Source organism: Malania oleifera, chromosome 5, assembly GCF_029873635.1.
Source record: "Malania oleifera isolate guangnan ecotype guangnan chromosome 5, ASM2987363v1, whole genome shotgun sequence".
Lineage (NCBI taxonomy): Eukaryota > Viridiplantae > Streptophyta > Magnoliopsida > Santalales > Ximeniaceae > Malania > Malania oleifera.
The window spans coordinates 88,535,204-88,607,292 of record NC_080421.1 but is presented as its reverse complement, the minus strand read 5'-3'; positions in this window follow the sequence as shown (position 1 = coordinate 88,607,292).

Below are 72,089 nucleotides of genomic sequence, written 5' to 3'. Positions count from 1 at the left end.
TGAGTTTGTGAACATGACTTACATTAAGCATGCATGGAAAGAAAACGGATCATGGAAGCCTTCAAGTAAAGCTTACAAACCTTGGAAAGCACCATGGAACTCAAAGTGTAGTAGAATCAAGATGCAAGCGTCAAAGTTCAAGAATATCTTGGAAATGGGTATTTAAAACTCATGTATTTACATTTTCGTATGATTTAATTTGAGGCTCAATATAACTTAGAATGATTTTAGGAATCATGCATTTCATGTACATCATTAGGAAACTCTCATGGACTTAGAAATGTTCTTAAAATCATGCAAAATATGTTTTATAAAAGACCCAAGAAAAGGAGCAAAACAGAATTTTAAATTAAAAAAGAAAATTATAGAAAAAGGGGACTTCGGTAGCCTGAACTCAACCTTTGGCGCGCCTGAATATTTTCTTCGGTTGCTTGAAGATTAAGTTCGGTAGCCTGAAGAATTAAGTGGGAAAGACAGAACCTGGCCGAGGCTCTTCAGTCGCCTGACCCTGGAACCTCAGGTGCCTAAAGTCACTTCAGGAGCCTAGAGTCACCACTTCGGTCGCTGTCCCTGTGTTCCAACGTGATTTTTCAAAGCTTAAGGAGCTTCGGTCTCCTGGACTTTTACCCTTAGGCGCCTGAAGTCGCGGGAATGTTAAAAACATGTTTTTTATTAAAAGAACTCGCGAGCTATCTTATTGATCCAACGACTGAGATCAATTCTAAGGGTAATATACTATATATTCTGAATATCTAAACCCTAGAACATACGTGAGACACACTAGAAAGAGAAGAACACACTTTGTTGCAAGAACATTGAAAATCTACTCCTAGTGCTATACGATTGCCTACGCGCTTGTCGCGACGTTCCGGGAGTGCGTGTGCCCCGGGCGGCGAAATAAAAATCAATTTTAATTTTCAATGAAAAATATGAAATGTCGGAGTCGCCACTAACCTTTAGTGTGGTTAGAACACGTGATGACTACCCCGTTAGGGGTAAAATAGGTCTACATTACCAGAGTTAGGCTCGGGAGTTCGGTTACGAGAGGGGAAGGTACGAGCACCCCCTACGCGCCCGTTCTTACGAATGGTACCTAATTAATTTGAAATTATCCCTAAGTTAATCTAATAAGTCTTTAAATTACTCCTTTTATGAATTTATAAACACACATGAAAAATATATAAATAAATAAATAACTAAATAAATATAATATATACATATATATTCCCTCAGAGCTTAGGGTACGTGATGCCCGAAGGCTCCTACCCCCGCAATAAAATCATAGGGATATACCCACACAAAAATACTTACTAAAATAATACCAAAATATTAGAAATAATGGATATCTCAATACAAAATATAAACATAGGATATAGTTGAAAATTCCATAAATATGTGAAAATAATAGCCCTAATATATTATAATGATAATACATTACCTGTAATAATAATACTACTATAATAATAATACATATATATCTCATAATATTAATAACACATAAATACCAATACGATATTATAATACCACTTTAATATATATATATCATAACACGTAAATGTTAATACTATACCATAATAATACTACTAGACTAATAATACATATACATCATAATTTTACTAACTATACAATATGATAATAATATATCTTAACAAATACATGCAAAAACCCTAACTATAAATAATCAAAACTTTAACATAATACTAATAAAACCCTAATATTAACAATAAAGGAAACATTTTAAGAATATGACAACAAATCAAACCCTAAAAGTTAAAGGTAATAAACATGGCAACAAATAAGACGAAAATTATGGCATTTAGACAAACCTAAAAATAAATATACAATGATATGGAAATAATCAAACCCTAAAAAATTTCAACGTGCAATAAAATGGAAATAAATCAAAAATCCTAAAAAATATGTACTAATAATTTGGAAACATAACAAATCCTAAAGTTAAAATGTGATCATAATATGGAAACACTCATAACCCTAAAGTTAATAATCAATCTATATAGAGGCAATTAAACCATAAAAATATTAATAACATGGAAACCAATCAAAACCCTAAATATAATAGGCAACATATATAATAATAATAATAGCTTGGATATAATTAGAGCCTTACAATTAATGTACAATAACAATGTGGAAACAAATTTAACCCTATAATACACACACAATATATATAATAATGGAAACTATCACACAAGTAATATTATGGGAAGCAATTTAAACCCTAGAGTTAACAAATAAAACACGCAGCAATAATTATGGACATAATTTTAAAACCTTACCATTAATATATCATGAAAATATGAGAGACCAATCGAACCCTAAATGAAGCATATGATGAACAAAACCCTAAATATACCATTAAAACCCTAGATACAACATGTAATAATTTAAACCCCAAATACACAATATATACTAAAATAACATACCACAAGATAGTATACAACAATAACATAGATACAATTATTAATTAACTGCTACAACAAACAATGTACAAATATACACACATACATAGCATAGATATAAATATTACCTAAATATTACAACAAATAATATATTAATATACATGTATACATAGCCTATATACAAATGTTAACTAAATATTACAACAAATAGTATATTAATATACATATATATACATAGCACTTATATTAATAAAAAAAATATCATATTAATATACACACACTAAATACCATAACAAATATTATATTAGTATACTCACATGCAAATAAAAGAAGAACAGAAAAAAGAAAACAAAATTTAAAAACTTAAACTTTAAGAAAATAATACTAACACACACACACACACACACACACACACACACACACACACACACATGTGTATATATATATATATGCCTGCAAAAGTAAAGAACCTTCAGTATCTCAGAATATAATATACAAGCATGTTCAATAAAATAAAATAAAATAAAATAAAAACATGTGTGTGCTAGGTGAGTGCGTGTGTGTGTTTTGCAGAAGGGTATGCGTGCTTACCAGGGGCTTACCGTTGTGGGTGATGCTGGAGGCCGCCGGAGATACTGGAGGGTGGTCGGAGATCCTGGATTGTCTGGGAGATGGTTGGCCACAAGGATGATGTTGGGGTCTCGGACCAGTGGTGCTCGCCGGAGGGAACTCTCGGGATTGTGTTCGGAGGGTTCTACCCGTGCTGGTGTGGAGAACCTCCGGCGGTTGCAGAAGTTGGCGTCGTGGGGTCGTGGCCGTGAAGTGTTGCAGAGAGCCGTGAGGCTCTGCCAGAGCGTGGCTGTGCTGGTGGGGTTCTGGCCGTGGAGTGTTGCAGAGAGCCGTGAGGCTCTGCCGGAGCGTGGCTGTTGCAGAGAGCCATGAGGCTCTGCCGGAGTGTGGCTATGCTGGTGGGTGTAGGGGGCTGGCAGTGGAGTGTTGCAGAGAGCCGTGAGGCTCTGCCGGAGTGGGGAAGATGGTAGCAGAGGAAGATGGTTGCGGCTGAGAGAAGGAGGAAGAGAGCCGTGAGTTGGCTGTGAGGTGAGTGCAGCGCCCCCGGCTGTCCTTTGGGAGAGAAGAAAAGGGTCCTTTTATAAAAAATTTTAGAAACCCTAACTCCTTTCTTTTCCTTTTTTGGTTTATTGTATTTTTATTATTTTTTTTCTTTTATACCTTTATGGAAATAATATATATGAGCATAATTACTAATATGGTAATAATGATATAATAATAATAAGGTAAAAATAATAATAAAGTGAATATAGAAATAAAGATAATAATAAATGATAATAATGGCAAGAGTAATAAAAATTAATAATAATAGCCAAATAATAATAATGTTAATAAAAGTAATAATAATAATAATAATAATAATAATAATAGTGGTAAATATAGTGGTAAAAATAACCAATAGAAATCATAATAATAATAATAATAATAATAATAATAATAATAATAATAATAATAATAATATAATAGTGATAATAAAATAGTAATAATAAAAATAAGGTAATAATAATAATAATAATAATACAATGAGAAAGGACCCCTTGTTCCATTTGGTTAGGGCAAAAATAGGGTGTCTACAGCGCTAATCTCTAATCTTCAAGCTTGGGCAAATCAACTCAGATTTTCAAAGGGAAATTTTTTACTCTACTATGCTTCAATCTAGTATTGAGGTTTGATTTTTCAAGTTTTTATTCTTACGAACATCTCATCTCATCTCATTGCGTGTTCTTGACTATCATTAGAAAAGTTTTGATCTTGAGTGTGCATATTCGTATAAATTTTTCTTTTGAAGAGATCATTACTTGATAAAGTTTATTTAACTTGGTTGATTGATTTTTTGATTCAAGAGTATAAAAATATACATATATTTTTTCATAGAGCTCATTATTGAAACACCTATTTTTGATTACTTGATTGATTTTGTAAGTGCCCATACACATACTTAGTTATTCTAAACAGGATTGATACTTGATTTAGATTGTGTGGTTGATTGAAAGGGTTGATTTAAGTGTGTGTTCTCTAAAAGATTTATATTTTAGATATATTAAAGCTTAATCAAATCTCCTTGGTACTTATAACTATACAAATAATTGAGGGATATTTTCTGAAAATTAATATACTCAGTTTGTGGTTGAGTACATGAAATAAAACTTTATGATTTTGATTGACCTAATATTCAAGAAAAAGTTTTTGGTAACAAGTTCACTTCAAATATACTTGTGCATCTTTGCAAAGTGAACCAAGAACCCTAATTTACTCCAAAACACTTTGAATTTATCTTTACTTGAGAGTTTTGGTTAAATAGGGATTTGTGTGTTGAAGCATACCATACATAAAATGATTTTATCGTTTTCATACATTCACGAGCTTCAAGTTATATCGTATGTCAATGTATTAGAAAATTGAATTGTACTCACAAGCTTTCATTAGAAGCATTGTTTTGAGTGTTGTTTTCCAGATTCTTTTGTATACATGGTTCTGTGTGTGAACCGGTGTGTGAGGAGAGAGCTATATCTCTTGTAAGTAGTAGAGTAGAAGGAAACTCTACCTCTTGTAAGCAGCGAATTGTAAGGGAAGCTCCATCCCACTTTAAGGAGTAGGGTTTTAGTGAATCCTTGAGTGGTTGAGAGCAGGACATAGGTCAAGTCGGCAAAACCTCAAAAAACTGCGTTTGTCCTCTCTCTTCCCTCCACTCTTTATTTTCAGCATTGCATTTAAATTGTGTATATAACATGCATAAATTGAATAGCTGTACACATACATAAGTGAGTAACAAGAAGTGGTTCGTAAATTTATAAGAAGAGTTTAAGAGGTGACTAAATGCCTTAGAATTTTTTAAATACCCAATTCACCCCCCCTCTTGGGATTACACCTGATTCAACAAACTTACAGCGAGTATAAGCAATAGGAGATGGTAAGTATGAGTGAAAGGAGCAAGAGAATGAGTAGTAGTATTTTTGAACTTGAGAGAGAATTTGTTAATCAAGTAGGCTAATCAAAATCCCTAATTCTCCAAAATTAATTGGTATTTATAGACACTCCATGAATTAAGATCGTTGGAGACAAGGCTGGTATTATTAGAAAAGATTAATGATATTTTAGCAATTTTAACCTTGTTAAACAAATAGTTAACCACGGTAAAAAATCAAGGCAACCTGAGAGCATCGGTCGACTAGAAGACTTTTGGTCGACTGAAGTTCATATGGTTCGGTCGACTGGGCCAAAAATGAACTTCGGTCAGCTGGACGGGTATGTCTGAGGCGATTTTTCAAGATCAGTGTGGTTCATTCGACCAGGAAGATTTGAACTGGATAGTTCGGTCAATCATAGTGTTGAGACATCTCTCGAGGACCCTCGATCGACCAGAGTGTTGGAGTACATTTTGGGCTCGGTCGACTAGGTAATCAAAAAGTTGACTCCTAGGAGGTTCGGTTGACTAGGTGTATTTCAATTAAATGAATTCAATCAACTGGGCTGTGGTCAATCTGTTGACCTGGTCTAGGTTCGGTCGATCGGGAACTTTTGAACGTGAATGGTCGGTCAACCGAGTGTGCACACTTTGTGCATTTCGGTCCTATTTCAGACAACAAACACCCTATTCGAGCGACTAACATATATAAGTGTATGGGTGAGTGTCCTAGGGTCATTTCTAGGTCTTTTTCATTTTGAGGATGTTGATTAAGGTGTAATCCCAAGAGGGGAGGGGGGTGATGTGGGTATTTTAAAAAATTCTTTGAAACTTATTTACCAATCAATCCCTATTTCTATGTTTAACTAATTAATGGCTAGAATTTGATGTTGATTTGAATTACTAAATCAATGAATTCCCTTTTACCTAATTAAATGCGTGTAAAGTTATTTAACATACGCAAGCAAATAAGAAATTGAACTACGATGCAAAAAATAAAAAAGGATAAGGGAAAAGAGAACACAACCACGATTTTATGAGGTTCAGGCAACCCGGCTTACATCCTCGCCTTAAGTAACCCACTCAAGGATTCCACTATAATCCCTGCTCCTTAAATTGGGATGAAGCTTCCTTTACAATCCACTACTTACAAGAGGTACTGCTCCCTCCTACTCCGCTGCTTACAAGAGGCACAACTTCCTCTTCACATCCGGTTCACAAACCGAACCGTGAATACAATGAATCTGTAAAACACTCAAAATTGCTTCCAACAAAAGCTAGTGAGAACAATTCAAATTCCTAATACATTAACATATGATATAACTTGAAGCTCAGAATGTATGAAAACGATACAATCGTTTTATGAATGATATGCTTCAACACTCAAAACCCTCTTTAACCATAACTCCCAAGTAATGATATATTTAAAATGCTTAGGAGAATTTTAGGGTTCTTAGTTCACTTTACACAAATGCACAAATATATTTGATGTGAACCTATTAATAAAAAACTTTGTCTTGGATATTAAATCAAGCAAAATCACAAAGTTTTCTTTCAAATATTCAATCACAACACAACCTTAATCAAGTAATGATCTCGTTTAAAAAAAATATGTATAAGTATATGCACATTCGAGATCAACCTTTTAATACTTGATCAAAAATAGATTTTTCAATAATAAGCTCTATGAACAATATATATATATATATATATACTTGAATCAAAAACCAATCAACCAATAGCTAAAAAACTTTCTCAAGTAATGATTTTTTCGAAAGTAATTTTTATACGTATGTGCACACTCAAACACCAATTTCTCTAATGATATTCAATAACTAGTAATGAGATGAGAGGTTCTTGAAAATAATAACTTGAATGATCAAAACTCAATACTAGAATGAGAGTTCAGATGAGTAAACAAGTTCCTTTTGAGATTCTGAGTTGATTTGCCCTAGCTAGATGATTAGAAATTGAAGTGTAGGCAATCGTATAGCAATAGGAGCAAGGTTTCCAATATTCTTTCAAAAAGATGTGTTCTTCTCTTTCTTATGTGTCTTAGCTTCGTTCTAGGGTTTAGATATTCAGTATATATAGTGTCTTACCCTTAAGATTGATCTTAACCGTTGGATCAAATAAATAGCTCGCGAGTTCGTTTAATAAAAATCAAAATTTTAAGTTTTTCGCAGGGTCAGGCGCCTGAGGGTGAATGCCCAGGCGACCGAAGTTCCTTAACCCTTTGAAAAAATTAGCTTGGAATGCAGGGTCAGGTGCCTAAAGAGAGGAGTTCAGGCTCCTGAAGCTAGGTCAGGCTCCTGAGGTACCAAGGTAAGGCGACCGAAGTGTCTCGACCAACTTGCTGTGTTTCCCATTAATTCTTCAGGCTACCGAACTTAATCTTCAGGCTCCTAAAGAAATTCTTCAGGCTACTGAGGTTGAGTTCAGGCTACCGAAGTCCCCTTTTTCTCAATTTTTCTTTTCTAATTTAAAAATCTGCTTTGCTTTTTTTTTTTGGGTCTTTTATAAAACATATTTTCCATTATTTTAAAAACATTTCTAAGTCCATGAAAGTCCTCTAATGATATACATGAAATGCATGAATCCTAAAATCATTCTAAGTTATGTTGAGCCTCAAATTAAATCATACGAAAACATAAATACATGAGCTCTAAGTACCCATTCCTAAGATGTTCTTGAACTTTGCCGCTTGCATCTTGATTCTTGTACTCTTTGAGTTCCATGGATCTTGCCAAGATATATATATGTTTTTCTTTATGACTTCCAAGACTCATTGTCCTTCTGTGCATGCTTAATATGTTTCTTGTTCACAAACTCAATGTACAGATCAAATACCAAGTGATTTGTCATTATCAAAATTGGATTGGACTCATAGAGTCAACAGAGGACATTGAAAAAATACGGTGTTGGTCAATCGAAGGGTAATCCATAAGGTCTGTCTAAAGTTATTTTTATTTCGAGCTTACCTATCGTATCATGCAGGTGATGCATGCAATTATTACAATCAAAGCCCTATTTACAATTACAGACCCTTCCTACTTAAATATTACAAATACGAATAGAAATTACAAAAATTAAATTATAACTAGGGTCTTCATTTTCCTTTGGGTCTTTGAGTGCCATCATATGATATTGCTAAGATAAACCTCCACATCAACTCGGTAGACATTAAATACCTGAGTATTTGTCATAATCAAAATAGAGTATGACCCATAGGGTCAACATAATTTGTTAAGGATTTGGAATAAACAGACCTTTGGCCGAGTGAATCTTAATATTCAAGCACTTGAAGAAAAGTTGGAACTCCTTGACTTTCAACTTTAGGCTCAGTTTGATATGCATGTTGAGGCTAAATTTTTGAGTACAAAAATGGAGTTGGCGAAGTGGGAGGCTAAAGAAGAAGCTTGTTGGGCTTAGACAGCTTGGAAGAAGTGGCTTCTTGAAGGAGATCAAAACTCAAGATTTTTTTCATGCCATTGTTAAGTAGAGATGGAAGAAATCTACGGTGACTAGTATGTGCTTGGCAGATGGCTCTATTTTGACTTCTCTGGAGGAAATTCATTAAGGGGCTATTAATTACTTCCATAATTTTCTAACTAAGGAGTAAGAGGTTTTTCATGTGGATTTGGATCTTTTTATTTAGCCAATTTTGTATGGAGAGGAAAATTCCATGATCAGTGCGGTTCCTACGGTTGGGGAAGTTCGTGCTACAATTTTCTCTATTTCGAAGCATAGTTACGCTGGTCTTGATGGATTTGGGTCCGGTTTCTATACGATTTGTTAGGATATTATAAAAGATGATGTTGTTAAAGCATCGATGGATATTTTTAGGGGGATGGTGCTTCGTAGGTTCTATTCCTCTTCCTTTATTGTGTTAATTCCTAAAGTTTTGGATTCAAAGAGTTTTGATAAGTTTAGACCTATAATTTTGTGTTCTGTAGCGTATAAAATTTTTTCTAAGATTTTAGTGGCTCGATTGATAGGGGTTTTACATAAGATGATATCTTAGGAACAAAGAGCTTTTATTCTGGGGCGTAGTATTTTATATTACTTTGGCCTAGGAGATGGTGCATTCGATTCATAGGAAAAATCACGGTGGTAATGTAATGCTCAAGATTGATATGGCCAAGGCGTATGACTGAGTTAATTGGCGTTTTCTCTTAGACGTCCTGGTGGCTTTTGGTTTTGAAGAAAATTTTTGTAGGATTATAGCAAATTGTATTCAGTCTCCTTGGTTCTCTATTATGCTTAATGGCACCTTCAAAGGTTTTTTCAAACCAACGAGGGGATTATGACAAGGGTATCCTCTCTCGCCTTACCTCTTTATATTGATGGAAGAAGTCTTGTCCAAGTTATTGCATTATAATTTTATGTTTGGCAAGATTGGTAGATTTTTTCATCCTATTGGTGCTCCTATTATCTCACATCTTCTTTATGCAGATGATTTATTGATTTTTTCTAATGGAGATGCAAGGTCCTTTTGGAATTTGTTGAAGACGCTTGAGGTGTATGAAAAATGGTCGGGTCAATGTATTGGCAAGGAGAAATCTGCTATGTATTTTTCTAAACTTATTAATATTTCAAGGAGTCATGAGATTTTAAGGACCTCGGGTCTTCTTGAAGGTTCCTTTCCTACAACGTACTTGGGTGTTCCACTTGTGTTTGGTCATTTTAAAGCAAGAGATTTAGATCCTTTGGTTAATAAAATTCAATCCAAGGTGGTGGGTTGGAAGCTTAAGCTTTTGTCGCAAGGTGGTCAGTTAATTCTGTTGAAGCATGTTTTGTCATCTATGGCTTCTAATTTTCTAGCTGTGTTTGATGTTCCTCGCTCTATCGTGAAGAAGGTAAACTCTATTTTATCGTCTTTATTTTGGGGAGAGGAAAATAAAATGTTTAAGTGTAAATGGCGGGCTTGCAAGAATCTTTGTGTTTCTTAGTTGGAAGGAGGTTTGGGAATTAGAGATTTTGTGGAGGTGCAGAGATTTCTTCATATGAAATTTGTTTGGCGCTTTTTGAAAATGGATAATTTATGGACAAGATTTTTTAAGGCCAAATATGTTAAAAAAGGTCATCTTTCTCTGGCTAGCAATTATTCAGGTTGTTTGAGGTTTTGGAAGTCTTTAATGCAGGTTTTTCCGGATGTTTGTGAGAACACCATTTGGAGAGTTTGTGATGGTTGGGTCTCTTTTTGGTTCGATCGCTGGTTGAATTATGGACCTCTTTGTTTGAGGGTGGAGGACATCTCCTGCCATCTTATCTAGGATTGCTGGGATGAGAATGGGTGGAATTTAGAGCGAATGCAACATCTTATTGGTCCTGATGTGTTGGGTGACATTTTGCTTTAGTTGCCTATTAAGAAACAGGGTTTAGATGTTCTAATTTGGCAGCCGACTTTGGATGGAAATTTTTATTCATCTAGTGCTTGGGAAATTATTAGATTAAAGAAAGACAAATATCCGGGTATGGAGTGGATTTGACATAATTTTCTCCCAAAAAAAAAATCTCAGTGTGCATGTGAAAGGCACGGTTCAATTGTTTGCCGATGGATATGTGCGTACAACGTTGTGGCATTTATCTTGCCTTAAGATGTGATTTTTGTCTTAATAGGAAGATTGAAACGTTTGATCAAGTGCTGAGTTCAGGGGAGGTGACTTCATTTATTTGGGATAGGTTTTCTTGTTTTTTGGGCTTGCCGACCTACATTACAGGAACCTGGTGGGGGCATTTTTTTCATTGGTTTTCGTTAGCAAAAAAATATTCTCAACATGGCATTTTTATTGGGTTAATTCCTTCTATCATTACTTGGTGTCTTTGGCAATTTCAGTGCAAAGTTAGGATGGAAGATACGATGGAGTCTAAGGAGGTCGTTTGGAGGTCCATTTGTTTTTGGATTAGGCGTATTTGTTCTGCAATCCGGGTCTAGTGGGTTTGATTTATTTGATTTACCATGAATAGTGCCGCATAACCGTAGAAGATAGTGTACGATTTTTTGGGAGAAACCATCAACAGGCTTTGTGAAGTTGAATGTTGATGGAAGCTGTAAAGGTAATTCAGGTTCGTGTGGGGGTGGAGGCACTATTCAGGATTCATTTGACAATCTTAGAGGTGCCTTTTCTTCTTATTTTGGCCAAGGTACGAATAATGAAGCTGAGATGTGTGCTTTGCACATGGGAGCGTTGTTATATAAGGATTTGGGTTTTTATAATATTGTTATTGAATGTGACTCTAAACTGATTGTTGATTGGATCAATAATGATAATTGCACGATGTGGTATTTATGGGATTTTTGGGAGGAGATTGTTTTGGAGCTTCAAGGTCTTCATTTCTCTATTTGACACATTTATAGAGAGGCTAATCAAGTGGTTGATTACCTTACTCGTCAAGGCAAAGAAGGTATGATATATCGATTTGAGGAGGGGGATGAGCTTTCGAGGAAGCTTAGAGGCATATTGAGACTTGATAGTCTTGGTGTCCCTAGTATTAGAGGTTAATGTTCCGTCTTTCGTTTTTTATTTCAATTAGGCTTGTCTAATTTATTTGGCTATTTGTTTTGTCTTGTTCTGTTTTGGGCCGTTTGCTTAGGCTTGTTTAGTTTTGGTTTTTCTGCTTTTTGTTTATGTTTGTGGTTGTTTTTGGGAGGTTTTTGTTGGTTATTTGTAATCTCCCAAAGGCTATAACCATTGTTTTCCTCCGCCATAAGTGAGGGTTCATTAATAAATTTGGGATGGGACCACTATGTGGGTGGCTATCGGTTCTTTAAAAAAAACAAAAATAAAAAAACAAAAAAAATGTCATACTCATACACATAGGGTTGAAGGTTTTAAGGTCAAAACAGTGCCGAACTTACATTTTTAACTAGGCCGGTTGACCGAACCTTCATGTTCAAACATGCCCCAGTCGACTAACCTCAATATTTAGCAATTTTATATAGCCTCAGCTGACTGGTCATTTTAAAACTTGGAGAGCCTAGCCAACCGGCCCTTATATTTTGGCTTGTTTTCAATGCCTTAGTCGACTAGCCATTTTCAAAGCATTTATGCCCTGCTGACCGCCCTTCATATTTTGGCTAACTTCTGAAGCCCAGCTAATCGGCCTTTGTGCTTTAAATATCCTCAGCTGACCGACCTCTTGGTTTGGCAAACCGGTATTAAGCCTCAGCCAACCGAACCTACGAAAGTTTGGAAATCGCCTATGTCCAGCCGACCAGTGCCTTCCATGGTTGACTGAACCACTTAAAAATTTCAAATTTTAACTAAGGCCAGTCGGCCGATGCCTTCACCAATCGACCGAACCTCTCGGGTTTGGGAAAATTTTTCAGTGCTAAACACGATTAATTTTGTAATTAAACAATTTGAAAATTTCAAGCATTTCCTTAACGGTTAGATTTATTGAGAATTCTATATATAGCCCATTCATAAGCATAATTAGTGCTTTTGATTAGCCATATATTCTCTCAAATATTTCGGGCATTTTATTTCAAAAGCCAAAGCTCCATTCTACTATTTCATTGCAAATATTGGAGTGCATAAAATTTAGCTTTTCTCCTACACTTTGTTTTGAAAATATTCTTTGGAGAAAACAATTTTCGAGCTTAGATTCTTGAAGGAGCTTTTTATTGCATATCTTTGACTTCACTCATTTTTAAGAAAACAAAAGTATATTTACACTCTTCTATTCTTTATCTCTTGTTTTACAAAATCTTCTTCGGTTGATTTCAAAAGGCTTAAGCACATATTTACACTCATATATATATGGTGCTAAAAAAGTTTTATTGCATTTGAGCTTTCATATATAAATCTTATTTTTGCAAAGATCATTTGAAAGCAAAACCCTAAGTTCTCCTACATTTTTTTTTTATTGAAAAAAGTTGTTTGGAGAAATATTTAGTAGGTTTGAATCTTTGAAGTTTTTATTATATACATTTCATTTAAAGATTGCAAAAATTATTTTAAGGAAATAGCCCCTTATGCTACTGAGCTTACTTCATGTCATACAAGAGTGCATCTAGAGCTTCAAATTGTACATCTCTGCTTGTTTGTAGAAGCATATCATTATACAAAAAATTTATTATCCTTGTATTCCAAGCGAGACCTAAATAAGGAGACTCCACCTAGTAAAGAGGAACAAGTTTGGCTCAGCCTGGTAAATTGAGCTGGGGAGACTCTGCCCCATAAGGAGTAACCAGTTTGGCTTAGCTTAGTAAAATGAGTTGGGGAGACTTCGCCTTGTAAGAAGGAACCAGTTTGGCTCGGCCTGGTGAATTGAGTCGGGGGAGACTTCGCCCCGTAAGGAGAAATGGTTTGGCTTCCCCATAAGTGAGCTGGGGAGACTCTGCCCAGTAAGGAGATTTGTAAACGGCATTACTCCACCTGATTAAATGAGCAAATAGTTGAATCCTTGGGTGGTTGGCCCAAGGTGGGGACGTAGGCAGGACTGACCGAACCTCGATAAGAAATCTTGTGTCTCTCTTTTTCTATCTCAATTAATTTCCACACTTTAATTTCCGCATTTGTATGCTTGTTTATTTATTATTATTTTGCATACACACATTTAATTTAAATGAGATATGTTCTACACGTGTATATTTATATTCATTGTTTAATTATGAGATATGATTTGTGATGAATCGGCATAAATTTAATTTAACCAAAAAATTTTTAAAATTCAATTTACCCCACTTCTTGGGAATACACCATTCCTGTCAAATGGTAGTTGACTGACCTATTACTATTTTAAAAACCTACTAATCTTTCTCTTTTTTTTTTTTTTCGAACTAACCTACCAACTTTATTCGTTATAAAGGACTTACCATATATCTAAATATCCTGAACCAGTCTATTTTACCATTGACTCAAGTTTCTTGTTTTATTAATTACTAATATTCTATTTTATATCATTAAAGCCTTACACTGTAATTGAATGAATTATTATTATATTGTGCTTTGTAATTTGTAAAAGTTATTAGTTAAAAACTCATAAAATTCTTCTTTTCTTTCTGTACAATCAATAGCATAATTTTTTTTTTTAAATTTAGTATTTTACATATGTCTAATTTAGTTAAGAAAATTGTATTTTACATAATATCCATTAAAAAAATATTACTAAATATAATTTGAATTTTTTTTTTCCATATACTGAAAACTTAGACTTAAGAAAATAGAAATTTCTTTACTTTCCTTTTTCAATCTTTCACTTTAAATAAGTTTTCTTAAAAATAATAGTTGATATTATTTATATATTTAGGGAATAGCTTTTGCAATCAATAGCTCTTCAATTATTTTCAAATTAATAAATCATTCCAAACTTATTTATTGATAGCTAATTATATTTTAAATTTATCTATACAAAATGTACTTTAATAAAAAAAATTAAACTTTTGTTTTATATATATTTATTATATAATTTATATAAAATCTATTTACAATCAATAATAAGACAGTCATGACTTTTCATTTCTAACATCTTACCTTCTTTCATACTTTTGCATTGAGATATGTTAGATGCATATCCATCAGAAAACTTCACTAATTTCAACTATTCAAAGAAAGTATTTTTTTTATCCTTCAACAATGAGTAACATGCTGATGGCATGAGAAGCTTTTTCCCATCACGAATCAGGTGCAACTCAGGTTGTATTCCCATCTCTTCCATATCCCGACGGGCATTTGCATCGTCCTTTGTTTTCCGATTTATATCCAATAATGTCCTAATCACATTCTCAAAAATGTTCTTCTCAATGTCCATAATATTCAAGTTGTGACGTAGTGAAAGATCTTTCCAATATGGCAACTCAAAAAATATGTTTCTATCTCTTTGTACAATTTAACTCAATCTCAGTATGTTTCCTTTTTCTACTACTTGGTGCTTTCCCAAATATCACATTTCTTATCAACTTCAACTAGTTTAATATCTCTTCCTCACTTAGTCAATTTGGTCGCAACCTTCATTCAGACTTTCCATTAAAGCTTCTATTATAAAGAGTCCTCCAAGAATGTCCCAGTGGTAGAAAATGATGATGACACATAAAACATAACATTTATCAATACTTCAAGGATAAGGAGCCGACCTTATTACACACTGGGAATGCAAAGTACCCGTTTGTGCTCCACCCCAATAGATTGCTGTAAGTAGGTAAATCATTAATTGTCCACTAAACTGAAGCATGCAACTAAAATATTTTCCCAGTTTCCACATCAAATGTACCACTCCTTTTTCCTATAGTTCATTCAACTTTTCAATTAACGACCTTAGGTAAAAATAAATATCATTACCAAGTTCCTTTGGTCTAGGAATAAGCAAAGACATGTAAATGAGTATTTCTTTCATACATCGCGAAGGCGAAAAACTGTATGTCATTATCATAACTAGCCGCATCCTATTCGAGTTGTTCATGTTACTAAAAGGATTGAAACCATCTGAAGCAAGGGCAATTTTGATGTTGAGAGGATCACGATAAAATCATGGATGCATTTTATCAGACTCGGCCCAAGCTTGCAAGTTCGCTAGATGGCTAAGGATGTTTTTCTATTGAAAGCGTTTCTCTTTATGCTATCTCATATCTGCAGTAGTCTTTGTGGACATGTATAATCTTTGAAACCTTGATATCAATGGATAATATCAAAATTTTTTTGGGGGGATCTTTTTACCCTTCTTGTGATTAGTTTTATACCTCGGTTCACCACATTATCGACACTCATTTTTATTTTCAAATTCATTATGAAAAAGTGTGCAATCATACCTACATGCATGTATTAGAGTGTAACTGAGACCCAAATCATGCATATGTGTCTTTGCTTCATAAAAAGACTTTGGAAGTATTTCACCATCAGGCAATGCTACCTTAATTAGTTTCAAGTTCATATTGAACGCATTCTAAGTTTGACGATGCATTGTCCTTGAATGAAGCAACTTTATCAAAACAATAATTTTGAGAACTTTTTACAATTTGGATAAAGTGGCACCCGTGCATCCCTCACAAAAATAGAAAATGGTTTACTAAGTTGATTTAATTGACTAGGATCACAAGGTATGCTACCTATTGAAGTAGATTCAAGAGCAATATGCGACACATTGTTGTCCTCCATGTCCACTACATTCCCCCTTTGCAAGTCACCTAGCATTTTGATTAACCCATTCGAACGTGAATCACCACCTCCTATATTGGTCCCACTCATATTCATCTTCATCATCATCGCTTAGAATTTTGTAATATTCATTGTGAAACACCCATCTTATTGTCCATTCCATAGTCTAATAAATGTTTTCCAACTAAATCAATACGTCGAGATGTTAATTTTTGGCATTACTTGCAAGGACACCTTATTCTACTGGATTTGTCAGCACGAGGATGCGCAAACTCTATGAAATCATGTACTCCTTGTATGTATTCTAGTAGGAACCTACCCTGAGCCTTCATCCAACTTTTATCCATGTTCATTGATTAATTAGCCTATAACATGTTCGTGTAAATCATTTTTTTTTATATTTCATAATATTTATGAGGCATGTATCATGAATCCTAAAATCGACCACCTTTTTTCTAAAGGGTACAGATCCTATCGCATTCAGCAATGATGCATTTACATTGTAGTCAATCACTTAAATTCCTTGATCATACTCATTCTAAAGTTTGACAGAATCTCCCAATGGTTCTCCAAGTACATGAGATGGGGGAAATGCATATGTTGCTAATTTTCCACTAATAACTTGCCAAAACACCCTACTATGCACCTAGAGAACATAAGTAGAGATGCCATCGAAATATGTAATAAGAATGAACAAAGCGTGAATGACGACAATAATGTAAATACAAATTCCTAAACTGTCCATAGATTGGACAATTCAAGAATGGTTGAAATGCAAACATTGCTAATCGTAAATGAAACAAATAATTAACATGTTCCATTGTTTATTAATCTAGAGAGTATGAATAATAAATTGAATATTAATTGATTTATCTCATATTTTCGATAAGACATGAATGTATAGTAACGATTCTTGAACGGGTCTAAGTTTCAATGAAAAATGCATATAATGAATGAATGCTTTGATGAAAATTTTATTATAAATAGAACATACACTATCCAAATATAAGAAGAAATAGCCATAGGTAAGGCTCCTCTTATTTACAAAGGGGCTTTAGGAGTGTGATTCAAAGTGAGGGGTTTTCCAAAGTTTGCAAGATGGTTGGTATATTCTTCATAGCATGCAAATAAATCACAACTTTCTAAACAAACAAACAAACAAACAAATAAATAAATAAATATATATATATATATATATATATATATATATATATAAACCTTCTTATAATATGAAGAAGTGTAATAGCATATAACTTGCACTGGGCAATAAAATAACAACAACAACAACAACAACAATAATAAACTACAATAGTTTGGCGAGCAAAATAGGAAGAGATGCACCTCAAACAATTCAAAAAATACAATTTTTCCTGAACCACTTTCTAATGCAGTAATTGTAGAAATAACTAATTTGAATTGAACACGATTATCCTCTAGGCATACCCTTTAGTAAGGGTAAATATCACACAGATAGAATAAATAAAGCTAGCACACATTAGAATGGTAAGTGTATATTTTTAAGTTAAAAAAACAACTGAAAAGGAGTATCAAGAAGTACTTGAAATAAACTTAGATGAAAGACATTCGCTACAATTAAACACAACAACAAAAACCACCAGAATCAAGCCTTAAGTCCCCCCCCCTCCCAACAAGGGTTATCTATATGAATCTTCTTTTGTCATTTTGTGAATCTAAGACAATATCCTCTAACAATTGGAAGGTTGGCAAATCCATTCTCACAATCTCAGTTCAAGTCATGTGGCGGGGGCGCTAGGGTTTACATGCCATGCAAGGCACCATGGCAGCAGCTTTAATTAATTTGTTTCATGCCTATACTAGCATTACCCAAAAATGTCTCTACCTTCTTGTCATGATGTCCCGGGGCGGCGCGGGTGCCCCGGGGTGGCGAAATAAAAATATGTTTTAAATTTTTGAGAAAAACAAGGAATATCAGAGTCGCCACTAACCTTTTAGTGTGGTTAGAACACTTAATTACTACCCTGTTAAGGGTAGAATGAGTCTACGTTACCAGAGCTGGGGTTGGGAATTCAATCACGTGGAGGTCCTGAAAAAGATGAATTGTATAACGGGTGAGACACATCTTAGTAAGATGGAATAGATTAATGCCAGTGTGTGGTTATCATGAGTTTAGTGTATACAAAATTGATTAACCACAATTATAAAACCATTCTCATACCATAATTGAAAACTAAGGTGTAGTCTCAAGAGGGGGGAGGGTGAATTGTGTTACTAAAATTTCTTTTAAATTCTTTTTTATGAATTCTTTAACTTCTTGTTGATTTAGTAATCACACAACAAATGCTTCGTTCTTATTTAATCCACAACCACAAAACTTAATCAATCAACTCAATCAACCAAAAATAAGTAACCAATCAAACAACCACACAATATTCAATCAAGATATACTATATATGCAATTCTTTTGGCAATTCTCAACTTGGTTGTATGCAACCCTGTGTATATATGAACTTTGATTCAAGCCCTGTAGTGAATATATTAGCTTTCTCAATATAATAATCAATATAACATCCACACTCTTTCCAAAATTCAGATTTCAAATAAACCTTCAGTTAATAGGTTTTAGGGCATTGACCAATCAACATACTCCCTTATGGTTTCCGCAAATTTATTGATCAACGAACGTACACTACAAAAAATCAGGATATTAGTGAAGGATCAAATCCGTCACTAATACTTATAAATTCGTCACTAATAGTATTAAGTAAATTTGTAATAGGTTAGACATTATCAAAAAGGGGGAGAATGTTAGCCTTAGTGGCTACACCATCATTATTTAATGTGTTTTGATAATATTAACCTATATGTTGTTCCTAATGTTTTCCTATCTTTGCAGATCTTATTTAGTACAGGTACAAAAGTGTCGGATACATGGAAGTACCAAATCAGAAGTAAAGATCAGACCGAGTAGACATCAAATAGGAAAGATCGAAAGGACGCTGACTCAGAAGTACCAAAGCATATCCTGAAATTTTTATTGTGTATAAATTAATTGTAATAAGGGTTGTGTGAGTGAGTGCGTATTGTAACTCTTACGGCGTGTGTCTTCCATGATTTCTGAGTAAGAGTTGAGCCATTGCATAAGCATACTAGGACACATGAGCATATAGAATCTGCACAAAAGTAACAAACTTACAATTCATAGTTTTCTAAGTTAAAACAAGAGTTTGTCAAATCATTCCTAAAACTCAAATATGTTTTTAAATGGACAAGTTTTTAACATCCTAGTTTTAAGAACATTTTTATACTTAGTCCCTATTGTGTTAAAACAAGTTTTATGTCCTAAAGGTTCAAAAGGAAAATCATTTGGACAAGTGTTAATCTTCATTAGACTTAATATATTTTATATACTTTTGTCCAAGAATGTTTTGAGTCATTAAAACACTTTTTGACAAGGAAAAACAAAGCAATCGTTACTACCGTAGTGCAACCTTGAGTCCTGAATACCTTACGGTATTTTGGGTATAACTTTTTCTAGAAAAGTCCAAATGGGACGATCTTGGTGTCCCTGGAAAGCTAAGACAAAATTCCAGAATGTTCATGTTTATGACATTTTCTAATTCAGGGACCTCATAGACCAACATATGGGATTCGTCGACGAGTCTAACGAGCAGAATGACGCTAACGGGCGGAAAACGACTAGTCTGCCAAATAAAATATATTTTCTTCCCCCCAGTGGCTAGTTAACGGCTCCTAAGGCTCTTGGGCTATAAATACAAGCTATTAGACTTGTATTAACATGGTTTTGAAGGCTTTTGATCATTCTTAGTGAAAAATATTTTTTTACAACAAAACCTAAGCACCTAACACTTTGCATTGTTGTTCTTCATTCACAAGTGCTCATTTTCTCTTGCTCTTTAATTGTGTTTGATTCATTACTTGAGAGATAGTGTGAGGTTTTCTTTGAATTTAATATTTTCTCATTTGAGGAGCAACAAATTATATTTCTATCATCTTCTTGTAAAGTTCTTTTTGGACCATTTGGTGAAGGTTCTTTGTGAACCGAAGAGGCTCTTGGTGAGCGAGTAGGAATTTGTTCCTGAGTTGTAAGACTTCTCCGCCGGTGAAGGAGATCGTATAGTGGAATCCTTGAGTTGGTCTCAAGGCGTGGATGTAGGCTTGGTGCTGAACCACGTAAAAATATCGGTGTTGATTTTCTCTCCCTATACTCTTTATTATTTGTCTTGTGTATGATTTAAATTTCATATATTCTGATATAATTGCTTGCATCTTGTCAAGTGTTTATTTTGTAGAAAAAAATTGTAATTCCACAAAAGAGTCCATTCATCCCCCCTCTGGACTATATACTCGCGAGCTTGGGGCTTCTAACAAAAATTATTCATGATACCAATTTAAAAATTAGGGAGAAACAAAACATGGTACAAGTAATAAGTCATATGACTCCCCCTGAATTTAATACATTCAAATTTTATATCAATTATGTTTTCAAATTTATCATCCCATGTTTCAAAAATTAATTCATATCATGTATATGCTCATGGATACTAAATTATTTAGATGCAAAATTTTCAATTTATCCATGTGATCCATCATTAGCATGTATGGTCAAGAATGAATTTCATATTAATATATCAATATCATGTCAAAATTTATGCTTCTTAATCATGCATAATAACTCCATGCTAAGATTTTCAATATATAGTGAGCCACAAATCATCAATCATTTTTATGTCTTTGGAAATTTCAAGATATACACATGTAGCATATAGCATATCAACACATCACATAAGCAGGGAGCATATCATTATCATTTGCATTGTACTACAATTTTGCTCAAGTTGTTTCTTATTCTCAAATATCTTTTCCAAAAAAAAAAAAACTTATGCAATAATCTTGATTTTTGCTTTACATTTTCTTTTATATGGGTTCCCAATATCCATATTTCTTTTCAAAACTTAATACTATCTATTTTAAGCCTTGTATGATTCAATCATTAATTGAGGCCAACAATTTTTATTTTTGTTTTTATTTGTTTCAATAAGCTCTTCAACTCTTCTTTGAGATTTTTCATTGGTTTGAACAATTGAAATTGAAGAATTTTGTCATAGTATTTCATCTTGGTACCCATACTTTCTTGGATTGTTTAGGAATTGATGTTTCTTTAATTCTCCAAACTTGTTTTGTTTTCACACCTTTTTTTTTTAGTGGACATTCTAGCTTTATATGTCCTTTTTTTTTTTTTTTACATAGGTAGCATGTGGTGTGAGTGTAAGCATTTGAAGAAGTGCTAGCATAATTTTTAGAGGCTTTTGTAAAGTATCCCATGTAGAGATTCTTTTTCTTTGTATTCTCAACCCCATTAAATCTTTGTGAGCCAATCATTTTGTCAAAATTTTCTTTTCCTTTGGTGAAATTATAAATGATTTTGGCTTGATCCTCAATTTCTTTCTCAAGATCATAAATTTCAGAATTTTCTACATCTTTACCCTTTTCTTGGTTTTTAGACATTTTGCTGATTTTGTTCTCTAATTTAGAAATATATAGATCTTTCTCATTTTTCATAGAAGTTTGGAATTTTAGATATTCTATTTCTTTCATCATCTTTTCATTCTTGCTTTCTAATTTCGTGATTTTCAAATCTTTTTCCTTTTCAGCAAGATTTTTAGCTTCTAACTCTTTTATCACAACTTTATTCTTATTTTCTATTTTCTTGATTTTTGAGTCTTTTTCTTTTTCAACAAGTTTGAAAGAATCTAACACTTTCATAGTTCCTTCATTCTTATTTTTCAATGATGTGTTTTGTTTAGTCACATTAACTAACATCTTATGCATTTTGAATAAATCATTTTGTAACTCTTCATAAGATGACAGCTTTCATCATTGGATTCATCACTACTATAACCATTAACCGATTTGGATTAGGAGCTTTCCTCATCGTCCCAAGCTATATAACGAGTATAAGAAACCTCTTGGTCACTTGATTCATTATAGGAACTACTTGTACTCAAATTGTCCCAAGTAGTGGCTTTCATTGTCTTTTTCTTTTTATTCTTAGACTCTTTCTTAAGTAGTGGACATTCCGATTTTATGTGTCCATCCTTCTTGCAATTATAACATGTGGGGATTTTATTCTTTGATTTCTTTGTATTAGTTTCTTCTTCATCTGATTCGGAGTTTTGGATTCTTCTTTTAAATTTGTTCTTCCTTCTTAGTATTCTTGCAAGTTTCTTAGATATATAGGCTAGTTCATCTTCATCCATTTCATCTTTATCTTCATTATTGGAGTTTTCTTTTGAAGCTTTGAAGGCTATAGATTCTTAAGCTTTAGTTTTTCCACTTCTTTCATTCATTGCCATTTCATATGTGAGGAGAGACTCTATAAGTTCATCTAAGGAGGTATTTTTCAAATTTCTTCCTTCCGTTATTGCAGTGGCTTTTTGTTCCCATATAAGTGGTAGCCCTCTAAGTATTTATCGGATCATCTCATAGGTGGTGCATGTTTTTCCTAATGCATTTAGGGTGTTTATTATGTGGGTGAACCTAGTGTACATACTAGTGATTGAGTCATCCGTTTTCATCTTGAAAGCTTCATACTCGCTAGTGAGCATATCGATTCGATTGTCCTTTACATTAATAGTACCTTCATAAGTAACTTCTAATTTATCCCAAATTTCTTTGGCTAATTTATATGCCATGATCCAATTAAATTCATTTATGTCTAGAGTACAATATAAAGCATTCATAGCACTTGAATTTACTTGTAACATCCTATGGTCTTGGTCGGTCCATTCTTTTTCTTCTTTGGGTATTTCCTTGCCATATACTATTTTAGTAGGAATTAAGTCACCATGTGTGACAACCTTCCAAGCTTTCCAATCCATGGTTTGTAGATATATTCTCATCATTTTTTTTCCAAAAATGTATAATTTAAACCACAAAAGATGGGTGGCCTAGTTAAGGATTGGCCCTCTCCAAAGGGAGCTACGCCTATGTGAGCCATTAAAATCATTATATAACTACTTGTTAGAATTTTTTTATAACCCCGCTCTGATACCAATTGAAAACTAAGGTGTAGTGTTAGCTTTGGTGTATTCCCAAGAAGGGGGAGGGGGTGAATTGGGTATTTAAATTTTATTCCTAGGTTTAGCTAATTCAACATCAGTATTTCACAACCTAGGGTTTTTCTATATACACAAACCCAAATGCGCAGATAATATGCGAAAATTAAATCATGCTCTATAACATACACGTGCCGAAATATAAAGTGCTGAGAATATAAAGTACACGCATAATATGTTATCGGGGTTCGATCAACTGTGCTTATGTCCCTGCCTCTAGCTCGCAAACTTGAGGATTCCACTATACTCACTTAATGGGTGGAGCGACACCTAATACAACCAGATCAATTAACACAGGGCTGACCTCAACCTTTACAAATTCTCCTTTTGGGGCGGAGAAGGCCCTAACAATCCTTACAGGCTAGATTACTGCCCCCTTGGGCCACGCTTGGAATAAAAAAGTATGTTCACAACATAATTGGTACAGTGATTATGCTTCTCAAGTAATGCAGATATGTACCCAATATAATCTATCACATGCACATCAGCAGTATAGGTAATGTAAGGTCAGTGATGTGAATATATGTGCAAATAACACTCAACAAGATATTATCACCAGAATGTTCAAGAGTGTTCAAAACAAGCTATATCTTTGAAATAAGTTAATATCAAATCTTAATGTTCAATTAGAGTTTCAAAGGTGCTTAATCAAATATTCAAACTAACTCAAAATATTTTCTTTCAATGTAATGAGCTCAAGAGTAGTTTGAAAAATATTATAACTTGTAGAAAATGTTTTTGCACAACAAAATCAAAGCTAAGAGAATCTCGCAATGACAATGCAAAGATCCCTAAGCTTGTTAGTTTATCCCAACACAAAATTTATAATATTGAAATATGTGGGATAAACTTAACTAAACTCCCCAAAAATGAATCACACAATCAAACAATAATAGTGGGAGTATTAGCACTATCTAATAAACACAAGAACAATCAATGAACTCTCATAATATCAAGATGTATCAAGGGAATAAATATTTGAGAGTATTTTGGGCAAAATGAGATTTTGAGATAGAGAGGATTTTTTCTAATTATTTTGGCTAATCACTTCTTAATATTCACAAATGAACCCATATTTATAGACAAGGTAAAAAATATAACCGTTTGGGATGTATTGGGTATTATTAGAAAAGTATAAAATGCTTAGGAAATATTAATCGCAAATTAACCCATGTTTACCTTGGGTAAACTAATTTTAACCCAAGAAGGTTCGGGTGGTTGAACCAAGGTTCGGTCACCCAAATAGACTCATTTTTAAAAATTCTTTAAAATAGTTCAGTAGCCCGAGTCCTAGTTCAGTAGCCCGAACAAAAGTCAATAGCATTTGTTCGTAGGTTCAAGTGCCCGGTCAATTGGTCGGTAGCTCAAACTTAGAGGTTCGGTCACCCGAGCCATTTTTGAACAAATTTCCTCGGTAGCCCGAGTTGGTGAGAGGTCCCTTTCAGAAGGTTCGGGCGCCCGAGGAAGCTATGTTTAAAACGGTTTGGTTGCCTGAGAGCTTAGTTAACTGTGGACTTCTCAACAGTTCGGGCGCCTGAGGAGTTTTGAACTCCTGGGGTTCGGTCACCCGAGCTCTCACAATTTTTGCCTATTAAGTCCAATTTTTCATTCAATTATTTTCCCTGATAATATATGTGATATGGGGACTATTTTGTGCATTTATTTAGGGACCTATGGTCTTTTCAAGTACGACCAAAAACCTGGCGTCGGTTGACCGAAGGTCGACCAAAAGGTGCCCTAAGGTCGTTTGGTCCCTATGGTCAATCTATGACATTTTTGAGCTTACAAACCTATATGCATGACATACAAAGATTATTATAGACCAATATAAATTATTACAGACCCAAATAATATAAATTATAATGAGAAATAATCTTCAGGGTCTTTAGACTTTACTTCGTGTGCCATCGATTGATTTGCTAATATAAACTTGCACACAAACTTGAAAGCTATCAAATACTAGAGTATTTGTCATTATCAAAACCGGGTGTGACCTATAAGGTCAACATATAGTCCCAAGAGGGGGGGAGGGTGAATTGGGTTATTAAAATTTCTTTAAATTCTTTTTATGAATTTTTTAACTTCTCGTTGATTTAGAAATCACACAAAAAATGCTTAATTCTTATTTAATCCAAAACCACAAAACTTAATCAATCAAATCAATCAACCACAATAAGTAACCAATCAAACAACCACACAATATTCAATCAAGATATGCTATGCAATTCTTTTGGCAATTCTCATCTTGGTTGTATGCAGGCCTGTGTATATATGAATTTTGATTCAAGCCCTATAGTGAATGTATTAACTTTCTTAATATAATAATCAATATAACATCCACACTCTTTCCAAAATTCATATTTCAAATAAACCTTTAATTAATAAGCTTTGGGGTGTTGACCAATCAACGTACTCCCTTACGTTTTTCGCAAATTTATTGATCAACCAACGTAGTCCCTTTCGGTTTCCACAAGTCCAAAAGCAAATTAAACCTCAGTTTATTTAAACACACTTAATTGGCAGCCTACTGACTATTTTCAGTCAGGCTCTTGTCAAGACAAAAATTTTGGTTTTAAAAATATTTTTGTACTAGCTCTCTTTGCTTCTCAATTCTTGGAATGTTAATTTGTTTTCTTGAAAAATATGTTCCAAGTTTTAAAATAAGGTCTCTAAGTCTCTTTATACCTAATGAGCTTCAAAAAGAAATTTCATATATGAATCTACTTGAAGTACTTATAATATTTGTCCTATTGACTCTCTTCATTTCTTGAACTCCTTGAAATCTTGAAATTTCTGCTTTGAGTTTTCTTTGTTTCTAAACTTCAAATCTTTATTGCTTTAAGGCATCTTTGGTTCTGAGCTTCATTGATCATTAAGCTTTCAATATTGATCACTTAAACTTTATGTGAGCTTTCAAAAGATGTTCCTTATCTATTTTACATAAAATATCCCAACTTTGAAGAATATTAAATAACCTTACTTTGTTATCATCAAAATTAAGAGTCTTAAGCTTTATTTAGGCCAACAATACCCACTCACACACCCAATAATTTATAAGCAAAAGTTCTCGAGGATAGGGGAGATTACACACCTATACATGTAGCTTTGCTCTGCTCTATTACGTTGTGCAACCTAGTATGACTACAACTGATACCTATCACAGCTCAATCGACTATTCAATACAACCACTCTCTTTAAGACGTGTGGTTGTACTAAGCTCTCCATAACTCTCGCAACAGTACTGTGCGTACTATGGTCCACCATAGTTCTCAAACCATACATTACAATTTAACATTTAAAATTCTGCTTTGATTAAATAATTCTAAATACAATATAATCCTAACGCATTTCAGTATTTCAACCTATTAAACATATTTCATAACTCCACATAGTATTTTCATTTTTCCTTATGCCACACGATTTGAATACTACACATATTTATATAACTACTGAAATAATAAGTCAATCCATGTTCATTATCTGCTTTACTGAAAATATAGGTTAAATTATCTTCATAATTTATCTAATACTCAAAATAAGCGTTAATAAGAAAAACGGAAATAATTGACCCCACTTACCTTGACCAATTTTTAGAAAATGTAAAACAATTCCAACCAATCATTTCAACCAGTTAAATTATCCAGAGAATCTATTACTTAAATTTTGTAACCTATTTCTTTACTTTAATTGGTTCATTTTCAAAAATAATAGCTATTAACACAACCCTAGGCTCAAAAAACCTCAGTTTAAACGGTTGGCTTTCAAAACTTGCATGATAATTATATACATACACATATAATTTCCATTTTAACTGGTAGAATTTACAAAACAACTAGCTTATTCTATTCCCCTTACCTGATTTCCTAAAGCTACGCCTGCAAGGATCCCAAAATTATGCCTGCGGTGCTCACACGAACCCTAAATTCATAAATCCTAGTTTAATCAACTCAACCCCAGGTAAAATACTATTTTAACATTTCCTAAACCCACAAACTCCAAATAATTGATTAAATTGCCAAAAACATCAATTTTGCTTAATTTCCTAAATCTTCCCCCAACCTTGGAGTGGTGTATGGAAAGCCCAGTTCAAAAATCTACTTCAGTAGACTTGTAAAGAAACACTCTTAGATCATTATGGTGATTTCCGATTGTCGATTTGGCTTATGGATGAAGGAGAAATCTAGAAAGAGAATGGGAGAGTGTGAGGAGAGAGAATGAAAGAATGGAAGCAATTCGGCCAAAGAACAATTCGACCAAAGGAAAATGTGGGGAGGGGGAGTTCTGGAAGAATGAAAAGCAATTGGATTTCTAATTGAAATCTAATCCATCAAATTGCATTTAATGCAATCACATGCATATAATCTTATATTATTTTATGTTAGCGTTATATATATATATATATACTTATTACTTTGACCTTTATATATATATATATATGTATGTATTTAATTAAACCAATTCAATAGTATTTAATTAATTAGTTACTAATATTTTTTCCCGGATTACTACATTCTTCCCTCCTTAAAATAAATTTGTCCTCGAAATTTGCGAACCGATAATTCTATTTAGATTCTATTATTAACGAACCACTCCATACCACATATTTCAATATACTCTACAACTATAAATAACTACATTAATTTAAAACCAGAAATAACTATTGCTTATCTCATAACATAAATTTAGTACCTGCTCCTGCACCGTGGGCAATGTCCGCATCAGTCAGGATCATTGTGTACACACGTACCAGACTGCCTCGGGTACGTGATTGTTTCCCCGGATCTGGTTAGATGTAGGTGCATTAGCCAGTGGTTCACGACAATTTCTTGCAATGTGCCTTGGCTTACCACACCGATAGCAGTTGGCACGCCCAACTCGGCAGTCACCCCTATGCCTCCTGTTACATTTGCGGCATACAGGGTAGGATGAATCATCCTGAAAACCATCATAACCTCAATCTCTCATCTCCTGCCTCAGGCCAACATTGCCCCTTTCTCTTTTCCATGAACCCTAACTAGTCTCAGCTTGAAAACTTGGAGGTGCAGGCCTTTTTCTCTACTTTGACGGCTCTGTACCGCCTTGTAAGCTCTTCTCCAGTACTGAGGCCTTGTCCACCAAGTCTAAGAAGTTTTGGACCTAGAACCCCACCACCTGCTCAAAGCTCCTTCGTTACAGGCCTTTCTCGAACATTTTTGCCTTCATCACCTCATCAGGGATCATATACGGTGCAAAGCGAGATTGCTCCACAAAATTTGCTACATATTCCCCGACAATCATACTCCCCTAGGTTAGGTTGGTAAATTCCTCTGCCTTAACTTCCCGGGTAGAAGAAGGAAAGTACCGGTCAAATAACAGCTCCTTAAATCTAGCCCATGTTAGAGGCACTGGTACCAGTCTCTGTCCCTCAAGCAGCTTCACAAAAAGCCACCAGCGTTTCACCTCCCCCAACATTTTAAATGAGGCGTAAAGAACCTTTTACTCATCAGTGCAGTAGAGTACTATCATCATCTCCTCGATCTCTTGAACCTAGTTCTCAGTAGCTATCAGGTCAAGTCCTCCAGCAAAAGTAGGAGGGTTCAAACGAGTAAATTCCTTAATATTATAGCCCTGGTCTGCACGTGGACAATCCTACTCTCTAGACTCTTGCCTTATCTCTCTCCCAACCTAGCGAGCTATACCTCACAACACGGAAGAGGTATTAAGATCATCCTCGCTAGAAGCTCCCAAGTTGCTGCTTCCCCCAACATCAACACCCCTATCTTTGGGATCCATCTTGAAGATAAGACTGAAAAGACTTTTCGAATCCCATCGTCATAGCCTAATCGATACAAATATTAAACTGAAAAATCAATAAACATAAAAAACCAAGCTAAGTGCTTAGAAACATCACCATCGATGCATTTACCGTGGTTTTCTGAAACTAGCGACTGAATCAGAAAATCACAGAAGTCCGTAAAGGGATTTCTGCCTCCAAGCTAAAAAAATACAACTCAGAAATCTTAACAGTATCTTAATCTATCCATTCCTATCCTTTTCCTAACTCGATCCTATACTCTGGTATTAATCCATCTTGAAGTCTACAAAACCTAACAACCTAATGCTCTAATACCACTCTGTCATGCCCCAAACCTGCCAAGTGGGGCCCAGGGTGTGATGTAATCCAATCACCTGTGTTTGATACCATAACCTCAATCACATAGTGGAAAAATAAATAAACATCCTCAATAGTATACTAGAGTTCTATATAAAATCCCAAAAAAAAAAATTACCCAACATCCATTATCCATATATACATCTTAGAAAACTAAAAACATAAACCCAAAATCCAAGATTTGTACCCTCTCACAAAAATGCCATGACAACAAACCCAGCCCCAAGCTTGCTAAGTTCAATCGCGTGGAGGTCTGGAAAAAGATGAATTGTATAACGGGTGAGATACATCTTAGTAAGATGAAATATATTAATGCTAGTGTGTGGCTATCCTGAGTTTAGTGTATACAAAATATCATCAATTGTTAATTAACCACAATTATAAAACCATTCTCAGACCATACCCACACGCACACACAATTATTTATAAGCCAAAGTTTCTGAGGACAGGGGAGATTACATGCCCATACATGTAGCTCCCTTATGCTCTAATACGTTATGCAACCTGGTATGGCTACAACTGATACCTATCAAGGCATTCACCTTTCTCAGCAAGCCCTCAAGCGGAGAGTTTACTTCGCCCCAAATATATATAACGCTACTATATTTAATACATTTAATACTTTGTTACTTTACTCTATATGCTGTTATCTCTGTAAAACCCAACTCTTCATAATCTCTGTTTTCACATGCTCAGTTATCCTATAACATACTCCATTATCACATTTCACATCATTTGTCTTCATATATATATATATATATATATATATATATATATATATCTTGAATTCACTTACACTGTTCTGTATTTACATGCATTGTTCTATTATACTCTGGTTAAATCCAAAATTATGAATTTAGAACTCACTGCCAAATAGATAAAAACCGACATGCTTCCCCCCATGACGGGCTGTGCGGCCCAAAGGCTGACTTAACCCTGGTTGGCCCAATAGAGTTAAATCGATTCCCAAATCTTCAGTTTGCTAGCCCAATTGGCTTTGCAATGTTGGTCTAGACTCCAGGGGGAACTCTACCCTTCACAGCTCAATCAACTATTCAATACCAACACTCTCTCTAAGACATGTGGTTGCACTAAGGTTTCCATAACTCTTGCAACGGTACCATGCGTACTATGGTCCACCGGAGTTCTCAAACCATACATTACAATTTAACATTAATATTCTGCTCCAATCAAACAATTATAAATACAATATAATCCGAACACATTTCCGTATTTCAATATGTTAAACATATTTCATAATTCAACATAGTATTTTCATTTTTCCTCATGCCACACAATTTGAATAGTACACATATTTATATAACTAATGAAATAATAAGCCAATTCATGGGCATTATCTGCTTTACTAAAAATATAGGTTAAATTATCTCCATAATTTATCTAATACTCAAAATAAGCGTTAATAAGAAAAATAGAGATAATTGTCCCTACTCACCTTGACCAATTTTTAGAAAATGTAAAACAATTCCAACCAATCATTTCAACCAGAAAAATTATATAGAGAATCCATTACTTAAATCCTGTAACGTTTTTCTTTACTTTAATTGGTTCATTTTTGAAAATAATAGCTATTAACACAACCCTAGGCTCAAAAAACCTCAGTTTAAACGGTTGACTTTCAAAACTCGCATGATAGTCATTTACATACACATATAATTTCCATTTTAACCGATAGAATTTACAAAGCATCTATCTTAATCTATTCCCCTTACTTGGTTCCTTGAAGCTATGCCTGCAGGAATCCCAAAACTATGCCTGTGGTGCTCACACGATCCCTGAATTCATAAATCCTAGTTTAATTAACTCAACCCCAGGTAAAAATGCTGTTTTAACATTTCCTAGGCCCACAAACTCCAAATAAATGTTTAAACTCCCAAAAACATCAAATTTTCTTAATTCCCTAAATCTTACCCTAACCTTGGAGTGGTGCATGGAAAGCCCAGTTCAAAAATCTACTCCACTAGACTCTTAGAGAAACGGTCCTAGATCATCATGGTGATTTTCGATCATCGATTTGGCTTACGAATAAAGGAGAAATCTAGAGAGAGAATGGGAGATCATGAGGAGAGAGAATGAAAGAATGGAAGCAATTCAACCAAAGGAAAATATGGGGAGGGGGAGTTTTGGAAGAATGAAAAGGAATTGGATTTCTAATTGAAATCTAATCCATCAAATTGCATTTAATGCAATCACATGCATATAATCTTATATTATTTTATGTTAGCGTTATATATATATGTATGTATGTATATATGTATACATACTTATTACTTTAACCTTATATATATATATATATAATTAAACTAATTCAATAGTATTTAATTAATTAGTTACTAATATATTTTTTTCCAGATTACTACAGTTTCTTAAGTTTTGACAAAATTTGGGGCACAAGTAACACAATTTGGAAAATTTAAACGCTGTTTTAAACTAGCTGTTACGAAGGTTAGTCGCCTGAACTCATCGGGGTCAGTCGCCTGATCTTTAAATACAATGTAATCTCAAGGTTAGAATAGGGTCAGTCACCTGAACTCATTGGGGTCAGTCACCTGAGCCTAAACTATCTACCAAATTTAATTCAATAAAATTGTCAGTCGCATGACCAGACAAGGATCAGTCGCCTGAACAGTTAAACGTTGTTTTTAAACCTTGTTTCCAAAAAATCTTGCCAACTTGTTTTGATACTTTAGAAAGTATTTTTTCGGGTTTCAAAATAAGGCCTCTAGGTCCATGATAAACCCTAATGAGCTTCAAAGCATTCATTTTGATATTTAGTTGAAGTACTTACACAAGACTTCTTTAAGACTTTAAAACTTTCTAAACTTGAAGTCTTCATGTATATCTTTGCTTTGAGTCCATTTTGTCTTGAGCTTCAATATCCTTTAAGCTTCCATAAGATTTGTTTGTCTTTGACCTTTTAAGCTTCCTTTTGATCACTTGTTGTAGGAGTATGAGCATTTAATAATCCCTTGTGATCTTGGACTCTTAATTCTTGAACTTTTGTACTTCATATACTTAGTTTCCTGAAATATCACCACTTAAACCACAACATGTTAAATTTACCTTCATTTTTTATCATCAAAATAAGATTCGAAAGCCATGTTAGGCCAACAATCTCCCCCTTTTTGATAATGACAAATAAGGAGTAAAGATGAGAGAACCTTTATAAGGCTCTCCCTCACAATAAGCACACTTTTAAAATGTTTGGAAAAATAATCATATATATATATATATATATATATATATATCAAAGTCAAGGTTTCAGATGTAAGTTCAAAGTTCTATATATCATAATCAAGTATTAGTGCATCATAGTTCATTTCAGCATTTTAGCATTAGTAACAACGGATCATGTCTTAAGTCATCATATCATATCATTATTGGAGCATTATCTCATATAGTTCTCATTATAGCTCAAACTTCTCAATTTGCTTATATTTCCTCATTTGGGCTTTCTCCCCCTTGCTATGCATTATTTTCAAAATTTTCAAATATGCTGTCATTTTTGCTCTAAAATTTCTCTCCCCCTTTTCACATGAATCAAAAAAGAGACAAATAGTATAGTCATAAGGATACACAGACTAGTACACAATGATATGCATATTTATTCAGTGTAGCAAGGTTAACAAAATGTCACGACTATAGGGAGTTACATGCCAAAAAGAAGCAAAAAACTTCGGAGATGCAAAGCCAATACATAGATAACTGAGATACAACACACCAAAAAAAAAAAAAAAAAGATCAAGCATCATCAAAGGTATAATCATTATCAGCTGCATCATCATCATCAGCTGTAGCATCTTCTTCATTTCCTTCATCACTTCCTTCTTTAGACTCCTCATCAGATGCATCATCACTAGGAGGTGCAGAGCTAATGTCCATAGGAGCAGCACTCTAAGAAGAACTAGCCCTATACTACTCTATGCGAGTAAGGCGTTGATCAAGTGAGGAGTAGGCAGTTTACAGTGAAGCTACATTCTCTTGAAGTGGCTGTAGTCCTGAACATATGTCACTACTAAATGTAGTGAACTAATAATGGAAGGGTACAAACCAAGATGCTAGTGGTGGAGGTGTATATGCTTGTCTTGCTGGTCTACCCCCTTTCAGAAACCAACCCTGATGATGTTTTTCATATCCCATTTGTTTCAGGGTCATAGAGTTAAAAAGATCATATTGATTTCTCTTTGAGAACAACTCGATAGGAGTGGTGACACTAAGGTGAGCAAATAGGAGGTTTAGAATACCACCATATGGAAAAGTGACTCGACGAGTTTCCAATTTACCACATCCATTTCAGAATTATTCTGGACAAATCAAGTGTCTTCCATTTTAACAAACACCATAACACAAAGCAATCAACGTAGGATATGTGATCATATGAACCAGCTTGGGGTAGGATATTGTTCGTAATTATTTTTTGAAGGATTTGTGCTTGTAGGTTTAGCTACTTATACAAGGGAGGATGTCCAAAGTATACTGGTTCCTCTACCATAATCAATAGCAAAAATTCCTCGGGGGTGAAACCTTGCTCCATAATCCATGATTGAGCAAGTGCCAGACATTCAAATTCCCTTGGGCTAATGTGCAAGATAGGGGCCAAAGTTTGTGGTGTTAAAGCAATAGCCTTTCCCCTAACCTCAGTGGTCAATACAAACTCACCTTGTACCATATTTGCATAAAATATTTTCACTAAGTTCGGATAAAGGCCTTTTGATTGATAAACAAAAAAATTTTTCCATCTAATTTCCTGACACATTAGTAGGATGTCTTGAAATTCTGACCTAAAGAACGTAGTATCAAGGATTTTACCAAAAATCTGATCCATAGAACGAAGATGAATTCTATATAGATGCTGGGATTGAGGAGTTACAAGCCATCTCTCGATATTTCCGTCATCTCTCCCGGAAGAGGCACCATGATTTGTCGTTGTCTTGGTGCGAGGTGTCTTGAGTTCTGAGAATCAAATGAAGAGAAACCCTAGAATTTGTGGAGAAAGGTGTAGGAAAGTAATTTTAAGGCTAAGGATCAAGGGAGATCAAGAGAGGGAGGCTTGGGTGAGTGATGAAACAGTGGTCAGTTGACTGGGATCTGAAAGGTTAGGGTTTTCACACTCAAAATATATAAAGTCCCATCAGTCCAGGAGCCTGAGGTTTCGGGCTCAATTACCTAACATTTAATGAAATTCAATTTTCACAAGTTAGTAGCACTTCAGTCGCATGAGGTAAAAAAGCTCAGGTTCCTAACCCTCCTTTTTTCACAAGCCGGTTGACTGGGTTTCCAAGCTCAATCGCTTGACCTCATAAAAATTCCATTCTTAGTTTTTCACTCAACATGACTTCTTCCTAAACAACTTCCCTACTATGTAATAAACCAAGTTCTATTTTAATTGATATAAATTTATCTTGTGGAAATAGGTTTTGTGAAAATATCTGCCCATTGGTCGTTTGTATTTATGAATTCAAGTAGTATATCTTCTTTTTGCACGTGATCTCTTAGAAAATGATGTCTTATATCTATGTGCTTGGTTCTTGAGTGTGATATCGAATTTTTGGAAATTTTTATCACACTTGTATTATCACACTTAATTGGTATGGCCGAGTACTCTAAATTAAAGTCTTTTAATTGTTGTTTCATATAAAGTGTTTGTGCACAGCAATTGCCTGCTGCCACATACTCAGCTTCAGCGGTGGAAAAAGCTATGAAATTTTGTTTCTTGGAGGACTAAGAGACAAGAGACCATCCTAGAAAGTGGCAAGTTCCACTTATATTTTTTCTATCAATCTTACAACCTTCATAGTCTGCATTTAAGTAGTTAATCATTTCAAAATCGGTGTCCTTAGGATACCATAGTCCTAAATCAATTGTGCCTATTAAGTATCTTAAGGATTCTTTTGACAGCTATCTGATGAGATTCCTTAGGAGTTGATTGAAACCATGCACACATACATACACTAAACATTATATCCGGTCTACTAGCTGTTAAGTACAATAAACTTCCTATCATACCTCGATAGTATTTCATGTCTATTGGTTTTCCTTTTTCATCTTTATCAAGGTTTATGGAGGTAATCTTGGGAGTTCCTATGGGCTTACTTCCTTCCATGTGAAACTTCTTAAGCATGTCCCTTATACATTTTGTTTGATTTATAAAAGTTCCATTTTTAGCTTGCTTAATCTATAATTCTAGGAAGTAATTTAACTCTCCCATCATGCTAATCTCAAACTCATCTTGCATACATTTGGCAAATTCTTTGCATAAATCATCATTTGTAGCACCAAATATAATATCATCAACATAAATTTTTATAATAAGCATGAATTTATTTTTGGTTTTTACGAATAACATGCTATCCACCTTTCCTCTTGAAAATCCATTTTCTAATAAAAAACCGCTCAACCTCTCATACCAAGCTCTAGGAGCTTGTTTTAACCCATATAATGCCAATACATAATCAGGGTTATTTATTTCCTCAAAACCATTAGATTGTTCCACATAGACCTCTTTATTAACAAATCCATTTAAAAATGCACTCTTTACATCCATTTGATAGAGTTTGAATTCTTTATGAGATGCATAGGTTAATGACATTCTAATGGGTTCCATTCCTGCTATGGGAGTAAAAGTCTCTTCGTAGTCTATTCCTTCTTCTTGATTGTATCCTTGAGCTACAAGTCTTGCCTTATTTCTTACTACTATGTCATTTTCATCCTTTTTATTCCTAAATACCAATCATGTTCCAATCATTGAATGGTCATTGGGTCTAGGAACTAATTTCCATACTCTGTTTCTTTCAAACTAATTTAACTCTTCTTGCATAGCTATTATCCAAGATTCATCACTCAAGGCTTCTTCAATGTTTTTAGGTTATTCTAGTAGATACACCTTGAGAAGGTTCTCCTATGATTTGATCTTTAGGGTGATTTCTTACAAACTTCCATTCTTTGGGTAACTCAGGTTTTCCTATAGGATCATCATATGGAGTTTCTTCATTTTTCTCTTCTTTAACTTCGATGATTTCTACATTTTCTAGTTTTTGTAAAGCATCATCTTATTCTTCAATCTCAATTTCTTTTGTAAAAGGATTAGATTCATCAAAGGTTACATGGACTGATTCAATGATTGTGAGAGTTCTCTTATTATAAATTCTAAAGGCTCTACTATTTGATGCATACCCTGGAAAGATACCTTCATCTGATTTAACATCAAATTTCCCTAAGTCATCTTTATCATTAAGTATGTTAACCTAATTGATCATATCCCATTTTGATAATAACAAATACATTGGTACTAATATTTTCCCTGAGCTTGCTTACATGTTCATTCTACGCATGAAATTGAAAAGAACATTATATCATGATGACGTATGGTGACTCCAAGGAAGATTGAAGAATATTATGCTTAATTTGTATTTTTATTTTTATATTCTTCATCCAGGATTGTAATTCAATATGGTTTGTAATAATTGCATCATGCATGATAGGACTGTATGCTCAGATTGCCTTAAATTAACCTTTAGGTTCCCACACTTTAAGTGCACAGGACCCCACTAAGTTCACATGTCATTAGGGATAAATTTAAATTAAAGTATGGACCTTAGCCTTAAAATCATAAGGGCTTTGGTTGACCGAACCAAGCAAGTCAAATTGCCTCGGTCGACGAAATTGTTGACTGGTCAAAAAGTTGACTTGGGTTCGGGCGACTGAACTTATATGACTTGAGTGTTCATGGTCGACTGAACTCAAACCCTAACTTCTTCCAACAACTTAGGCACCTAAACTTCACGTTCAAAAGACTCCCGGGAAACCGAATGTTCAAGTTCAGCAGACCAAACTTGAGACCAGGTGACCGAACCTCAGACAGAATGGAAAATCGCCTTGGTCAACAAACCAAACCCTTAATCAGGCAACCAAACTTCAAAATTCACTTTTTTTGTTTTATCTGTTTGGGCGACCGAACCTATGGCTCGGTAGACCGAAACTCTCGGGTTGGCCAAATTTTTACCATGATTAACTGGGGTTAAATAGGGTTAATTTTCTTAAACCATTTTAATTAATTTAAATAATTCCCTATGTGTCCCCAACAGTTATAATTTTGACATTCTCTATATATATGGGTTTATTTGCACAATTAAAAAAGGATTAGCATAATATTAAGAGAAAATTTCTCTGAAATTTTGAGAGCTCATTCTTCCTATAACAAAACCAAATACTCACCCTTTGATATTCCTTTGCTAAACCAAGTTTGGTGAGGGTGCATTTGAATTAATCTATATTGTTTGCACTTGCTTAAAGTCTCTTTGTTCTTGTTGATTTATCATTTTTGTTTGAGAGTTTTAGCTAAAGTTTTCCCCATAGTTTAACTAATAATCTTTGTGTGGGAAAACCTTCGTAGTTAGTGAGTCTTTGCATCATTATTGCAAAACTCATTAAGCTTGTGGTTTTTTGTTGTGCAAAATCATTTTCAAGCATATTTTTCAAATATCTCTTGAGCTACTATTTTGAGAAAATCATCTTTGGGATATTTTGAATACTCTTTTTAGAACTCTTTGAAACTTGTTGTGATTGATTAATATTGATACTTTGTTTCAAAGATTGTTTAGAAATACACTCTAGGACTTGTTTGCATATTAACTTCAGATTGAGTGATTAGCACACTTTATTTGGACTGAGCATACTTGCTATCATTTGTGAGTGCATATTTATCTGGACTATATTGTAGTACATATCTGCATGTATAGAAGCACTTTGTTTGTACACAAAAATTTATTTAATTACCTGTTGTATACTCGATGTGTGTTCGGAAGAGGGGGACCTGCCTTCGACCCGGTTACAAATGCTAGGTGCACCATCTTGGTAAGGTGTTGTATACGATGCCGCTCCATCCGTGAAGTGAGCTTTAGTGGAATTTTTGTGCTTGTGAGGCAAGATGGGGACGTAGGCAGTATTGGTCGAACCCCAATATCATATTCGTTGTCACTTTTACATTTCTTGCATTATATTCTGCTGTGTGCTTGATTTAATTGCCTTACTGAATATACTACATATCTGATTGACAAGGTATTGCATTTGGTTGAGAAATACTGAAATTGTGTTGCCTGTACTAAAAGTTGATTAATATATCAAATCTACAATTTCATGCATACTTAGACTACACCTAGGTTGCGTAATAATATTATTAGACTAGTTGACCTAGGAGGAAATTTTTTAATATCCAATTCACCCCCCTTTTGGGATTGCACCAAAGTCAACAAATGGTATCAGACCCTTGTTACCTAGACTTAATCATTAGTTTGTAAAAAGATCATGATGGTTCATGTTGGTGCATCCCCTTCGTGTGAGGGAAGGTTATTTATGAACCTTCTAGTGTTTTGTGGTGAAAATTTTGCTGTATGGAAATTTAGAATGACTATATTTGTTAAAGCCTTGAATTGGAGGTTTTGGAATGTCATTGCCTAGGGAGACAGAATACCAGTAAAAGTTATTGATTGTGTTGATGTTCCTACGTCTGAAATTGAGCTGAATGATAATGATAGGAACTTAATGCAAATAAATTTTGATGCCATAAACAACCTGCTGCATGCTTTAGATTCTAACATTTTTTGTGAAGTTATAGCATGCAATAGTGCTAAAGAAATATAGGAGGAACTTGAAAAGAGATATAGAGCAACTAAGCAAGAAAAGGCGATCACTCCTTGTGACTCAAGCTCAAAGGATCTTGAAGGATAAAAACGGTGCTTTATAGCTTTAACCGACGATGAGGTAAATTTGTCGCCTTTTACTTTATCAAATAATCCTGGTAATGATTCATGTGATAATTCTAATAATGTATCTAATACTGAATCATGTGATAGTTTTGGTAGTGAAAGCATGTCTACTTATTGCAAATTGAATATGTTAGAATTCATAAGTCACTTGTTAAATTTAACAATAGATATACTGCATTGAAAAACAAGTGTGAGGCATCTTTGAAAGAATGTGAGTCAAAAGTTCTTGTTGAAAGGGAAAATGATTTAAAAATCAAAAGTTAGTAAACAAGAATGAAAAGTTGGAAAAAGAGTTGAATGCATTAAGATCTCAAACTTTAAGTGATAATAATAAAGATCTTCTCATTGCAGAACTTGAATGTAAAGCAAACAACATGACCAAAGAATTTGTGAAATTAAAGGATGTTTGCAAAGGTCTAAAGAACTTAAAAATTGGAGATCTAGAAAAGAAAAGAAAATACCAAGTTAAGATCATCTATACATTCACTAGAGGCAAGGACAACTTTAATAAGCTGTTAGGTTCACAAAAGATGACCTTAGATAAGGAAGGTGTAGGATATAATGGAGTTAGAAATAGAAAGAAGAAGAATCTGTACATGGGGTACTTCGTGAGACAGTCCAAATATTATGCTAGTACCTCCTCCAGTCCTTATACTGATACCTACTGTGCATTATGTAAAAAGAAGGGGCACACAAAGTTTGATTGCCCATTCAAATGGAAAGGGGTGAAAATGAAGCAAGTGTGGAGAGTCAAAGAAAAGCCTGAATCCATCTCTCTTTGACCCGAAAATGATTTGAGTGTCAAAAGATTAGAATTGGTGCACTTAATAATCCTTAGGTTAAGCAACTAATTCGTAAGGGGTCATGTTATATGAGAAAAAAGTCAAAATAAGAAATAGTTGACTAGGTTCGGTCAGGTAAACATTTTCAGCCTAGACCATTCAATTAATCGAATATGAAAGTTGACCAAGTCGTTGACCACATTCAGGCGCCTAAACATTTCAGTTAAAATTGGTTCAGGCTATCGAACATAGTTTGGGTGACCGAACTGAACTTCGAGCAACCAAAGCTCTTCATCAGGGTGATTCAGCCAATCGAACGAAAACGAACTATCTCCGTTCGGGCTACCTAGGGTTGGAATATGAAGAGTCATCAAAGGTTCAGCCAACCAACCAAGCATTCATCCAACCGAACAGACTCAGCCTCTGGGGTAATTATTATGGTTTGGGCGATCGAAGACTTGTTCAGATGACCAATCCACCATCTATATATAATTTTGGCCGCATGAACAGGTTCATTTTTTCATCCTTCTTAAGAGCTCCTCAGGTTTTCTCCCATTCCTGCCGTTCCCTACACTTACTCCAAACCCAGTTTTCCTTAGAAAACCACTTCTAGCCATGTCTAAGGAACATGTACGAGCTGAATCCGGCATTGCTCTTGAGCAATGGTTCATCTTTCTGGAGAGGAGGATTAAATATGAGAAGATCATCAGGCTCAAGGAGCCTATCCTAGGTAAAGTTCTCAACATAGAATTCATGCAGACTCATTTTAATAATGTGCTAAATATGTTTCGGTATCAAGGATGGTATGAGTTCATTAGCTTTCGGCCCAGATGGATGTATCCCATCCTTGTCAGATTGTTTTATGCCAACCTAGGACATGATAACGAGGGATGCTACTCCCGAGTCTTTGAGACCGATCTACTGTTTGATGACAATTATCTGGACGAGACCCTCAATATCGAGAGAGGAGATTTTGACTGCCCTGATTCGGTCTCAACTTGGATTAACGAGCGGGATTTCACTATGAGTACTTTTGTTAATCTTGTGATGACTAACCCTGTGGTTGATTTTAGTCACATCCCCAACTACAGGTCTCTGACACTTGAGGCTAAAGTTGTGCACCACCTAATCTCCTATGATATTCTACCGAAGTCTGGGTCTAGAGATCATGTTTCATACCTAGACTGCTTCATGATGTGGTGCCTCTTTACGAGGAGGAGGCTGGACTTACCGAGACTAATCCTGAAGTGGATGTTTATGAAGATGGTGGGTAAGAGGATCATTCTACCATACGGGGGCATCCTGACTAGGATTTTTGTCAGAGAGAGAGAGAGTCATGAGGACTCCATATGCAGTGCTAAAGAAGATAAAGGGCATAAACACCTTCTCCTCTACGACCTTGAAATTGATGGCAACATGTTGTTGCCAACCATTTTCAAGAGAGGACCAGCGCCATAATAGGTTCCTCAGTAGTAGCCTCACATTCCATTGAGATTATGGCTACAATTATTGGTCTCACTGCATCCTTTGATGATTTTAAGATGTCTATCCAGAGCGAGATCAAGGAGCAGGTTTCCTCATCCCAAGCCAGGCATTCTGAGTTTTACACCGAGTTCTCCGAGTTTCAATCGGTCGTAAAGGCGAACTTCCACATCCTCGGTGAATGTTGAGGGAGATGAATGAGGAGGATAATGGTGTGGAGCAGATGGACATGAGTGGCAACGAGGAAGGGCTTGACGATGGAGAGGCCTAGAGGAGGATGCCTAAGGATCTATAGCTCATACAGTTCAACTCATATATCTCATCTCTTTTATATATACATTTGGGTCTGTAATAGCTATACAACTTTTATTTTTTCCTTTCTCCTATACATTTCCCCCCACCCCACTCTCTCTATCTCTCTCTCTCCCTCTCTCTCTCTCTCTCTCTCTCACACACACACACACACACGCACACTCTTATATTTACTTTTTTTGTGGTGATTAACTTCAGTTTATATATGATCCCTTGCTTGCTTTTAAATTTCTATTCTGTTTGCCTGATTGATGCCTCCTGCATGGCGGATGCAGTTGATGAGTATTGCCTGTTGGTAGAAATGTTAGGTTCTCACATGCTTAAACTTGATGACATAGTGTTTGGTTGAATCTTTTTAATGCAAGTTTTTATGGGAAAGGTCCTATTTACAGACAGTATACTACTGAATTTTCATCTGACATTTCCAAAAATATTCAAACATTTGCCAAAAGATTGATGGATGTGCATGCAAAATCTATTTTAAATTTTAAATTACTAGCACTTAGCTCAAATTAACTTGAAACATCTGAAGCTTGTGCATGTGTATAGATCCGTTACTAATCATATAATTTACAGATCATTGGACTAGAATGGCATCTGATTGATGCAAAATTTTTGAGATTTATATGATATAACCAGTTTTGTAAGCATATCTCTATGGGAAAAGTAATATTTTTAGATGAAATGCTACCAAAATTTTCTAAAATTCATGGCACACATCCTATGCTTTATAAAACTGCACACTATGATCTGAGTTTGTGCTTCTAGACTAATTTTTTTGTGCATCATGATTATTCTAAGAATGATTTTTTCTAGTTAACTACCATAATATTGCTGGACTTAAAGCCAATCTTTTTTTCTCAAGCTTTATCCCCAAAACACTTGTTGACTATTTCAAAGGGGGATCTCTTTTAAAGAAAAAAATTGCATGAAATAATCTTGAATGATAATCTTTTGTCATGTTGTGTATTTATAAATTGTTAAAATACTTGTGTCATATGCTCAAGTTGTAAGAATAGAGAGAATGCATAATCTAAGGGGGAGCCACTTCAATTAGAAAAATATGGCTCTGAAAAATTAAACACCATCTCACATTATTCACTGCTATGCTTTATGCCTTGTGAGAATATCTTTCATTTATTGTGTGCTGCACGAGTATATTATCTTTTTGACATGACTATTTAAGTTGATCCATACTGGACTATTTGAGTTGATGTAAATTACTGTATATTATTTGTTGAACTCAAATAGGTCACTTAGATACAAATTTTTTTTTTTGGAAAAATGCTTTCATTTTCAAATGGCATGCTGCTGAAACTTTTTAAAATCTTCCCAAATTAAATCCCCTATCTAAATGATCATTACTCATTGTTTGCCTATGTTTTCTAATTCTTTTATCTTGGTCCGTTTTGTTGTTTCCAAAAGGGGGAGAAAATCCAAAATTGGGTATTTTTGTAATAATTAAGCTTTTAAATCTCTTTATGCATATTGTTAGGGGGAGCCTTTCTTAGATGTACCCACTTTTGCATAAAGTATTTGTCATCCTAAAAAAGGGGGAGATTGTTGACCTAATTGGTCATATCCCATTTTGATAATGACAAATACATTGGTACTGATGTTTTCCCTGAGCTTACATGCAGGTTCACTCTACGCATGAAATTGAAAAGAACGTTATATCATGATGGCGTATGGTGACTCCAAGGAAGATTGAAGAATATTATGTTTAATTTGTATTTTTATTTTTATATTCTTCATTCAGCATTGTAATTCAATATGATCTTTAATAATTCCATTATGCTTGATAAGACTGTATGCTCAGATTTCCTTAGACTAACCTTTAGGTTCCCACACTTTAAGTGCATAGGACCCCACTAAGTTCACATGTCATCATGGATAAATTTAAATTAAAGTATGGACCTTAGGCTTATATTCATAAGGGCTTCAGGTGACTGAACTGGGCAAGTCAAATTGCCTCGGTCGACCGAATTGTTGACTAGTCAAAAAGTTTACCTGGCTTCGAGTGACCGAATTTAAATGACTTGAGTGTTCACGGTCGACCGAACTCAAACCCTAACTTTTTTCAACAATTTGGGCATACAAAATTCATGTTCAAAATACCCCCGGGCAACCGAATGTTCAAGTTTGGTAGATTGAACATGAGACCAGGCGACCGAACCTCGGACAGAATGAAAAATAGCCTTGGTCAGCAAACCGAACCCTTGATTAGGCACCCAAACTTCAAAATTCACTTTTTCTGTTGTGTCTGTTTGGGCGACCGAACCTATAGCTTGATCGACCAAAACTCTCGGGTTGGCCAAATTTTTACCACGGTTAATTGGGGTTAAACAGGGTTAATTTTCTTAAACCATTTTAAAGAATTTTAATAATTCCATATGTGTCCCCAAGGGTTATAATTTTGGAATTCTCTATATATATGGGTTCATTTGCACAATTAAAAAAGGATTGGCATAATCATTAAGAGAAAATTTCTCTGAAATTTTGAGAGCTCATTCCTTCTATAACAAAGCCAAATACTCACCCTTTGATATTCCTTTGCTAAACCAAGTTTGGTGAGAGTGCATTTTAGTTAATCTATATTGTTTGCACTTGCTTAAACTCTCTTTGTTCTTGTTGATTTATCATTTTTGTTTGAGAGTTTTAGCTAAGGTTTTTCCCTTGGTTTATCTAATAATCTTTGTGTGGGAAAACCTTCGTAGCTAGTGAGTCTTTGCATCATTATTGCAAGACTTATTAAGCTTATGGTTTTTGGTTGTGTAGAATCTTTTTCAAGTATATTTTTCAAATATCTCTTGAGCTATTATTTTGAGAAAATCATCTTTAGGATATTTTAAATACTCTTGTTAGAACTCTTTAAAACTTGTTGTGATAGATTAGTACTGATACTTTGTTTCAATGATTGTTTGGAAATACACTCTAGGACTTGTTTGCATATTAACTCCACTTTGAGTGATTAGCACACTTCATTTACACTGAGCATAATTATTATCATCTGTGAATGCATATTTATCTGGACTTCATTGTAGTACTTATCTGCTTCTATAGAAGCACTTTGTTTGTATGCAAAAAATTATTTGATTATCTATTGTATACCCGACGTGTGTTGGGAAGAGAGAGACTTGCCTTGTGAAAAGTCTCGAATTGGCTTCAACCCAATTAAGAAAGTTAGGTGCACCAGCCTGGTAAGGTGTTGTATACGGTGCCACTCCACCCGTGAAATAAGCCTTAGTGGAATCCTTGTGCTTGTGAGTCAAGGTGGGGACGCATGCAATGTTGGCCAAACCCCGATATCATATTCGGTGTCACTTTTACATTTTTTGCATTATATTCTGCTTTGTACTTGATTTAATTTCCTTGCTGAATATACTACTTATCTAATTGACACGGTATTGCATTTGGTTAAGAAATACTGAAATTGTGTTGCATGTACTAAAAGTTGATTAATATATCAAATCTGCAATTTCATACATACTTAGACTGCCCCTTGGTTGCGTAATATTGTTGCTAGACTGATTAACCTAGGAGGAAATTTTTTAATATCCAATTCACCTCCCCTCTTGGTATTGCACCAAAGTCAACAAAGTACAAAACACTTACATCCAAATACATGAAAGTAAGCTATGTTAGGCCTTCTTCCTTTCCCTAATTCATGGGGAGTTTTATTTAAACTTGATCTAATGAAAACTCTATTCATTACATAGCATGCAATATTAACCGCTACAACCTAAAAGTACTTACGTAGCTTGTATTCATTTAACATAGTCCTAGTCATTTCTTGAAGGGATCTATTATTTCTTTCGACAACTTCATTTTTTTGTGGAGTTCTAGGTGCTGAAAAGTTATGTCTAATTCCATGTTCGTTGCAAAATTTTTTAACATCTTTGTTATTGAATTCTCTTCCTTGATCACTTATAATATTTTGAACACCATAGCCTTTTTCATTTTGAAGTATTTTACACAAGTTTATCAATGTAGTACATGCTTCATCTATTGAGACTAAGAAGAGTACCCACATAAACCTGGAGTAGTCATCAACAATGACGAAAGCATATTACTTTCCTTCTATACTTTGTGTCCAAGTGGGACCAAATAAGTCTAAGTGAATAAGATCTAAGAGTCTATTAACTTTGGTGTATTCCCAAGAGGGGGGGGGGTGAATTGGAAATTTAAAAATTATTCCTAGGTTCAACTAATCTGGAAATAGTATATAGACAACATAGGCTCTATCTATGCAATTCCAAATGCGCAGATAAATATAATGTGCAGAAATTAAATTATACTCAACATTCATAATATAACATACATGTGCAGTAAATAAATTACGGAAATGTAAAGTGCACACACGATATGTTATCGAGATTCGGCCAACTATGCCTACGTCTCCGCCTCAGCTCGCAAGCCAGAAAATTCCACCAATGCTCACTTAACGGGTGCAGCGACACCATTTACAACCAGGAAAATTAACGGGGCTGACCTTAACCTACAATCACACCTTACCAGGATGGTGCACTTAACTTTCCTAATCGGGTCTAAGCCAATCCGGGACTATTCAATAGGGGTAGTCTCCCTTTTTAGGCCCATGCCTGGAATATAACAGATATAAAAATTTTACGTACAAACAAATGCTTCTTACATAAGCAGATATGTACCACTATGCACAATATAATCAATGCATCTCAAACAAATAGGAACTATAAGTATATGCTATACGTGTGCTAAACACTCAATCTTATGTCAATATTCAATCAAGCACAAGAGTGTATAATCTAAGCAGTCTTTGAAACAAATAATCAATGTAAATCAATCACCCCAGGTTTCAAAGTGTTTTAACAAGATTATTCAAAATATCTCAAATATGAATTTCTCACAAATAATAGCTCAAGAGATATTTAAGAATATGTAAGCTTATGAAAAGTATTTTTGCACATAAAAAACACACAAGCTTGATGAGTCTTGCAGCGATGATGCAAAGACTCACTAGCTATGAAGATTTTTCCCACACAAAGATTTATTAAATAAAATCGGGGGAAAAATCTTTGCTTAACCCTTAAAAGAAAATCATATGCACAAAAGCAAGTGGGGGTTTCTAGTAATATAGAACAATTAACAAACATTCACACGACTTTGTTTTCTCAATAGAATGGAAGTATTAGAGTGCATAAGGTTTGTAAAAGAAAATAGGGCTTAAGATTTTTCAGAGAATTTTTCTTAATCTATTTTTCTAATCTCATGCTAATCCTTGCAAATGAGCCCCTATATATAGAAGAGGGCTAAATTATGACCATGGAGGACATATGGGTCATTATCAATTTTTTAAAAAAATTGTTTAGTAAAATTAACCCCATTTAACCGTTCTTAACTGCGGTAAAAAATAAAAAAACCCGAGAGTTTTGGGTGCCTAATCCGCAGTTCGGTTGCCTGAACAGAGACACTCAGAAAAGTTATTTTTGAATTTCGGGTGCCCGAATATGGGCTCGGTTTGTCGAACGCATGTGTTCGGTAGCTTGAGGCAAATTTGATCGTGAAGTTTGGGCTACTGAGTTAGTAGGAAAAGTCACAATCAAGGTTTGGTCGCTCGTGGATGCTACAATCATTTTTGGTTTGGTCACCCGAAACCAAGTCAACCTTCTGAGTGGTCAAAGGTTTGGTCACTCGAGGTGTTTTGAACACCATGGGTTTGGTCGCTTGAAACCTCCCAAATTTGGCCTTTTCTGTCATATTCACTTCAATTATTTCTCCTGATTAATATATGTAATAATGGGGACAAATTTGTGTATGTGCAAAGACCTAGGGTCTTCTAAGGTCTTTGAGTTAGTCCCAAAAACCTGCCGTCGGTCGACTGAAGGGTGATCCCTAAGGTCTTTCTAAGGTCTTGAGCTTATAGATATGCTTGATATGCATATTATTACAGACCTTGGATGATTATTAGTACAGACCCGGAAGAATGAAATATAGATTACAACAATTAAAAAAACATTATGGGTCTTCATTTTCCTTTGGGTCTCCGAGTACCATCATATGATATTACCAAAATAAACTTGCACATCAACTCGACAGATATTAAATACCTGAGTATTTGTCATAATCAAAATAGGGTATAACCCGTATGGTAAATAGGGTCTGCTAGTGGAAATGCATTTCTTCTTCTTAAAGTTAGACTTAGTTTGTTTTCCCAATTTACAAGCATCACAAATTTTATCTTTAACAAACTTTATGCTAGGTAGTCCTCTTGTTGACCTTATAGGTCACACCCGGTTTTGATTATGACAAATACTCATTGTGTCTAATGGGTGTTTGATATTTTGTGCAGGAACTAAGATTGTTAAGATCAAGATGGGCACAAAGCTTAAAGCTTGAAGACCAACTCATGTTTTTCAGTTGTAATATATATATTCAGTAAGGAAATTGGTCTGTAATAGTAAATAGGTCTTTGGTTTGTAATAAGCTCACATACATCACATGCATGATAAATACGTAAGCTCAAACAAACCATAAATGAAAAATGACCTTAGAAAGACCTTAGGACCGACACCAGACTTTTTCGGTGTCTTCAAAATTGAACATAAATGACCCTAGGACAAACACATTTGCACCTATGTTTGATAGACACTTGATTAGGGTTTGTGTGATGCATAACAGGACCGAAATGCACATATTGTGCACTTTCGGTCGATTGGCCAAGGTAGTTCATTTTGCCCTAGTCGACTAAAATAGGCCTGGATTAACAGTTGACTAAGGTCTTGGTCGACCGAACCATTGTAGTTCAAAAAGCCCCGGTCAACTGAAACCCCCTCGGTCAACAATTTGACCATTTGGTCGATCGAGCCATTTTTGTACTCCAACTACCTGGTTGACCGAGGGTCCTCAGGAAAAATCCCAACCGTCTGGTCGACCGAACCTTGGTAAAATGGGAAATCGCCCACTTTCGGTCGACCATCCACTTAATTAAAAAATGCCCTAGTCGACCGAACCATATGAGACCTGGTCGACCGAAACCTTTCTGGTTGATCGGACCTCTTGGGTTGCCCTGATTTTTAGCACAGTTAAATATTTTTTAAACAGGATTAAAATATTTAAAAGGTCATTAAACTTTCTTAATTATTCCCAATAGGTCCCCAACGGTTATATTTCAAGGGGTGTCTATATATACCCCCTCATTTGGGATAATTATATACACAATTTAGGATATTTGATTAGGAAGAATTCTTTGAAAATCCAAAATCCTATACTACTCATTTTCTTACTCAAATCATGCATACTTGCCTTCTATTATTGCCTACATCATTTGTAAGTTGATTACGTGTTTGTTGAAAGGTTTGCTCTCCTTGTTTTATTTGTTTGACATGATTTTCTTGAGAGCAAAACCTAAGGATTCTTAGGGAACTTTTTTGATAAGTCTATCCTAAGAAGACTTTGATAGATCTTCTAAGCTTACACCTTTATTGCAATATCTTGAGAAGATTGTATTTGTTTTTGGTTGCAAAATAATTTTCAAAACACTTTCAAATATCTAGTGTGCTTTATCTTGAAAAATATTAAGAGATATTTGTTCGTGTGATAGTGATCTTTGTTGCAACATTCCCTCACTCATATATTTTGTTGAATACAAAGATTACACATCTTTTGCAAAGCAAGCATATATGTCACTTGATACTTGCATGCTTGAGATATCCTGTTGATTGAAATACTTAAGACTTGATATCTTTGTGTGAACTTATTGGCTGAATATATTGTGAAACAAAGATTGCTTGTTTGACACTCTCACGTACGCATTACACTAATAGAACATACCTTTGAGAGTTGAACTATTTAGACCACACTGAACTTACATATTAAATCATATTGTGCTGTATGTTATTGCGCGTATCTGGGTACATATATGCTTTACACGAAAGCAAAATCACTGTACCATTTGATTAAATACACATTTGTTGTATTTCCAAGCACGGGCTTGAAGAGGGAGACTAACCTTGGAATAGTCCCAAATTGGCTTAGACCCGGATAGGAAAGCTAGGTGCGTTGTCTTGTTAAGTCGTGTAGGTTGAGGTCAGCCCTGCTAATTGACCTAGTTAAGGTTGAGGTTAGCCCTGTGTTAATTTGATCTGGTTGTAAACGGTGCTACTCCACCCTTAAGTGAGCCTTTAGTGGAATCCTCGAGCTTGCGAGCTAGAGGCGGGGACATAGGCACAGTTGGCCGAACCCCGATAACATATCGTGTGTTTGTTTATATTTATGCATTTTACATTTACCACACATGTATGTTATGGGTGAATGATGCGTATGACTTAATTTCCACATTATATTTATTTATGCATTTGGAAATTGCATAGAATGACTTTAGGTTGTGTATAAACTGTTGTTGGATAGATTAACCTAGGAGAAAAAGTTTTAAAATTCCAATTCACCCCCCCCCCCCTCTTGGGACTACACCAATTCTAACACCTCTAACTAAGTTCTTCTTGACTAGTTTTGATAGTAAGTCCATACTAGCATGTCCTAGTCTTCTATGCCATAACCAACTTGCCTCATTCATAGTTGCTAAGCATGTGATATTTTGAGATTTTAACTTTTCAAAATTTATGCAATACACATTATCAATTCTTTTAGCGGTGAATAGAGTATTATGTTTTTCTTTATTTTCAACAGTACATTTGTCTTGCTTAAAAATTATATCAAAGCCTTTGTCACTCAATTGGCTTATGCTCAATAGGTTATGCTTTAATCTATCTACCAATAACACATCGTCAATGGTGAGGGAAGATTTTTTTACCTATTTTACCAATCCCAATAATTTTGCCTTTGGCATTGTTTCCGAATGTGACGTATCCACCATCTTTTAGCCTTCGTGTGGTGAACTTGGATTTATCCCCGGTCATGTGCCTAGAACACTTGTTGTCCAAGTACCATTTGTCTTTTTATAATGTTTTCCTAAAGTAAACCTCAGCATTTTGAGCCATGAAGCATATGTTTGCCATCTTTTGTTTACTTGATTTGTTCTCTGTTTCACTTGAGCTTGTATCATCCCATGTAGCTTTCATTGACTTCCTTTTCTTCTTTTTGTCATTATTTAGCTGTGGACAATCAGGTTTAATATGTACAACCTTTTTACAATTGTAACAAGTTGGGGATTCATTCTTATTTTCCTCTTTACTTGCTTCTCTTTTTTTCATATTTCGAACCTCTAAACTTTCTAGAAAATTTCTTATTTATTTTAAAGAACTTTCCCAGTCTTTTAGTAATGAATGCTAATTCTTCATAATCTGATTCATTTTCTTCATCTTCATCACTAGAGCTTTATTTTGTAGCCTTAAGGGCTATAGATTTCTTGTTTTTATTTTCAACATTTCTTTCATTCATTGCCATCTCATAGGTGAGAAGTGATCCAATTAATTTGTCTAGGGAGGTATTTTTTAGATTTCTTCCTTCCGTAATTGTTGTGACTTTAGGTTCCCAAATGCGTGGAAGACATTTAAGGATTTTTTGGATCATCTCATATGTAGAGTAGTTTTTCCCTAAGGCATTAAGGGAGTTTATTATATGAGTGAACCTAGTGTACATATTGGTAATGGTTTCATCTGGATTCATCCTAAAGGCTTCATACTCACTAGTGAGCATGTCAATTCTATTGTCTCTTACGTCAACTGTCCCTTCATAGGTTACTTCCAATTTATCCCATATTTCTTTGGTTATTTTGCATGCCATGACCCTATTGAATTCATTTATATCAAGGGCACAGTATAATACATTTATAGCACTTGAGTTAACTTGTAACATCTTATGATCATTTTCAGTCATATCTTTTTCTTCTTTGGATACTTCTTTTCCATCTACAAGTTTGGTAGGGATAAGATCACCATATGTGACAACCTTCTATGCTTTCCAAACCATAGTTTATTGGTATATTCTCATTCTTTGTTTCCATTATATATAGTTAAGTCCACAAAAGATAGGAGGCCTAGTTGAGGATTGACCCTTAGCAATGGGAGCTACGCCTAGGTGTGCCATAAAGATCTTTGTGTAGCTTCTAGGTTAAGAATTGCTACAACCTCACTCTGATACCAATTGAAAAGTAAGGTGTAGCCCGAAGAGGGGGGAGGGGGTGAATTGGGTTTTTAAAAATTTCTTTGAACTCTTTTTATAAATTCCCAACTTATTTTATTCTTAGCAATCGCACAAGGATGGTTTTGAATTTAAATTATAATATCAGCTCAAAACCAAATTTACTTTTAAATATTAATTAGAAAGTATATTAACTTGATCTTGTAGTAATTTAAATCCACATCCAATTAATCAATCAATAAGCCAACAAAATCCACAAGTTACTTAAATAATATATAAAATTTAGCAGTGCTTTCAAGATTCAAACTTTGTTATCAATTAGGTTTCTTGATCAATGTTCTTCCTTTAATCAAGGTTTCCGCGAATGAATAATCAATGTACTCTCTTTAAGGTTTCTGAAAAATATCAATCAATGTACTCCTTTTAATTAAAAGTTTTCCTCAATATAAATTTCAATTTAATTTCCAGCACTTAAATAAACATCCACGCAATTTATATATGCAGAAAATTAAAGGGTAGGGAAGAGAGTGAGACCGAGTTTTTTACGAAATTTAGCTATACCAGCCTACGTCCTCGCCTTAGGCAACACACCTAAGGATTCCACTATACGACTCCTTTACGGATAGGAGCAACCTTATAACACTCCTTGAATAGTTTGGATGTAACACCCCGAACCTATAAACTCGGTCCGATGCGTTATACTTGAATAGACTGTGCTTCATGGCGCTTGAACCCGCCTAGTGGGACCCGGGTGCCACGTAATCCATTTTCTTGTACTTGTTATTCCATTAACAATCATGTAGCGGCAAACATAACTACAATTCTCAATAAGTATAATACCAGAGTTTTCTACATCTATCTACATTCCAAAATAAACCATTTATCCACCTGTATTTACATATATACATATCTCTACAACTTCCAGTATTCACAACTCAGAGACTTAAAAACTAAAACATAAATTTATACAACCCAAAAGTATCATCAAGTTTATACCCTTTATCCTTTCTATAACAAAAAATGCTATAATAATCCTGAGCTCTTTAAGCTCGATCCCGTGGAGATCCTGAGAAAGGTAAATTTGCATTCGGGTGAGACACATCTCAGTAAGGGAAGAAACAATATATTAAATCAGCATGTGACCAACATGAGGTTTGTAAATAACAAATGCATATGTATTCATCATTAGCATAGCATTATCATAATTTCTAAAATCCTTTCTTGAGCCTGATCAAACACATGGAAGGTATTTTACCCACAATAATACCTAAGGATTGGGATGATTACCCGCCCATACAAGTAGCACCCCTCTGTTATAATACTTTAGGAAACCTATGGTCACAACTGAAGCATATCAAGGCACTTACCTTACTCGGTAAGCCCTCAGGTGAAGAAATAATATCATACTCACACAGTTTATACGATGGTTTACCGGCAAAGCCTCCTGAGAATAAGGAAATTTACTCGCCTATACGAGTAATTTCCCTCTGCCCTAACACGTTATACATTCTGTTGCTACATCTGATACCTACTAGAGCACTTGCCTTTCTCAGCAAGCCCTTGGGCGAAGAGTTTGTCCCGCCTATATAAATACATATCATACTAGCATGAATACTGATACTACAATATGCAATTCATTCTTACTTTACTTGGTATCTATTATCTCTATATATACATTTTTTTTCATGTTCTCAATAGTCAATGTTACGTAGTTCACTTTCATAGTTCACATTACATAAATCTCACGTAAATTCCACCTTGCGTGGATCTCAAGTATAGTCCACCTTGCATGGATCTTATGTATAGTCCACTTTGCGTGAATCTCATGTAAAGTCCACCTTACGTGGATCTCATGTATAGTCCACCTTGCGTGGATCTCATGTCATATAAATATCATCTGTAACAGTCCACATTACGTGGATCTCATGTCATAAACTTCCTTTGTAATAGTTCACATCATGTGAATCTCATGTCATGTAAAACAATACACATGCAATACATATTTTTATCACATTTCAGTATTCCCAACATCTCATAAATGTACATATCATAATTCATCACACCATTTTCATTCTTATTACATTTCCTGTATAACTTGCATCTTTTACATATAACATATTTCAACACAAAATTCCCATTTTACTTGTGCCACACAATTAAGCAATATATTTCAAACTTGTTCTGTAAAATAAGCTAACCCTCATTTATTGTATTTATATTGAAATTATACCTTTAATATCTTACATAATTAACCTTAAAAATCTTTCACTTTCATGGGTCCATTTTCACATATACGTATCTAATAAAACAACCCTAGGCTCAAAATTATAATTTAAACGGTTGGCATTTTTAACCCATAAGAAAACATATAAATATACACAAATTATTCATTTTTAAAATCTATTTAATTCATAAAATCCTGGTTTAACATATATTCCCCCTGACCTGCTTTCTTGAACTACATCAACAGGAACCCTAGAAGATGACTATGGCGCTCACTTGAACCCCAAATCAAAAACCCTAGTTTAATTAGGTAAACCCCAAATAACTTACTATTTCTACATTTTCTCAACCTATAAACATCAAATAAGCATTTAAAATCCCAAAACTAAGAATCTTAACCCTTACCTCAATTGTGGAGTGTTTCCCGAAAAGCCCAGTTTAGAAAATTGCTCCGCTAGATGTGTAGAGAATCTTTCCTAGAACACCATAGCGGTCTCCGATCGTTGATTCGGGTTCAATCTGGGCATGATTCTTAGAGAGAAGGGAGAGAGGCATTTTAGGGAGAGAAAGAATGGTGAGAAATGGATTTCTTCGCATGGAAGCTTCCCAAAACCATTTTATACTCAAAGTTGCCACGTTGCCTCATCGACGAGAAGACAGGATTCGTTGACAAGTCACAGAAGGAACTTCTTCGACGAGAGCATGCGTTCGTTGACGAAACTTAAAATCTGAAATTCACCCACTCAGAATCTCTTCATCAATGAGGGACTAAACTTCATCGATGATTTCTAGAAGAACACTCATTGACAAGGATGGAACATTCGTCGACGAGGTCTGCTGTTCTTCTACTTTCAAATCTTCCTTTTTTCCCTTATACTTTATTTATCTATCCTATTTATTATTTTTTTTTCTAATTATTTAATCATTATAATTTTCCAGGTTGTTACATTCTCCCCTCTAGAAAATTTCTTCCTCAAAATTTCGCTAATCATTCATTTCTACATTCCACTAGATTACGTACAATTCCATAATATGATTTTACAAACTTTTACATCATCTACAACTAACTAAAATCATCATATAAACTTTCAACTCATCCATAATTTAATTAAATCATAATTAACTTAATCATAAACCCATACCTGCGCCCCTGGCATTATCTGGTTCAGGCTGGAACAACGAGTAAACTCGTGCTGGACCACCTCTTCCTAGTGGTACTTGCTGCTTTGCCCCGATTCTGACTTGGAGCAAGTGTATTCAGAAACAGCACATGGAAATTTCGCATGATATGCCCCGATTTACCACACCTGTAGTAATTAGGACCCCCAGCTCGACATTCACCCCTGTGCCTCTTGCTACATTTGTAGCATATAGAATAAGATAAATCATTCTTATAGCCAGAATAACTCTGATCTTTCGCCATTTACCTCAGACCCACCACGTCCCTTTCTCTCTTCCATGAGCCCTAACTACCCTCAGCCTAAAAAATGGAAGGCATAGGCCTTTTCCTCTACTTTGATGGCCCTAAACTACCCTGCACGCTCTTTTCTAATATTGAAGCCTTATCTACCAAGTTCGAGAAGTTCTGGACCTAGAATCCTACTACAAGCTCAAAGATCTTCCGTCTGAGGCCTTTTTCAAACATCTTGGCCTTTCTTGCCTCATTTGTAATCATAAAGAGTGCAAAGTGAGATAGATCTACAAATTTTTCCGCATACTCCCCAAGAGTCATGTTTCTCAGGGTTAAACTGGTAAACTCCTCAACCTTTTCCTCTCTAGTGGATGAAGGAAAATATTTGTGAAAAGTTAGCTCCTTGAATTGTTCCCATGTCAACGCCACTTTCACTACCCTTTGTCCCTCTTGCAGCTTCACAGAAAGCCACTAGCATTTTGTGTCTTCAGTCATCTTAAATGCGACAAAGTGGACATTTTGTTCATCAGTGCAGCCAAGTACTTCCATTATTTCTTCAATTTCTGAACCCAATTCTCTGCAGTCACTGGATCAGGTCCTCCCTAAAAAGTCGTAGGGTTCAACCTCATGATCTCTATGATGCTACTACTCTAATCTACAACTGGACAGTTCGGCTCTCTAGGCTCTTTCCTCATTTTTTTCCCTCACTTAACGGGCTATACCTCGCAATATCGCGGAGATATCAATTTCCTCTTCATTGGAAGTCACTGAATCATCCCTTCCTTTAGCCTCTACATCCTCATCCCTAGGATCCATCCTAAAAATAGGGCAGGAAAGAGATAAGAATTCCATTGTCATAATCTACTCAACACAATCATTAAATTTAAATCAAATATATATCCAAGTTCTCTATATAAGGACCAATCTCACAGTTCAGAAACGAAATCATCTAAGGTTTACCATGACTTTTCTGAAGCCGTTGATTACTTCAGAAAAATCACAGGAAATCATCGACATATTTCTGCCTCTAAACTACAAAATAAAATCCTATACTTCTCAACACCAAACCTATCCATCTAGTATCCTCATTCTAATTGATTCCTATATTCTGTTATAAATCATTCCTAAGTTTGCAAATCCCAAAACCTATGGCTCTGATACCAAATTGTAACACCCTGAACCCGCAAACCCAGTTCGATGCATTATACCTGAAAAGACCATGCTTCGTGGCACCCCAAACCTGCCTGGAGACACTCGGGTGCCACGTAATCCATTTTTCTGTACCTGTTATTCCATTAACAATCACGAAGCGGCAAACACAGCTACAATCCTCAATAAGTATAATACCTGAGTTTTCTACATCTATCTACATTCCAAAATAAACCATTCATCCACTTGTATTCACATATATACATATCTCCACAACTTCCAGTATTCACAACTCAGAGACCTAAAACATATAACATAAAACATAAATTTATACAACCCAAAAGTATCATAAAGTTTATACCCTTTATCCTTTCTATAACAAAAAATTCTATAATAATCCCAAGCTCTCTAAGATTGATCCCGTGGAGATCTTGAAAAAGATAAATTTGCATTTAGGTGAGACACGTCTCAGTAAGGGAAGAAACAATATATTAAATTAGTATGTGGCCAATATGAGGTTTGTAAAAAACATATGTATATGTATTCATCATTAGCATAACATTATCATAATTCCTAAAATCCTTTCTTGACCTTGATTAAACGCATGTAAGGTATTTTACCCACTAGAATACCTAAGGATTGGGGTGACTACCCACCCATACAAGTCGCACCCCTCTGCTATGATACTTTAGGCAACCTATGGTCACAACTGAAGCGTATCAGGGCACTTACCTTACTCGCTAAGCCCTCAGGTGAATAAGGAATCTCGTAGTCACATAGTTCATAGAATGTTTTACAACAAAGGCTCTCGAGAATAAGGAAATTTATCCACTCATACAAGTAATTTCCCTCTGCCCTAGCATGTTATGTAGCCTACTACTACATCTCATACCTACTAGGGTAGTCGCCTTTCTAAGCAAGCCCTCGGGCAAAGAGTTTGCCCCACCCATATATATACATACCATACAAGCGTGAATGTTGATACTACACTATGCAATTCATTCTTACTTTACTTGGTATCAATTATCTCTGTATATACATCTTTTCATGTTCTCAATAGTTCATATTATGTAGTTCACTTTCATAGTTCACATTTCATAAATCTCATGTAAAGTCCACCTTGCGTGGCTCTCATGTAAATTCCATCCTACGTGAATCTTATGTATAGTCCACCTTGCGTGGATCTTATGTACAGTACACCTTGCGTGGATCTCATGTCACATAAATCTGTCACAGTCCACATTATGTGGATCTCATGTCATAAACTTTCTCTGTAACAGTTCACATCACGTGAATGTCATGTCATATCAAACAATACACATGCAATACATATTTTAATCACATTTCAGTATTCCCAACATCTCATTAGTGTACATATCATAATTCATCACAACATTTTCATTCTTATTACATTTTTTGTATAACCTGCATCTTATACATATAACATATTTCAACACAAAATTCCCATTTTACTCATGCCACACAATTAACCAATATATTTCAAACAGGTTCTATAAAATAAGCCAACACTCATTTATTTTTCTTATACTGAAATTATACCTTTAATTTCTTGCATAATTATCCTGAAAAATCTTTCACTTTCATGAGTCCATTTTCACATATACATATCTAATAAAACAACCCTAGGCTCAAAATTATAATTTAAACGGTTGGCATTTTTAACCCATAAGAAAACATATAAATATACACAAATTATCCATTTTTTAATCTATTTAATTCATAAAATCCTGGTTTAACATATATTCCCCCTTACTTGCTTTTTTGAAATACACCAACAGGAATCCTAGAAGATGCCTATGGCGCTCACCCGAACCCTAAATCAAAACCCTAGTTTAATCTGGTAAACCCCAAATAACATACTATTTCTACATTTTCTCAACCTATAAACATCAAATAAGAATTTAAAATCCCAAAACTAAGAATCTTAACCCTTACCTCAACTTTGGAGTGTTTCCCGAAAAGCCCAGTTTAGAAATCTACTCCACTAAATGTGTAGAGAATCTTCCCTAGAACACCGTAGCAGTCTCCGATCGTTGATTCAAGTTGAATCCAGGCTGAATTCTTAGAGAGAAGGGAGAAAGGTGTTTTAGAGATAGAAAGAATGGCGAGAAATCGATTTCTTCGTGTGGAAGCTTCCCCAAACCCTTTTATACTTGAAGTTTCCACGTGGCCTCGTCGACGAGAAGACATGATTCATCAACGAGTCATAGAAGGAACTTCATCGATGAGAGGATGCGTTCGTCGACGAAACTTAAAATTTGAAATTCACCCACTAGGAATCTCTTCGTTGACAAGGGACTGAAATTTGTACGATTTCTAGAAGAACACTCGTTGACGAGGATAGAACATTCGTCGACAAGGTCTGCTGTTCTTCTACTTTAAAATCTTTTTTTTCCTTGATCCTTTATTTATCTATCCTATTTTTTATGTTTTACTATTTATTTAATCATTATAATTTTACAGGTCATTACATTCTCCCCTCCTTTAGAAAATTTTGTCCTTGAAATTTTGCTAATCATTCATTTCTACACTCCACTAGATTACACACAATTCCATGATATGATCTCATAAACCTTTACATCGTCTATAACTAACTAAAATCATCATATAAACTTTCAATGCATCCATAATTAAATTAAATCATAATTATCTTAATAATAAACCCATGCCTGTGCCCCTGACATTATTCTGACTCAGGCTAGATCAACGAGTAAACTTGTGCTGGACCACCTCTTCCTAGTGGTACTTGCTGCTTTCCCCAATTGTGACTCGGTGCAAGTGTATTCGGCAACAGCACATGGAAGTTCCGCATGATAAGCCTCGGCTTACCGCACCTATAGTAATTAGGACCCCCAGGTTGGCATTTGCCCCTATGCCTCTTGTTACATCTATAGCATACAGAATAAGATAAATCATTCCTATACCTAGAATAACTCTGATCTTTCTCCCCCTGCCTCGGACCCACTACGTCGTTTTCTCTCTTCCATGAGCCATGACTACCCTCAGCCTAAAAATTGGAAGGTGCAAGCCTTTTCCTCTCCTCTGAATGTCTTGAACTACCCCGCAAGATCTTTTCTAGTACTGGAGCCTTATCTACCAAGTTCGAGAAGTTCTAGACCTGGAATCCGACTAAAAGCTGAAAGATCTTCTGTCCGAGGCCTTTTTTGAACTTCCTAGCCTTTCTTGCCTCATTTGGAATCATAAAGGGTGTAAAGCGAGATAGCTCTACAAAATTTTCCACATACTCCCCAACAGTCATATTTCCTTAGGTTAAATTGGTAAACTCCTCAACCTTTTCCTCTCTAGTGGATGAAGGAAAATATCTATCAAAGAACCATGCTTTGAATTATTCCTAAGTGACCGCCACTTTCACTACCCTCTGTTCCTCTAGTAACTTCATAGAAAGCCACCAGTGTTTCGCGTCTCCAGTCATCTTAAACGTGAAAAAGCAGACCTTTTGTTCATCCATGCAGCCGAGTACTTCCATTATTTCTTCAATTTCTTGAACCCAGTTCTCTGCAGTCACTAGATTAGGTCCTCCCTCAAAAGTCAGAGGCTTCAGCCTCATGAACTCTTTGATGCCACTACATTAATCTACAACTAGACAGTTCGACTCTCTAAGCTTTTTCCTCATTTCTGCCCTGACCTAACGGGCTATATCCTGCAACATCATGGAGGCATAAATTTCCTCTTCATTGGAAGTCATTGAATTATCCCTTCCTTTAGCCTCTACATCCTCATCCCTAGGATCCATCCTGAAAATAGGACAGGAAAGAGATAAGAATTCCATTATCATAATCTACTAAACACAATCATTAAATTTAAATCCAATATACATCCAAGTTCTCTATATAAGGACCACTCTCACAGCTTAGAAATGAAATCATCTAAGGTTTACCATGGCTTTTCTGAGGCCATCGACTGCTTCATAAAAATCACAAGAAATCGTCGACGTATTTTCGCCTCTAAACTACAAAATAAAATCCTATACTTCTCGACACCTAATCCATCCATCTAGTATCCTCATCCTAACTGATTCCTATATTCTGGTATAAATCATGCCTAAGTTTGCAAATCCCAAAACCTATGGCTTTGATACCAAATTGTAAAACCCCAAACCCGCAAACCCAGTTTGGTGCATTATATATGAATAGACCATGCTTCGTGGCACTCGGAACCTGCCTAGTGGGACCCAAGTGCACATAATCCATTTTCCTGTACTTGTTATTCCATTAACAATCACGCAGCGGAAAACACAACTACAATCCTCAATAAGTATAATACCTGAGTTTTCTACTTCTATCTACATTCCAAAATAAACCATTCATCCACCTATATTCACATATATACATATCTCCACAACTTCCAATATTCACAACTCAAAGACATAAAACATAAAACATAAATTTATAAAACCCAAAAGTATCATCAAGTTTATACCCTTTATCCTTTTTATAAAAAAAAATGCTATAATAATCCTGAGCTCTCTAAGCTCGATGCCATGGAGATCTTGAAAAAGATAAATTTGCATTCGGGTGAGACACATCTTAGTAAGGGAAGAAACAATATATTAAATCAGCATGTGGCTAACATGAGGTTTCTAAAAAGCATATGTATATGTATTCATCATTAGCATAGCATTATCATAATTTTTAAAATCCTTTCCTGAGCTTGATCAAACACGTGCAAGGTATTTTGCCCATGAGAATACCTAAGGATTGGGGTGATTACCCACCCATACAAGTCACACTCCTCAGCTATGATACTTAAGGCAACCTATGGTCACAACTAAAGCGTATCAGGGCACTTACCTTACTCGGTAAGCCCTTAGGTGAAGAAGTAATCTCGTACTCACACAGTTCATACAATGTTTTACAACAAAGGCTCCCACGAATAAGGACATTTACCCACCCATACAAGTAATCTCCCTCTGTCCTAGCATGTTATGCAGCCTACTGCTACATCTAATACCTATTAGGGCATTCGTTCTTCTCAGCAAGCCCTCGGGCAAAGAGTTTGCCCCACCCATATAAATACATACCATGCAAGTGTGAATATTGATACTACAATATGCAATTCATTCTTACTATACTTGGTATCAATTATCTCTATATATACATCTTTTCATGTTCTCAATAGTTCATATTACGTAGTTCACTTTCATAGTTCACATTTCATAAATATCATGTAAAGTCCACCTTGCATGGATCTCATGTATAGCCCACCTTGCGTGGATTTCATGTAAAGTCCATCCTACGTGGATCTCATGTATAGTCCACCTTGCGTAGATCTCATGTATATTATACCTTGCGTGGATCTCATGTCATATAAATATCATCTGTATAAGTCCACATTACGTGGATCTCATGTTATAAACTTCCTCTGCAACAGTTTACATCACATGAATCTCATGTCATATGAAACAATACACATGCAATACATATTTTTATCACATTTCAGTATTCCCAACATCTCATAAATGTACATATCATAATTCATTACAACATTTTCATTCTTATTACATTTCCTGTATAATCTACATCTTATACATATAACATATTTCAATACAAAATTTTCATTTTACTCATGGCACACAATTAACCAATATATTTCAAACATGTTTTGTAAAATAAGCCAACCCTCAATTATTGTTCTTATACTGAAATTATACCTTTAATTTCTTACATAATTATCCTGAAAAATATTTCACTTTCATCACTCCATTTTCACATATACATATCTAATAAAATAACCCTAGGCTCAAAATTATAATTTAAACGATTGGCATTTTTAACCCATAAGAAAACATATAAATATAGATAAATTGTCCATTTTAAAAATCTATTTAATTCATAAAATCCTAGTTTAACATATATTCCCCCTTACCTGCTTTATTGAACTATACTAACAAGAACCCCATAAGATGACTATGGGGCTCACCCGATCCCTGAATAAAAAAACCCTAGTTTAATCAGGTAAACCCCAAATAACTTAATATATCTACATTTTTTGAACCTATAAACATTAAATAAGCATTTAAAATCCCAAAACTAAGAATCTTAACCCTTACCTCAACTTTGGAGTGTTTCTTGAAAAGCTTAGTTTAAAAATCTACTTCGCTAGATGTGTAAAGAATCTTCCGTAGAACATCGTAGCGGCCTTCGATCATCGATTCGGGCTGAATCCGAGCTGGATTCTTAGAGAGAAGGGAGAGAGGCATTTTAGAGAGAGAAATAATGGTGAGAAATGGATTTCCTCACGTGGAAGCTTCCCTAAACCCTTTTATACTTGAAGTTGCCACGTGGCCTTGTCAACGAGATGATAGGATCCGTCAATGAGCCATAGAAAGAACTTCATCGATTAGAGGATGTGTTCATCAATGAAACTTAAAATCCAAAATTCACTCACTTGGAATCTCTTAGTTGATGAGGGACTGAACTTCATTGATGATCTAGAAGAACACTCGTCGACGAGGATAGAGCATTTGTCGACGAGGTCTGTTGTTCTTCTACTTTTAAATCTTCCTTTTTTTCTATTATCCTTTATTTATCTATCCTATTTATTATTTTTTTCCTATTTATTTAATCATTATAATTTTTCGGGTCATTACATTGGAGCCCTCCTCTCCATGCAATACCCCACGCTTGGTACAACGATTCAACTGCCTTGAACAGTCAAGAAAACAAGAAAACAAGAAAGAACTTCTTACGTACAAGAATTACTCTCAAAAAGAGCAGATTAGTACAAGTTAAAGCACAACAAAGAATACTTCAATTTAAATATCAAGGAAGAATAGAATTGAAGCTCAAAGATTATATCACCAAGATCTTTATTTGGATTGATCAAACTCAGAATTTATGCTCAAAGATCGGTGAACAATAACTCAGTACTTCTCTGAAAATCTTAGCAAGTAGATGTGTGCAAGTAGGGTTTGAGAGAGTATGAACAATATATACTTGAAATCTGATTTTCAATTCTTGGTATTCAATTTTATTTTGATAAATCATATATTTATAGAGCTAAAAAGTCATACTTTCATATTGCCCAAGTTACTTGAAGTGTTTCCCAACTTTTTACGAAGTTTAGGGCACAAGCAACACAATTTGGAAGCATTTAAACACTGTTTTAAACTAGCCGTTACCAAGGTTAGTCTCCTGAACTCATCGGGGTCAATTACCTGATCTTTAAATACAACGTAATTTCAAGGTCAAAACAGGGTTAGTCACCTAAACTCACAGGGGTCAGTTGCTTGAGTCTATAGTGTCTTCCAAATTTAATTTAGAAAAATTGTTAGTTTCCTGAGCTAACAAGAATTAGTCGTTTGAGCAGTTAAAACACAATTTTTAAACCTTGTTTCCAAAAAAATCTTGCCAATTTGTTTTGATACTTTAGAAAGTATTTTTCCAGGTTTTCAAAATAAGGTCTCTAGGTCTATGATAAACCCTAAAGAGCTTCATAGCATTAATTTTGATATTTAGTTGAAGTACTTACACAAGACTTCCTTAAGACTTTAAAACTTTCTAAACTTGAAGTCTTCATGTATATCTTTGCTTTGAGTCCATTTTGTTTTGAGCTTCAATATCCTTTAAGCTTCCATAAGATTTGTCCGTCTTTGACCTTTTAAGCTTCCTTAATAATCACTTGTGATCTTGGACTCTTAATTCTTGAACTTTTGTACTTAATATACTTAGTTTCCTGAAATATCATAACTTAAACCACAACATGTTAAATTTATCTTTATTTTTTATCATCAAAATAAGATTCGAAAGCCATTTAGGCCAACAACAAGGATAGTTTAGGAAAACTTGATGCAAAATCGGATGAAGGAACATTTCTTGGATATGTTCGAGATAGTAAAGCTTGTGAAGTTTGTAATAGAAGAAATTTGTCTGTCATAGATCAATCAACGTGGTTTTTGATGAATCTAATCCCTTCTCCAAAAATAACATTAATGATGATCTAGAAATAAAAAAAGGGCTTAGAGAACTTAACAATTGATGATGATATGAAAGAAAGCATTGAGATCAAGGAGGCATCCGATGATAGACAAATAGAAAGCGAAGTTCATGATTTGCCTAAGGAGTGGAAATTTGTGAGATTTCACCCAAAGGATCAAATCATTGGTGAACCTTCACATGGTGTAACCACTCTTTCATTTTTAAGAAACACATGTAGTCACATGGAATTTTTAAAATGTTCATGATGCAATAGAAGATGAATCTTGGGTATTATCAATGTAGGAAGAGTTAAATCAGTTTGAAAGAAATAAAGTCAGGACTTTGTTTCCAAGACCAAATGCCATAATTGTAAACAAATGGGATAAAAATAGAGTGGTAGTTCGAAATAAAGTAAGGTTAGTGGCACAAGGCTATAACCAGGAAGAAGGAATATATTTTGAGTAAACATATGCACCAGTTGCTAGGATGGAAGCCATTCACATGTTGTTAGCTTATGCATTCTTTAAGGATTTCAAATTATATAAAATGGATGTCAAAAGCGCATTTTTCAATGGCTACATCAATGAGGAGGTGTATGTTGAGCAACCACCAGGTTTTAAGAACCATAAATATCCCAACCATGTGTTTAAACTAACCAAAGCCTTGTACGATTTAAAGAAAGCTCCTAGAGCTTGGTATGAAAGGTTAAGTGATTTTATCTTAAATCATAGATTTTCAAGAGGAAAGATTGACACCACCCTATTCATCAAAACTGAAAAGGAAAACATGCTCCTTGTCTAAATATATGTAGATGACATCATATTTGGAGCAACAAATGAGGAAATATGCAATGAGTTTTCCAAATGCATGCAAGAAGAATTTTTAATGAGCATGATGGGAGAGCTCACCTTCTTTCTTGGGCTTCAAATCAAACAAGCTAAACATGACACATTTATTAACCAATCAAAGTATGTAAAAGACCTGCTAAAGAAATTTAACTTGGAAGATGGCAAAGTTTTGGGGACCCCTATGAGCCCTTCCACAAAGTTTGAAAAATATAAGCAAGGTTATATACTGGTAGATGTTAAGCTCTATCTAGGTATGATTGACAATTCGCTATATTTAATAGCTAGCAGACCAAATATAATGTTCAGTGTGTGCATGTGTGCAAGGTTTCAAGCCGCACAGAAAGAATCACATTTAACTACTCTTAAACGAATACTTAGATACTTTATTGGTGCCATCGACTTAGGTTTATGGTATCTTAAGTTCACTTCATTTGACATAATAAGCTACTTCGATGCAGAATTTGCTGGGAGCAAAGTCTGCATCAGACTAGCTTATTGAGCAAAGTTGATCGAAAAAGCGCGAGTGGAACATGTAATTTCGTAGGTCAAGCTTCTGTTTCTTAGTTTTCCAAGAAACAAAACTTAGTGGCCCTATCCAAAGTTGAGGCTGAATATATAGCTTTTGGGAGTTGTTGTGCCCAAGCCTTACATATGAAACAACAACTTACGGACTATAAACTGCACTATGACAAAGTACCGATCAAATTCGACAATACTAGTGCCATCAATATCTCCAAGAATCCTATCTCAGATTCACGAACCAAACGCATTGAGATTAAATATCACTTTATTCGCGATCATCTGCAAAAAGGAGATATAACACCTGAATTTGTATGCACTGATGAGCAATGGGCTGTCATATTCACAAAACCACTTCAATAAGATAGATTTATCCATATAAGACGTGAATTAGGCCCATTATATGCAAATGGAGTTGCCTAAAAATATTTGGCTAAGCAATCAAGGCAAAAAGGAGTAAAAAAACGTCGAAATATAGAAAAATAGCCAAATTTGGGCGACCGGAGGCATAGTCCAGTTTACCGGATGTCTCTGTCTAGAGATCTGGGTGACCAAACTCTAGACTAGTCAATCGGAACTTTCTGCCATATGCTCGGGTGACCCGACCCTCCACTCGGTTGACTAGATTGTCAAGGCTTCAAATATCTTCCATGTGAAAGAGCCCTAATTTTTTCCTTCCTTCACTCCCAAACTCTCTCTTTTCCTTAGAAAACCCTAAGAAAATATTTAATCTTTGATTCTCCTCCATGTCCTCTTCCAAATACACAAAATCCCTTCCCAAAATCCATTCTTTCACAATTCCAAGAGGGAAATCCACGGGAGATAAAAGGAAAGCATCCACCCACGAAGAAAAGGAAAGCTTAGGTTGTTGGTTTGTGTCCTCCAAGGCCAAGAAGTGCTACCCTTCTTGGGTAAGATTCTTGACCTAACCTTCATGAACTTGTATTTCCCAAATACATGTGAGATGTTTAGGGGTCTAGGTTGGTAAAAATTCCTATCCTACCAGCCTTAAGGTGTTTTCCCTCATCTAGTCAATTTATTTTATGCAAACCTTGATCACAATGGGACGAAGTGTGCCTCCTAAGTCCTAGATAAACCCTACAAATTTAATGCCCAAACCATTGCAGATGCATTTGGGTGAATTTGAGGTACCTTTGAGTGTCTAGAAGTAGGAACCTCTTGGGTGATTGAATAGGAGTTCACCTCCTAGCAATTCTTGTCCCAGGTGATGGAAGAACCCGTGTTAAACCTTAGACACCCTCCAGCTTATAATACTCTCACACTTGAAGTTAAAAGCATCCACCTACTCATTTGCTATAATATACTTCCAAATAGTGGATCCCGAGATTATATATCTTACCTGGATTGCTTCATAATGTGGTGCTTATATACTGGAAGACGCTTGGATTTGTCGACTTTAATCATTATATGGACGTTTTCCAAGGAGAGTGGCTAGAGGATCATTCTTCCTTAAAGAGGAATGCTAAACCGTGTTTTTGAGAGTCTTGGGTTCAACCATGCATCCTCCTTGTTCATTCCACGTCGTCCTAGTGATCTTTTCACCTCTACCATAAAATTGATGGGATATCAACTAATTGACCGTAACTGGGTGGCCAAGCTTCCTTTGCATAAAAGGATGGAAGAACAGGCACATGCTCAACAAGTCGATCCATATAATGAACCTCAAATACCAAAATAGGCCACATAGATTCCCGAGCTCATTGCTTCTATAACATAGCTTGTTGGGGCTTTCAATGAACTTCGAGTGGATGTAGACTCTAAAATATGCTTAATTCGAGGAGGATATAAATACATTGAATGAACCATGTATGAAAACTTTCAAATCCTCAGCGATCGATTCAACAGCCTTGAATGCTCTTCCTCCTTAAAAGGGAAGACACCTTTGGAGGAAAGCGAGAGTGAGGATGACGACGACAACTCATCTGAGGAGGACAAGGACTAGGATAACAAACTATGAGGGGGAGCAACTATTTTATTTGAAAACAATTAATATTATTATTGTATATTTTGTTTAAAACACTCAGTTTCTTTTTATTATTATGCTTTTCTTAGAACATATTGAACATATTATTTGTGCATGAAGGATATTAAATGATGAAATATTGAGAATTGCATGTTGGATAATGATGCAATCCTTGTGTAAATGCACGTTGTTTGGTTGGTTTGAATGGAAGCTTCTGCATGCTTGATGCAGACCATGGCATGAATATTATAAATTTTGAATGGTTATACAAGATTTTGCATGCTTGATGCAGACCACGAAATAATTATTATCTCTACTGAATATTCTAAAAGCTTCTGCATGCTGGATGCAGATAGCTGTGTAAATTCTTTTACTTAAAAAGGCTTGTAGCTTCTGCATGATGGATGCCGAGATTGTTATGGAGATTAATATTGTTAATAACTTCCGCATGCTAGATGTAGACAATTGTGAATTGCATGTTGAGTAGTTGAATAGGATGTTGCATGCTGGTTGAGTAAATGAAAAAAAAAGTCATATTGAGAACTGCATGCCGAATAGTTGATATTAGGTTGATGCATGCTAATTGAGTGTCATTATGTTGGACTCTGAATATTAAATGCATAAATGAAATTCATCCTTGGTAAAACTCGAAAAAATATATATAACTTCTATGAATTCAAGAATATATGGTTCATGGAGACCATTTGGTCTATCAATATGTTTTAGACTTCATTAAGGATTCAAATGGTTGCTTATATTGTTTTGAGTACTCAAATTGAATTAATTGATACGCATAAGTGATTCATTTAATCTAAGCTTACCTTTTATGTCAAAAAGGGGAGTTTGTGAAAAGGGGGAGTTTTTGAAGCAAACTATGTTTTCTTGTCCTTCACACCTTTTGATGATGTCAAAAGGGGGGGAATTTTGAGCAAAATTCGTAACTTGTGATCACCCATATTTTGGTTTAGAGTTTACACTGACTGTTGTTTAAAACCCTTTTTTTAACTCACAGTAATCTTAAGAGACAACATGATAATTTTGCACAAACATTGCTAGATACATGTATCATGTGACTCATTTAATCTGGAATTTTTTTCAAAGTCATATTCAACGCTAAATGCAATATGAACTGAACTCAAAAATTTTCAACTTACAAAATTTTAAAGTCTTCATTTGAATATGTTTGAAATAAAATTATATTGTCTATTGTTTGTATTTATGCATATTGTGAGGGGGAGCCTTGTAAGGCTGCCTCATTTTGCTCCTATGTTTGTCATCATCAAAAAGAGGGAGATTGTTGACTTTTTGAGCCTAATCCCATTTTGATAATGACAAACCACAGTATCTCATTAGTGCTTTAAGTATGTTCACTAGAATGACCTTGAGAAAGCACAATGACTGATGCAAAATGGAAGTCATGAAGCATTCAAGATGACACATTGCTTGGCCAATTCCATGGAGTATTTGAAGAGCAAGAATTGAAGACTTGAAGAACTTTTCATTTGTATAGCATTTAGGATTGTTGTATGTACATAGCTGAATGAACTTGATGTGAAGCTCATTCTTAACCTTAGGTAGACCTTAGGCCCTTAAAATTTTCATGGAAAATCATTTTATAAATTTGCTAAACTTTTTCAAAAGTCCTAAAATGAGTTTGAACATGAAAAAGCCCAAAAGCTCAAGATTGTAAGGCAGTTGAGCGACTAAATCTTAAATATGGGCGACCGAACATCACAAACTATGATCCGGGCGACCTGATCATCAGTTCGAGTGACTGAAAATCGCTAAAATGGAAATCTCCTGCAATCTGTATGATCAAACCCCAGTCCAATCGACTGAAACTCTTGGGAAGAGCCAAGAACGACTATATTTTTTGAAATAAAATATATATTAAGACCTCTAACAGTCATAAAACAACCATCTTTCAAGTTTGTCTATAAATAAAAGGCATGGAGAGTTGGAGAACACTTTTGAACAATGTTTGAACTCTTGAGCAAATTGTTTTACCTTGAGAAACATCATTTGCAAATTCTCCCATTCATATTTTTCAAAATACCTAAAAGAACACCATTCTACTCTACCGAGCTTTAATCTTATTTATTGAGAGTTTATTAGATTTTTTTTCCACTGTACTCATCAACACTTTAAGAAGCATTCTTTTGTACACAAACCATTGTATCTTCATTCTACTTCCACAATTCGGGTTTGAATCGTGCCAAGTAAGAGAAAATTTCTTGGAGAGGTATCTCCACCTATGAGGAGGGATTGTAAGGGTATTTCCTCTCGTGTAAAGGAGGGTTGTAGAGGTAGCTCTGTTTATTGAAGGACTGGATAATGGAAATCCTCAAGTGGTTCTCTTGAGGCAAGAACGTGGGCGGGTATAGCCGAACCTTGTAAAATCTCGGTGTTGTTCTCTATATTGCTACACTCATTTATTTCCGCACTTATGTGTTTATATATATATTGTTTGTGATTGTTTTACATTAGCTAAACTCAAGGTTGATCTAGGTTGTTAATCAATTAAATATTTACCTGATTTTTAAAAATACCTAATTCGCCCCCCTCTTGGGATATCATCAATTCTAACATTCTACATTGTAGAACGAAATCTTCTAGCCAAGGAATGGCTTGAAGATCTTGCCAAGTAGGTCAATTGATACCTGCCTCCCTAGAGAAGCCTTCACTGACCCTAAACTACATTTTGCAGGACTAAAAGTTAAGGTGATTTTGCCATGATAAACCAATAGATTAAAAAAAAAAGAACATATGAAACAACTCTTATTCTTAGGGCACCTCTATTCTTATTCTAAGTTTAAAACAACATAAATCAATGAAGATTTAAACCCAATGGGGGAACAATTTATTCATAAGTTTGCATGATACAACTTTATGGCATGACATAGTATGAACTTTTGGCATGTTTTGCAAACTAGCTTACTCATTGGTTTTTGAAAAGTTTTCATGCACAGTATAGGTCAACATTTTTTTTTTTTGATAAACTGTTTGTTGGAATTGGTGTATTCCCAAGAGGAGACGGGGTGAATTGGGTATTTAAAACTTTTCTCTTAGGTCAATTCAAATTCCACAAACAGTATTACACAAGCCTAGGGTCTTTTTATATAATCATAAACTCAATCAAATATTCAAACACTTAAACACATATACTGCATATAATAAGTCAAACATAAAACATACATGCGCTGAAATAGAAAGTGTGGAAAAATAAAAGTTACACCAAATATGTTATTAGGGTTTGGCCAATATTGCCTACGTACCCGCCTCAGCTCACAAGCCTAAGGATTCCACTAATTACTCACTTAACGAGTGGAACGACACTGATTACAATCAGGTCAAATTCCCAAACCTAACCTCAACCTTTACAAATTAACTCTCCTTGCGGGGCAGAGAAAGCCCTACCAATCCTTACAGGCTAGATCAAACCCCCTCAGGCTATGCCTGGAATACAATAGACAATTGAAATTTTGTGTACAAATTTAATGCTTCTAAACACAAGCAGATTTTGTACCGATATGCACATGCAACAATGAATGCACATTAAATAGATGGGAACTATAAGCTTATTGCAACAAAGTGTAATCAAACTCAATCTAATGTTAATAGTCAACCACACACAAGAGTGTATCAACAAGCTAATCTTTGAAACAATGTATAGATGTAAATCTCAATAACAATTTAGGATTTCAAAGATTTTCACAAAGAGTAATTAAAATATCTCTAAAAATATTTTCTCAATATTCAAGCACAAAAGATATTCGAAAAATGAGTTTGTGAAAATA